Source organism: Malaclemys terrapin, chromosome 2 (assembly GCF_027887155.1).
Source record: "Malaclemys terrapin pileata isolate rMalTer1 chromosome 2, rMalTer1.hap1, whole genome shotgun sequence".
Taxonomy (NCBI): Eukaryota; Metazoa; Chordata; order Testudines; family Emydidae; genus Malaclemys; species Malaclemys terrapin.
The window spans coordinates 272,769,760-272,841,184 of record NC_071506.1 but is presented as its reverse complement, the minus strand read 5'-3'; the positions used below and the strand labels follow the sequence as shown (position 1 = coordinate 272,841,184).

The following is a 71,425-nucleotide window of genomic DNA, read 5'->3' as shown; positions in this document are numbered from 1 at the left end:
TAATGAGTATGTTAGAGACAATCAATCTGCACAATTTGGGAGTAAATAACAGAATAGACTTTTCTTTTGAATCGTTCAGCCTGGTTTCCAAGAAGAAATGCAGTGCTTTCTCAAGAGCCCTGTTTTACTAGCCAAACACCTTAGCTTATAAAGTGAGGCATGAAATAGTGCCAGTAACAAACCTCTCTCTCTCTGCTCCCCTTTCCGGGCTCTTTCTTCTTCTCACATTTGTCTGCGTTTACGTGGTCCTCCTTCTCCTCCTCTATGATTTTCTTTTAAAAATCAGACCAAGATTTTCAGATCTTGTATGCTTAAACGTAGGCTCCTAATACCCTATTTAAGCACCTAAATAAGTGGCCTAATTTTTTGAAAATGCTGAGCACAAGGTCCGTGGGGGCTGCTGAGCACATTTCACTTTTGAAAATTAGACCACCTCTTCAGGTGCAGCTCAACCAGTTATTTAACTTTAAGCACAAGTAGTGCCTTTGACTTCAGTGGAACTACTCACACACTGAAAGTTTCAGAGTAACAGCCGTGTTAGTCTGTATCCGCAAAAAGAAGAACAGGAGTACTTGTGGCACCTTAGAGACTAACAAATTTATTAGAGCATAAGCTTTCGTGGACTACAGCCCACTTCCGAAGAAGTGGGCTGTAGTCCACGAAAGCTTATGCTCTAATAAATTTGTTAGTCTCTAAGGTGCCACAAGTACTCCTGTTCTTCTTTTTACACTGAAAGTTAGGGCTGGTCCACACTAACCCCCCAGTTCGAACTAAGATACGCAACTTCAGCTATGTGAATAACGTAGCTGAAGTCGAAGTATCTTAGTTCGAACTACAAGGTACTTACCGCAGGTCCACACACGGCAGGCAGGCTCCCCCATCGACTGCGCGTACTCCTCTTGCGGAGCAGGAGTACCGGCGTCGACGGCGAGCACTTCCGGGATTGATTTATCGCGTCTAGACAAGACACGATAAATTGATCCCAGATCGATTGCTTGCCGCCAAACCAGCGGGTAAGTATAGACGTACCCTTAGACAAGTGCTTAAGCACTTTATTGCCCCTCCCCAAGCAGTTCCTGGGACTCTGGGCAGAAGACATACCGGCTGTCTCCTGAAGTGTCCCTCCCATTCTGGGTTCTCCAGGCCCTCTGCCCTTGGCCAAGTAGCATCCCCGTCTGGTCTCACAAACCCACATGACTGTGGGCTTTGTGCTTGGGGTGGTGCTGGGCACTGGTCAACTCCTCACAGTAGTGGCACATAGTGTGTTGCCAGACTTGCCTTGTAAAAAGGTTTTGACTCTTTCCCTGCACTGAATTGCTGTCTGGTTAATCTCCCCCCACCCCCTGCTCCCTCTTGGAAATGTATGGCTAAAGGTGCTGATTTGGAGTACAACTCCCCAACTGCAGACTTTACTGATCTCACACTAGAGGTCTGCCAGAACCTTGGTGTGAACCTCTGGCAGTATGTTGGCATGAGGAGCTCCCAGATGGCATCTCTGTAATCTGCACTGAGTGCTATAGAGAAATGGAGCAGGCCATGTGGAATGTGAGGTTGAAATTTTACACCAATATATATATAAGCTGGTAGACGATATCCAGGGCAGAAGAAGGGAATAGGTAGGAGGACAGGGGAAAAAAAGGCTTCAGGGGAACTATGTGAAGGCATTTGTGGACTATCAGCACCCAAGTTAAGGAACCAGGTTACAGCTGCATCCACACTGCAAAGCGGGCAGATACGGCCTAAGCTGAAGCAGCACCTGAGCTCCAACCTATTGGTTTGAATCCAGATATGCTAGCCTGGGTTCACAGCACCTCCAAACTCAGGTCAAAAGTTTGTGTGTGGAAGGGATTGGGAGTTAGCGTTAAAATTGGGGTAAGAGCCTAATTAACTCTGCAGTGAAGACACCCTGTGAGGGGAATGGAGGGAGGGGGCTGGCTTGTCTTTCATCCCATTTGTCTGATCACTGACTCACTCTCATTGTCCTGTGCTGATTCCATCTATTGCTTTTTTTAAATTCTCTCTCCCATTCATGCACAGGAGGGAAAATGGGAAGTCCTGTGCAGAGCTTTGCAGGACAAAGCCAGCCAGAAAAAGTGAGTTTCCAGGACACCGTTTAGCATATATTTTTGCATTTAAACTCAAATCAACGCAAAACACAAAGAGAAAAATGTACAGCTGCTTAAAAGTACAAAACAACAAGGAAATGTGCACACTGTGCAAATAAGGAATGGGGCTTTGTCCTAATGCGTATCACAGAGGACTGTGTATATGAGCTTCTGTTTACTTTTTCACCAGAGGTACAGGTGCTTCACAACAGGGTTTTTCTGTATGAGAAATCGGCATTGTGGGAAATCATCATGGAAAACAGAAACTTTAAAAAAAACCTAAGTAAATACATTTCATAGATTCACTGAATCTAGGGCTGGAAAAGACCCATAGGTTAACTCACTCCATCTCTCCGTCACTGCAGGATTGTTCCTTAGTCGAGATGTATTAGTGCTTTACATAGTCTAGTTTTTAATAAAAACAACAAGGAGTCTGGTGGCACCTTAAAGACTAACAGATTTATTTGGGCATAAGCTTTCGTGGGTAAAAACATGCATGCATGAAGAAGTGAGGTTTTTACCCACGAAAGCTTATGCCCAAATAAATCTGTTAGTCTTTAAAGTGCCACCAGACTTCTTGCTGTTTTTGTAGATACAGACTAACACGGCTACCCCCTGATACTTGACGCCATGCAAGACTCTAGTTTTTAATGTCACATTTCATTTCCTGCCACAATTATAAGGAGCTTTTATCTGTGTGATGTGTATGTGTGTGGCGGTGTTTTCATTCTTGTATATGAATATATTCTTAGGTACTGTCCAAAATACTGGACAAATATTTGCTGTTGAAAAGAAAAAATGCTAATATTTCAAAGACTAAGTATTCTCTCAGATTGCTCACTATGATACGCACATACAGAAACCCCAAAACCCCAGCCTTGCACAGCACCTCATGTAGTATAAAAAACAAGTGGATTTGTGTGAGCAAGGCTGGTCTTGTGTGTTTAAGGTATTGGGCTGGAACTCTGGGTTTAATTCCCATCTTTGCCACAGATTCCCGGTGTGACCTTGGGCAAGTCACTTAGGGTTAGGTTCACAAAGGGACTTAGACACCTAAAAGCTTCTTTCGGTGCCTAAGTCCAACATCCAGGCACCACTGACATTCACAAAGCCCCTACTCAGTTACTACTTAACCCTTTAGGTGCCTAAATTCCTGCCATGGGCATGTGCAAAACTGTCTAAGTCCGAGCAGCTCGGTGCGCTAGCTCATCCCTACGCCTCAGTGGGATTCTCAAGCTAGGCTTTTCCCGCCTCCTGCAGGGCCCCATCCTGTAGGCATGCTCAGCGCATGCCCTAACCTGCACAAAAGACAACAGGGTACGTAGGTTTGTGTGTGCATCCATTATACCCAATAGTCCACTGGTTACAGCCCTCACTTGGAATGTGATAGACCTGGTTCGAGTCCCTGTTCTAAATCAGGCAGAGTGGGGACTCAGACCTGGGGCTCTGACCTCCCACGGGTAGTGCTCCAATCACCAGGCTGTTCAGGATGGTAGGGTGGGGCTCTCTCAATCTCTTGCTGAGTGGAGCAATGCCTATGTGCCTTTGAGGAGCTGAGCACTGAGGGCTAGATCCACAGAGACTTGGGCATTGCAATGCCTAACTCCGAGATGCCCTACCACCTGAGGGGCACCTCAACTCCAGGCTAGGCACCCAGGTTCTCCATGCATTGTATGGGGAGAGTTAGGCACCTAAGAAGGGTGCACAGAAGCCAGCATGCCAAGCGGGGAGCCGCCCAAGCTAGCCAATAGGAAATACTGTGGAGAAGGACCTAGGTGATTATATGGCTGATAGGCACTTCCCTCTGCTTGGGATCTTCAGCTAAAAACCCTCTCCTGGAGTTAGACACCTAAACCAGGACAGCCACTTAGCTAGCTCATGCCCTAGGAGCTGAAACTCTCTCTCTGTCTCCTGCTCATGCTCACCCATTTCCCTGTGTCCCCGTCTGTCTTTTGTGTGGGTGCCATACTCTGCTCCCCTCCCCCTCCAACCTGAACCTGGCCCTTCCACTGCAGGGTCTGACAGCTATGAGGCATATGCCAACCATCAGGGATTTAGTTGCCTACTAGGTCAGGCAGCAACTGAGTGGCAGTTTTGAAAATGTCAGTGGAGCCTAAATGGGCGACCTTAGCCCCTAAAGAGGCACATGGGTAGCTAAATGCCTTTGAGGATCTGGGCCTTGGTCTCTCTCTGCTTTCCTATCCCATCTGTAAAATGGGTCTGATAACACTCCCTCATAGATTCATAGATTCTAGGACTGGAAGGGACCTCGAGAGGTCATCGAGTCCAGTCCCCTGCCCTCATGGCAGGACCAAATACTGTCTAGACCATCCCTGATAGACTTTTATCTAACCTACTCTTAAATATCTCCAGAGATGGAGATTCCACAACCTCCCTAGGCAATTTATTCCAGTCTTTAACCACCCTGACAGTTAGGAACTTTTTCCTAATGTCCAACCTAAACCTCCCTTGCTGCAGTTTAAACCCATTGCTTCTTGTTCTATCCTTAGAGGCTAAGGTGAACAAGTTTTCTCCTTCCTCCTTATGGCACCCTTTTAGATACCTGAAAACTGTTACCATGTCCCCTCTCAGTCTTCTCTTTTCCAAACTAAACAAACCCAATTCTTTCAGCCTTCCTTCATCGGTCTTGTTCCCAAGACCTTTAATCATTCTTGTTGCTCTTCTCTGGACCCTCTCCAATTTCTCCACATCTTTCTTGAAATGCGGTGCCCAGAACTGGACACAATACTCCAGCTGCGGCCTAACCAGAGCAGAGTAGAGCGGAAGAATGATTTCTCGTGTCTTGCTCACAACACACCTGTTAATGAATCCCAGAATCATGTTTGCTTTTTTGCAACAGCATCACACTGTTGACTCATATTTAGCTTGTGGTCCACTATAACCCCTAGATCCCTTTCTGCCATACTCCTTCCTAGACAGTCTCTTCCCATTCTGTATGTGTGAAACTGATTTTTCCTTCCTAAGTGGAGCACTTTGCGTTTGTCTTTGTTAAACTTCATCTTGTTTACCTCAGACCATTTCTCCAATTTGTCCAGATCATTTTGAATTATGACCCTGTCCTCCAAAGCAGTTGCAATCCCTCCTAGTTTGGTATCATCTGCATACTTAATAAGCGTACTTTCTATGCCAATATCTAAGTCGTTGATGAAGATATTGAACAGAGCTGGTCCCAAAACAGACCCCTGTGGAACCCCACTTGTTATACCTTTCCAGCAGGATTGGGAACCATTAATAACTACTCTCTGAGTATGGTTATCCAGCCAGTTATGCACCCACCTTATAGTAGCCCCATGTAAATTGTATTTGCCTAGTTTATCGATAAGAATATCATGCAAGACCGTATCAAATGCCTTACTAAAGTCTAGGTATACCACATCCACAGCTTCTCCCTTATCCACAAGACTCATTATCCTATCAAAGAAAGCTATCAGATTGGTTTGACACAATTTGTTCTTTACAAATCCATGCTGGCTATTCCCTATCACCTTACCACCTTCCAAGTGTTTGCAGATGATTTCCTTAATTACTTGCTCCATTATCTTCCCTGGCATAGAAGTTAAACTAACTGGTCTGTAGTTTCCTGGGTTGTTTTTATTTCCCTTTTTATAGATGGGCACTATATTTGTCCTTTTCCAGTCTTCTGGAATCTCTCCCGTCTCCCATGATTTTCCAAAGATAATAGCTAGAAGCTCAGATACCTCCTCTATTAGCTCCTTGAGTATTCTAGAATGCATTTCATCAGGCCCTGGTGACTTGCAGGCATCTAACTTTTCTAAGTGATTTTTAACTTGTTCTTTTTTTATTTTATCTGCTAAACCTACCCCCTTCCCATTAGCATTCACTATGTTAGGCATTCCTTCAGACTTCTCAGTGAAGACCGAAACAAAGAAGTCATTAAGCATCTCTGCCATTTCCAAGTTTCCTGTAACTGTTTCTCCCTCCTCACTGAGCAGTGGGCCTACCCTGTCCTTGGTCTTCCTCTTGCTTCTAATGTATTGATAAAAAGTCTTCTTGTTTCCCTTTATTCCTGTAGCTAGTTTGAGCTCATTTTGTGCCTTTGCCTTTCTAATCTTGCCTCTGCATTCCTGTGTTGTTTATCTATATTCATCCTTTGTAATCTGTCCTAGTTTCCATTTTTTATATGACTCCTTTTTATTTTTTAGATCATGCAAGAACTCGTGGTTAAGACAAGGTGGGCTTTTGCCACATTTTCTGTCTTTCCTACCCAGCAGAATAGCTTGCTTTTGGGCCCTTAACAGTGTCCCTTTAAAAAACTGCCAACTCTCCTGAGTTGTTTTTCCCCTCAGTCTTGATTCCCATGGGACCTTACCTATCAGCTCTCTGAGCTTACCGAAATCTGCCTTCCTGAAATCCATTGTCTCTATTTTGCTGTTCTCCCTTCTACCCTTCCTTAGAATTGCAAACTCTATGATTTCATGATCACTTTCACCCATGCTGCCTTCTACTTTCAAATTCTCAACGAGTTCCTCCCTATTTGTTAAAATCAAGTCTAGAACAGCTTCCCCCCTAGTAGCTTTTTCAACCTCCTGAAATAAAAATTTGTCTGCAGTCCAAGAACTTATTGGATTGTCTGTGCCCCGCTGTGTTATTTTCCCAACATATATCTGGATAGTTGAAGTCCCCCATCAGCACCAAATCTTGGGCTTTGTATGATTTTGTTAGTTGTTTAAAAAAAGCCTCATCCTCTTCCACCTGGTTAGGTGGCCTGTAGTAGACTCCTAGCATGACATCTCCCTTGTTTTTTACATCTTTTAACCTAACCCAGAGACGCTCAACACTTCCGTCTCCTATGTCCATCTCCACCTCAGTCCAAGTGTGTACATTTTTAATATATAAGGCAACACCTCCTCCCTTTTCCCCCTGTCTATCCTTCCTGAGCAAGCTGTACCCATCCACACCAACATTCCAATCATGTGTATTATCCCACCAAGTTTCAATGATGCCAACAATGTCATAGTTGTATTTATTTATTAGCACTTCCAGTTCTTCCTGCTTATTACTCATACTTCTCGCATTTGTATATAGGCATTTAAGATACTGGTTTGATCTTGCCTCCCAGTTTTGCCCTGAACCCTCCTTTCTCTCCGCCATTATAGCCCATGCTCCCTCTTGTTTCCGACCCATCTCCCAGGTCTCCATGTTCCACACTTAGCTGTGGGCTTTGCTCACCTGTCCCCGTCGAACCGAGTTTAAAGCCCTTCTCACTAGGTTAGCAAGTCTGTGTCCAAATAGGGTCTTCCCCTCCTCGAAAGGTGAACGCCATCTCTGCCTAGCAGTCCTTCCTCGAATAGCATCCCGTGGTCGAGGAAGCCAAAGCCCTCCTGGCAACACCATCTTCGCAGCCAGGCATTCACCTCCATGATGCATCTGTCTCTGCCCGGGCCCCTACCTTTGACAGGAAGAATCGAAGAGAATACCACCTGCGCTCCAAACTCCTTCACCCATACTCCCAGAGCCCTGTAGTCTTGATCTGCTCAGTGTCACACCTCACAGTCTCATTTGTGCCCACATGGATGAGTAGCATGGGGTAGTAGTCAGAGGGCTGGATAATCCTCGACAATGCCTCCGTAACGTCTCGGATACGGGCCCCCGGCAGGCAGCATACCTCCCAAGATGAAATGTCAGGGCGACAGATGGGCACCTCCATCCCCCTCAGCAGAGAGTCTCCAACCACCACTACCCTACGTTTCCTATTCGCAGTGGTGGCAGCAGACTTCCCAGCCTTAGGGGTATGAGGCTTTTCCTCCTTTTCTGTAGGGGGTGATTCCTTCTCTCTCCTGTATCAAGAAGAGCATAACGGTTACCTATTACCACGGTGGGAGGGTTCGGAGCAGGGGTGGAGCACTGGCCTGCTGCCAGAAGTAACCAGCTGCCAGTGTCCACCCTGAGCCATGTTCTCCTCCACCAGTGGTGTGTCAGCAGTCCTGTGTACTGGGACAGCTATCTCTGCTGTCTCCACATGGACTCTGTCCAGGAATTGCTCGTGGATTCGGATGCTCCTCAACCTAGCCACCTCCTCCTATAGCTCTCCCACCTGCTGCCTGAGAGATTCCACCAGCAGGCATCTTTCACATTGGATGCCCCCCCAGCCTGGATATCAGTAAGTGGAAATTGCAAGTTACAGTCCCTGCAAAACCACACTAGGATCTGGGTAGAAGCATCCATGCTTAGGCGCTCTATCTGGCTATAGGCGCAGGTGGAGGAGACAGAAGCAGTCCTGGCACAGGTGTTCTGGGTCTTCCTAACCATCGTAAGCCTCCCTCTGTCACTCTCCCTTTCAAACTCCCCTGTCTGCAGCCCCCTGGTCGCTCTGCCTCTGGCTTTTAAAGTCTGCTTGCCTAGGTCAGTCCCACCCCCTCGTGAGTCACACTGGGGAAGGCCAATCAAAGGCAATCAAGGGAACAAGGTCAGGCACTCAGTCCCAACTGCCACAGCAGCTGTAACTGAAATTGAAGTCACTTGAAATCAGAATCACAATTAAAATTCAAACAGTCGAGCAAACTAACTCACACCAACAGCTAGTACTCTCACCTCTCACCTGGTAGCCTGTTGGGCAGCGGAATCTCTTGCTCTCCCTCTCAAACTCCCGTCTGCAGCCCCCTGTCCGCTCCCTCTGTCAAACTCCCTCTGCCAAACTCTCCTCACAAGAGTGCTGTGAGCATGAATTTGTTAAGGTGCTCAGTTGCTGTAATGATGGGAGGCATTTAGATGTGAATGAGTCTGACCCATGTCATGGCTGCAGTCATTCACGTTTATATAAAATGAATACGAAGGGTCTGGTTTTCCACGGCCTTCCTCCTTATTTAGTCATCCAAGGTCCACTGAGGCCAATGGAAAGACTCTCGTGAACTTCAAAGGGCTTTGGCTCGGCCCGTTCTGATTGGGCAGCATTTTACACCCACCCTGAATTCACTTCACACCCAGGTGACTGGCTCCACAAAGGACAAGGCAGTGGAGAATCAGGCCCGATGACACCGTTATGGCAATACAGAGAGTACAATTATTTCCTTTGCCCTGTCTTCAAAGAAAAGAGCTGACCTGGCTCCCCAATTACCCAGCATCCTTTCTCCAGTACTTTTCAGGCTCTCGGGCATTCCTGCAGGTGTTTCCTGCCAGCATTACCTTTTAAAACTATCCCCCCTAATCCCTCCTTTGTTAATGGTTCCAGCCGTAAGTCTCAACTATTGTGCCTGTTAAAGTGGCCCGGCAAGAGCGCTGGAATGCAGTGGTTTCAGATGTGATTAGGGAAGGGAATTTGTCAGCTTCTTCCTTTCTAGCTCTCCTTTATTGCCATTTAACAGAAAAGCCATCGCTCCAGATAACCACTTAGTACATTTATTTCCTTAATACAGTGTACTAGGTATTTGTTTTGAATACAGAGCTAGAGACAGGAAAAAGCAGCTAGTTTGAGGCCTTAAACACAATGGTTGGGGGGGTTATTTTCATTAACAAGTCCCAGGGAAAGAACACTTTTATTTTGTTTTACACCCAGAGCTTGCCTGGAGCTGTTGTCAATTGGTGCTACCAGTTGTTGACCAATGCTCAGAGGCTGGGGAGTAGAGCACAGCTGTGCTCCACTGGTTCTTACCTAGCAGCTTTAACTTAGATGGGGCCAGGAGTGGTGTAGATCAACCCACAGAAGCAGGAAGCCAGGACCCTGACAGCCCCTGGGACTGAGTGACTGACACACTCCCTCTCCTGTGCTGTGCAGATCTTGGTGCAGGAGTGAACTGTCACCACTGTTTTAAATTCGCAAGGCTGGTGGATGGAACAAATGGAGTGAACTGTTTAAAAAACACTGAACTAACCTTTAACAAAATGCATACCTACCCTAACTCGGAGGATCAGGTGCATTCTCTATACTTCTTCCCATCCTTCTTATATCGGCCACATTATCCTTTAATGGGACAAATTAGCAAGGGATGTGGTGGGTTCGCCATCGCTTGGAGTCGTTAAATCCAGATTGGATACCTTCCCAGAACATATACAGTATTTCGACCACAAGTTGTTGGGCTTGCTGCAGGAACGGTGGGTGAAATTCAGTGGCCTCTGTTATGCAGGAGGTCAGTCTAGATGACGGGTTTGTACAGTACCTAGCATAACTGTCATGGTCTGCTAGTGGGACTACTAGACACTACTGTAATACAAATGAAAAATAATAAATAGGCCCTTCTGAAATCTATCAAACACACATGGAAGAGACTAATTTGTTCGGTCAATGATTCTATCTCTCTAACCAAAAAGTTAGTGACTATGTTAACAACTTTCTTGCTGTTTTCTTCTTCACCTGGAGCAACTGATTTAAGATCCAATCCACATGCCAAGATACAGAAGGCTACCAGTTAAACTGGGGGCTGGCCAACCAGTTTTATGAGAACAGAATCCAGCGAATATCCAGGTGGGGGCAATGGACGTTCTGGGCCATCCTGGAATGGAGACGTATCCAAGTGCCAATAATGCAGATCCCATTGGAAAGGTTGGTTGGGGAAGATAATCTACAAAAAGCTGAATGTGCCTAATTGCCTAGCTGTGTCAGAAAGTTAATTTCTTTGGGGCAGGGACTGTGTTTTCTGGTGTTGTAAAGTACCTAACACCACGGGGCTCAATCCTGATTAGGGCATTTGGGTGCTACCCAAAGTAAGTTGCAATTCAGCACAAGCCAAATCCTGACCCTTGGGCAAAGCCTTCATAAGGCTTTGTACAGGGGAGCTCAGTGGTTATGCAAAGCAATCCTCCCTTCATAAGACCACAAAACACTAATGGAGCTGCGCTGCAACTGTTGCTCACTGTTCTAACTTCCACAAAAGATTGGCCAGTAAATTCACACAGTCACAGCTCCCACCTTCTTCCCAGCCCTGTCTGCAGGGTGGCACAAGAACCTGGATACTAAGCTTCTCTGAGGACAACTCTTGTACCTTGTGGACAGGGAAGGGCATGGCCTACCAAACCAATCATGAGAACTGGCCAGTAATATACATGCACCTGACCTCCTTCAGGAACGTCATTGATCTCACCCCCACCAGCCAGGCCCGAGGACACTGGGGAAGCATCTCAGGTTTGATGTAAGGTGATGAGTCATCCCTGAACTAGAGCCTGATTAAGCCAATATGCGGTGATGAGTCATTCCTGTGTCAGGCTCCAGCCAATCCAGAAGCCAGGAGCTGGTGTGGTGCCTCTCAGCGCACGTATGTAAGCCCCACAGGAGAAACAGCAGCTCGGTCTGCCCAGTGGCACTTCAAGGCTCAGAACTCTCCCCTGTCTGATAGTGATGCTTGTCCTGCTCCAGCCCTGCTCGGACTTCAGCCTTGTTCCCAGTCCCAGTCCTGCTCCAGCATTGCTCTTCCGCCAGCTTAGCTCCCAGCCCTATTCTTGGCTTGTTGCAATCTCACCCTTGACTCCTGTCTCCGGCTCCTACTCCTGGTTTTGGTTCCTGGCCCAGCTGCCACTGCACCAACCACTAGGCCTGACCCTCCACATCTCGGTCTCTAACAAAACTCCCACTGGAGTCAAAGGGTGCACTGTCTGCTGTCTGCCTGAGGGGGAGTTACATGAGTGCATCAGCGTGCATGTGGAGGTCTTTCTGTTGCATCCTGTGTAAAAGTAATGCTCTCTGATCGCCATGGCCTTTGTGTCCCTCAGTGCAAACAGGTAATGTGCTTCAGGACGTTTGCGACCATCCTGCAGCGTCTTCTCATCCTGCTGATGACGCGACGTTGCCCTGCCCTGCCCTCTTCTTCCCACTGTCAGGCCGATGTTTAGCCTGCGTTAGATTTCCGTTTAAGATTTCATAACGTCCAGCTGTATTTGAGGTAAAAATGTGTTGTCTAAAAAAAGTAATTCACTGAGAGGCGCTGGCTGGAAATCATTTTCTGAACCACCGCACAATTTTAATCAGAGGACCAGGCTGTATCCAATCAAGGAAGGATTTAGGAAGGAGGGAGGGAGGAGGGGTTCTAGTGTGGCATTCCCAAGGGAGCTGTAAATCCAAGTTCTGCTTCAGGAAGACAGGATATCATGGGCTTCACATTCTACCCAAACCTAATTTGCACTAGAATTACGTGGGCATTACTAATGTATACAGTAACTCAAATTGATTAGCTTGCTATTAGTAAGAGCAATGTGCTCACTTGGTAGCTGTGGTTTCCTTTGGAGCAGGAGTAGAGTAGGCTTAGATATAATATAGTAGGGAGTGGTGCTTCTTTTAAAATATGCATGTTGTAATAAAGAGGGCCACGTTCTGAGAGATGAAGGGCCATGCAATGGGAGCTGCCAACACCCTGCTACTTTTAGCACATTAGTCTGAACTGTGTGTGTTACCTCCAGTGCAAAAAATTGATCCTAGTGGCCCAGTCCTGCTCGTGTTGAAGTTTTACTACAGACTGAAGTGGCAGCAGAATCCGGCCCAAAGTCTGTTTTTATTAATGACTATTATGACTTGAAGAACCTCCTGACACCTAGCCATTTACTATTACTAGGCTGTGCCCCATGGACACTCGGCGCTTGTGACTTGGCTATATTAGACCGTGGAGAACATTTTCAAAAGTGCCTAATTTTCAAAAATGCCGTGGAAAACATTTTCAAAAGAGCCCCAAGTCCCATATTCAGAAGTGACTTTGGCAATTTGAAAGGCGATGGAAGAGAGGCTCCTAAGGCCCAGATCCCCAAAGGTATTTAGGTGCCTGATTTCCATTGATTTCAATGTGAACTACAGGCTGAAATACCTTGTGGATCTGGGCCTAAGTCCCTTTGGACAATGGAACATAGGCTATGTCTACACTACAAGTGGTACAGCTCTAGCTTCATAGTGTAGATGCTTCCTACAGCGATGGAAGGGGTTTTTCCCTTGCTATAGTAAATCCACCTCCTCAAGAGGCAGTAGCTAGGTCGACAGAAGAATTCTTCCATCGACCAAGCGGTGTGTAAACCGGGGCTTAGGTCAGTTTAACTACGTCTCTATGGGGCGTGAACTTGTCACGCACAACCCCGAGCGATGTAACTTAAGTTTTAGGTGTAAACCAGGCCTCAGGCTCCTAAGTCAATTAGATGCTTTTGGAAACGTTATCTTTTGGGTATGTTGTGAATCAGCCCTGATTCCAGCACTTGTGGCCAGCCACCATGCCGCTGCACCCATGCAGCCTGCAAGTATAGACAAGCAAAGCTGCTGGTCCCAACAGGTCTGATAACTGCTTGGAGCCAGGGTAAGCACATCGCTCAGGCTAAGATTTTGTCACGGATACCTTTAGTAAAAGTCAGGGACAGGTCACGGGCAATAAAGAAAAATTCATAGAAGCTGTGACCTGTCCCAGACTTTTACTAAAAATATCCATGACAAAATGGGGAGCTGCTGGGCAGCTGCCGGGGCCAGCTGGGAGCTCTGGGAGCCCCCAGTGCCTGTGGGGGCTTGGAGGTCCAGGGTCCCTCTCCACCTGCAGCTCAGAGCTGCAGGGTCTCCCACTGCCCAAGGTGGCGGGGAGCTGCAGGGGGCCTAGCTAGGAGCTGTGGGGTGTTGTCGTCCATGTCACCCCCCCTGCAGTGGCTTGGAGCCCCCTACTGCCCGTGGTGGTTGGGAGCTACAGGGTACCTCCTGCCAGCCATGGCGGCGGGGAGCTGCAGTGTCCATCTGACCCGTGGCGTCCAGGAGCTGAGGAGTCCCCCCTGCCCTCAGTGGCTCAGAACTCAGGGGGCCCCCACTGCTGGTACCGTGCAGCTCCCAGCTGCCGCAGGCTGGAGTCATGAAAGTCTTTGGAAGTCACGGATTCCCATATCAGGGAGCTCCACCTATAACGCAAAGCCCATGTGTGGGTCATGAGCAGAGATTAAACCTGGGAGCTGTGGATCTTAAAGTATGTTGCTCTGCTGACTGAACTAGAAACCTAGCTGTGTTAGCCCTACGCTGTAGCAGATTCACGCCTCTAGGTGGCCCAGCCCCTGCAGGGGGATGTAACCCAGGTTAAGATGGTATTCTACGCCAGCTGAGGAGCTGGCCTCTGAACTTTACACCTTGAGCTGATCTTGAGTCAGGTATAAAGTTGTGTCCTCACCAACACAAGTATGTTACTGACAAATGTGCTTTGCTCGGAACTGGACAGATTAAGCTTTCCTCAACGCGTGAAATGACATGCCCACAGATCGTAAGCAAGGAGATGAGCCAGGGAACAACATCAATGCCCTGAGTCCTCAATCTTCTACATGGAGACAAGATACTGGACTACACGGGCCAATGCTCTGATCCATAAGGCATTTTTTATGGTCCCTGCCCATCCATAACCTGTCCCTTCATGCTGCCATTTGGGGCAGGTGCAGAGGACCCTCCAATGGCACCTCCCACCTGCCTGACTACTCTGCCCACTGACTGCCATAGTCCCCCTGAGAGAGCTCTAAGTGTTGCAGAAGGTCCTTCAGCTGGCTCTGAAGTAGGTCACATTTTAGCCTAAGAGAACAGCTGATGGCTGAGGGACACAGTTTGGCTGCCTGTACTCTAGCACTGCCATGGGCTAGGTCAGATTTTTGCCTAGCTTTCACTACTTCACATTTCATGTTTTTAGCTTGGTTTGCATTTTGCAATTTTCTTGTATAATCAAAATCAAGTTTAAACCTATTTATATAGCCAGCTTGTTCAGTTTCAGCTTGGGTTGCATTGCATTACCCTTTAATTTTACTGGTGTAAATCAGGAAATGGATTTGCAGCCATTTTATGGTATGATCATGTCTAACTCTTCTATAGCACATGCTAGCCAGAGATCTGTAACTGCTTCTCAAAGGAAGGAAAGTCTCTTTTTCTTTTTAGTTATTTATTTATTTTTATATTGTGAGCAGTGAAGTGATTTGCTCAGGGTCACACACAACAAGTCGCGGGCAGAGCTCAAGTCTCCTGCCACTGCACCACACCGCCTTGTAGTCTGATGATGTAGGTGGAAGTAGAATTAGGCCACAGAACACTGAAAACATTTTTGAGGCTCTGAGCCCTACAGTTGGAGCCCATCTTTGAATTTAATCTGATCTAGCTCCATTTCCCTAGTTTGTTTAAACTATGATCAGTACAGTGCATTGGACCCAAAGCACCTTAGAGTTTGGGCCAGTGCCTCAGCTGAATAGCTGCTGTAAATGGGAGCTTCAGTGGAGTTATGCTACTTCATACCAGCTTATGATCTGGCCTAATGAATTGAGCCTCCCAGTGCTCCTGGGAAGCAGGGAAGTCTTCTGCTGCCCATCTCCGCAATTCTCGCTACCTGTTTGTGTTTTGGGATGGCTTGATGTGTCTGAGCTGCAGGCTGTGGCCTCATTCGACCTGGCTAGCTGAGTGGAAGACGGAGGCAGGCTGGCAGGTGCTGGTCAGATTCCATAAGGTATTTTACTCCAGATGGATGCATCTGCACACAGTGAGTCAGGATTCAAGACTGTTAGCAGTACTGTGGGGGGGCCCAGGGCAAGACAAAGTGCTCTAGCAGGTTGACTGGCTTGTTTGACTTTCTCCCAACTCTCTAGCTACAATCAAGCCCAAGTTTGCTGCACATTACAACTTGCTGAGAGAGGCATTAACAGGAATTTGTAATGGCCTTTACTCCCTCCTGCTTTGGAAATGATTTGCACAATAGTTCCTCTCTATGTTTGGGTAACAATCCATGTCCTGTTTCTTAAATAACATTAGACACATCATTCAAGATCCTTTTGCTGCTTTGCTCCTTGCCTGTGGAAGGCATGGTCAGTGAACGTGGGAATGCCAACCGTTGTGCCTCTCCAACTAGCATGTACAAAGTCGTTTCATTCAGCTTTTTGAAGTGATTATTTTGGGACTATTATGTGGCCATAGCTGCTTAATTTTACACTCGGTGGGTGGGAAAGCGCCCTGACAAGGCGGCATGAAGGGCATAATGGAACGTGTGCTTGAGCTGCTGCCCTATTTCACTACATGGGAGAGCAGGGTTTTACTTATATATAGTGAACACCAACGCTACATACTTAACCCAGAGCATCAAAATACACACTTCAGATATTTTTAGGTACGTACTCTGAGCTCAGTGTTTGAATCTGACTTATGGCAACAGCGGATAGTCCATTAATTGCACAGGCCATTAGCGAACATACGAGACCTGGCTCCCCCAGAACGGTGTAGGTGGGGCTGATTAGATAGACCTGAAGCACAGAAATGAACATTTCCTACATCCCTGCTGATTACTGCTCTGCGTGGCTGTGTGACTGCAGGAGAAGCCCATTCAAAAATAACAGCAAAATTGCTCCTCACTTCCCCACTGAGTCAGGTCACCCGCAGAGCACTTTGGGGGTTATATATAATTCCTATACAGCTCCACTGCCAGGCAACAAACACTGGGGCAGATGGACAGACAGAACTGACACTTCTGTTTTTTTAAATACACAGGCTTAAATGGGGCAAGGCACTTCACTTTTCTGTGCTTTTGGTTCCTCTCCTAGCTTTTGTCTGCCTTATCTGTTCGAATGTAAACTCAGGCCAGTGACTGTCTTTACCATGTATTTGTATAGCACCTCGCTCAGTGGGACTGATCTCAATTGGGGGCCTCTTGTCACTACTGTAATACAAATCACAGCTGGGATATGGACCAACACCACAGTCAGCTAACGCCTAGAAAAATAAAAAGCCGTTTTAAAAATATCCCCCAGTACATTGCACGGACAGGTACAAATGAACAGGATTAAAAGTATTCACATAGTATAGAAAGTGTTAACATCCTCATCTGCAATGACACTCATAAAGAAGCAGAATCTGGACTTGGCTTAGAGCCAGACATACAAAATGAAGACATCAACACCACTGGTAAATCTAGTACAGGTATGTTATTTCCACAACCCTTTTCATCTGGGAAGGTCACGGGTTTGCACTGTGCACAGCTGTCTAGTGTAATAAATGAAATCATAATTCTTTAAAAAGGGGTTGTAGTAGCATTACAAGCAGGAAAGGCAGTTGTTAGCATGGGGGAAACAAAGCCCAAGTGTCTTTGTTATTTACAGCTATTTCAGTGGTATCCTCCATAAAACATTCAGCCCCTTAAAGTTTATATGCAGCTGGAACTGTCAGTAGCCAAATATCTATTATAGAGTTCAACTGCCCCCTAAAGGCCAAATATCAGAACTGCATTTACATTTCATACCCCTGACAAAATGAACACAAATGAAAATGAAATGATGGTGGATTGCGGTTCATGCCAGTAAGTAGCACTGAATCCAAAAGGAGAAGGTACACCGCTGAGAGGACCACGTGAGAACAACAGTTTCTCCTTTGATTAGTCTCTGCATATTAGCAAATGAAAACACATTGTATACCAACTCGCATGCTCTGAATCAAGGTCTGAGAGAACGCAGGAGAGCAGCAGGTCAAGAAAAGATCAGGAAATGATTGTATCGGATTGCAAATGGTATAGAATCTAAATGTCCCCACCCTACAACTCTCTTACTTTAGCCTTAGAGGCCAAAACACTAGGACACCCAAAGCAAACCAACGCTAGCACTTTTCACCACTGGTTTCTATCATGATTAGCCATTTTATAACCTCTCCTATGAAAACTGGGCATTTTGGCAGACCTGGATGATGGCTAAGGGTGGAAAACGAGTATGTATTGTACAGAAACTCTAGTTAAGGCATTAGCATTTAACAGTCTGATCATGAGGAATTTTGACACAACTACTGATAGCCACTAACTCTGCTGTACATGGCTCAGAGCATATCAGGTAGTTATTTATGCTTAGAAATAAACAAGCCAAGAGATGTCATTATTTGTGCTGTATTTTCTGTTTCACTTGGAAATCCCCATGACAGTGAGGGACTATAAATAAGCTTTGTTACAGTGGCCAAGTTATTACCTCAGTTTGTGAAACAAGCCAAGTAAATGCCTATGATTGTATTCTGTGGTTTGTACCAGATAGGAATGTGTTTTTGCTAGGCCAGAACCAGCTATTTACCCTGGGCCTTATGGTCCCCTGTCCTGCATGCTTCAGAGGGGAATCCGGGAGCAGTGACTGCACTCAGATGGAGTTGAAAATCCTAGGAGTAGATTCCACGTGGGGAGCCCTTTGACATGAAAATCATGCTAAGTGGGCCCTGCAGGAATCCAAGGGGGTATGTAAGACCTGGAGTAAGCACTGAAATAGAGCGGATGCTCTGTGCAGCTTGCTCCCATAAGAAAGTATGTGCTACAGCTATGCTACTGTTGCTGGTATGGTTTTCTAGTGGCAGCAGAGTCACAATTTACAGGGTTCTCTGCACAGGGTGGTTTTCGGTGGTATGGCAGCTCTAGAAGCTGAGGGGGATCCCTGCTGCTCATGAGGCTGACACAGCATATGACTTTACTAGACCAGAGGGGACAGTTTATGGATTTTATAGGTCTCCTGGTTAGGAATGAAATTAAACCACACTCGGTCCCTGAATTCCTACTTCCACTACACTCACCTGCCAGGTAGGGGTGGATAATAACTAATAGGAGTCTGGATCCACAAAAATAGCAGACCCCTCCCTCTACTAGTATGTGCTTCCCTATTACCCATTAGATAGGGTAAGTGCAGATTTATTTATACTGAAACAAAAATGAGAGAGTGGCCTATCCTGACGGGTGGAGCAAACTGCTTCCTCCACAAAGTACCTTCCTTCACACACAGCTGTGAGGCTTCTGCCCTTCCTATGGCTACGGTCTGATGGTAAGACCCCATCCTGAACCCTGATGACTGCAGCTCAGGTAAGTCTGTCTAGCCCATCCCCTTGCCAATGGAATCATGGGGATACACTGCGTCTTCAATATCCTGCTAGGCTGTGTGTTTGCCAAGGCCCCTAAGGGGATGCCAGGCCATGCACTCTGCTGCCTCTTGGACCTGGAGAGGTGAGGTGAGGTGAGGTAGCTTGTTGTGGTGGGAGGTACTATGCATTTCGTTATACTTAATAAAATGAATGGGAGAAATTCTGGCCTCACTGAAGTCAATGAGAGATTTGCCACTGACTAGACAGTGGTTTATAAATGTTACACGATTTTTAAAAAATCTCACGTCAGCATTTCTTTCATTAAAAAAACAAAACAAAAAAACCCTTCTCACAGTAACACCATTTATTCTACAGCTTTGTATTAAAATACATGTGTAGGGTCAGTTACATTTAGACAGATTCCAGTTATACTCCCAAGGTGTCCACTGTCTATTTTTATAATATTCCTAGAAGGGATTCCATACAAACCCCAATTCTGACGTCTGGTTTAGAAAATAGTACAAAGCCTTTTTCAGAGGCCCCATAATCCAGTCATGCCAGGAAAGGGTCATTTTCATTTCCCACACAGTACTGTAGCAAATCATACATACATCATGTTACAAGAGAATTAACATTACCCTGAACGCAAACTTCTAATTGTTTCCACATTTTTTTTTTAAAATGGCCAGATCATGAAATCTAGAATGAGTGTGCGCACGTGCCTCCTTTCTGAGAATATAACATTCCAAATATATTTTCTGAACTGCATACTCAACCAGCTCTCCCTTCTCTAGCTTCCATTTGCTTTTGCTGCACTAGTTCTTCCTCCTTCTTCTTGTAAAGCTTCACTAGATATTCGTCAGGCTCAATTCCCATCTCCCTTAACTCTGACATGACCTTTTCCAGCCTGTGCAGTGTTCTGGCACTGTGAACTTTCCGGGTGGTGATGTACAACGTAAACTCATCAAACCCCATTAGTTTACAGGTGTCTACATCACAGATATTTTTAACATCTTTGTTTTTGTCCACTTGTGGGAAGAAAACCAATCCTGACATTTTCTCCAGGTCTTCAATATGCACTTGAAATTCAGGTAGCTGGTGACTGAAGCCGATGGGATCGTTGGGCACCACAAAGGCCCCCAGCACCAGGGGCTCTGAGGACATTCTGCTTCGCCTGGCGAGAATCACCTTGTAGAGATGTGATGGCACAGCCACATCGCCCTTGCCGATTACCTAGCAACAAAACAGTTACATTAGAGATACACATCTGAACCGGAAATTAGGCCTAATCCTACTACATCTGGAAACGAGCTACTATCAGCACATAATGCATAACTAAGCACCAAGGAGATCATGAAAGCTATACTGGACTACAGTATGCTCCCTCTGTATCAATTGCTTTGTAACTCTCAACACAGCCTCTATCCTCATTGGTGAGCAGAGACACAGAAACATGGCAGAGAACACCCTGGAGGAGCTACACGGACGTTTGGTTGGTTGAAGATTTTTTCCAGAACATTGTATTGGTCCCTCTCATCCGAACATCCTAATGCAACCCCTGTACAACTGATTTTCCATTAAACTTAAAAACAAAGAGGATTCTAACTTGCTGTAGGAATGCAGAGGCAACAAACATGTACAGAAGCAGATGATCTGTATTCCCAACTGTGCAGATTATTTCCTTTTTACCATCAGCCATGCTGAGTGGATTATTTTTAAAGTGAGGATCTCATATACTGTATATGAAACATCAAAAATCTAGGATACAGCATTAGTAAGTACCCCATTTATACAACAATGCAATTCAATTAATGTAACACAAGCCAGCAAAGCAAAAGGATCGAATCAGGACTTAGATTTCCACTCCCCAGAACTATCTGGTATGTCTGGCCTAGTTTCTTTGCTTTCATGCAGCACTGCTGCTGATCTCTGTCATGCCCCTTCGCCAACATTCTCCATACGATCTGCTCATAGATGTCGATGTTTCTACAGCTGTTCCTTAGGTGTGCTTGCACAACCTCTTCTCCTCATAGGCCAGAGGTGGGCAAACTACGGCCCACAGGCCACATCCGGCCCACGGGACCATCCTGCCTGGCCCTTGAGCTCCTGGATGGGGAGACTAGTCCCCAGCTCCTCCCCTGCTGTCCCCCCTCCCCAGCAACCTCAGATCCCCGTGCCGCCAGTGCTCTGGGCAGCAGGGCTGCAAACTCCTGCTGGGCAGTGCAGCGGCGTGGCTGGCTCCAGCCAGGCTCTGAGCGGCATGGTAAGGGGGTGGGGAGCAGGGGGGTTGGATAATGGGCAGGGAGTCCCGGGGGGCAGTCGGGACAGGGAGCGGTTGGATAGGCGTGGGAGCCCGGGGGGGGGCCTGTCAGGGGGCGGGGGTGCAGATAGAAGTCCGGGCAGTCAGGGGACAGGGACCAGGAGGTGTTGGATGGGAGGGTTAGATAGGGGGTGGGGTCCCGGGGGGGCGGTCAGGGGACAAGGAGCAGGGGGGGTTGGATGGGTCGGGGTTCTGAGGGGGGCAGTCAGGGGGCAGGAAATGGGAGGGGGCGGATGGGGGCAGGGGCCAGGCTGTTTGGGGAGGCACAGCCTTCCCTACTCGGCCCTCCATACAGTTTGGGAACCCGATGTGGCTCTCAGGCCAAAAAGTTTGCCCACCCCTGCCACAGGCCCAAGCGATCCACTACTTTTTGCCTGCTCCAGGCAGAAGCGTGTCTAGTAGCTCTCTGTTCATACAGCCAGCATGGTTGGACAGCCAAACACAAACAGCAAATGTGTACGCGGAGGTGTGCTCACTAAGGTGAGCAATCAGGAAAACGCATTTCAAAAAACACATGGGGAGTTTTAAAGAGCGCCAGGGTGAGCTTCTACTGTCTGTGACCTCAGGGCTCTGAATTCATTTGAAGCCTGTAACATGTTCACACACATCCATACACAGAGGGCTACCCTTACAGCGGAGAGCCCTTCCTGTGCCACACATCCATCTGGCAGAAGACACAGTCAATGAGGGACTGAATGTTCCCATTGCCAGGGAAATGAACTATTCAAATAAATTATGTTCAGGAGGGCATTTTACTAGGACCCTTTTTATTTGCTATGATGTTTATCTGGCATGTGGACAGAACACACAGCCAGTCAAGAAAGTACAGTGAGGCTTATGTCTAGAAGATTTGAGTTCTGTTTAACCCTTTTGATATCATTATATTTTAAAAACACAATTAAAATGGCAAACAAGAAAATGAGGTAGATTATTTACCATGAACTATGAAGATGTCTGTGGGTAAGCACAAAATCCAGAAGTGAAACACTGTATTCTTGGTTTATAATATATGCAAGGACAAAGACACTGGCAGTACGTTTTCATTTCTTTACATCTTTGTGGCATGGCTGCTTTCTTTGGAGTCATATTTTATCTGTCTATTTCACTGCTGTGACTGATCCAATTAATTACAAGCATTTTTAAGTCGAGGTAATGGTTGAAATGTACTTTGGCTGGGCAAATATTCAGTATAATTCAGTTATAGAATAATCATCATCTCAATGTATTTTAATGGGATAGTATTGAGCACTTTTGCACAAGATAATGCATTTTTAAAACCCAACCTTGCCAATGGCTACTGAAGTATTCAGAGTTCAGTTCAGTCTGTTCCAATATTTAACTCATTTAGGTTTCTGCTAGCACTGTGGTGGATTCCTTTAGTGTTTGAAATAGTTCTTCACATCCTGTTGCAATAATTAATACCCTTAAAGCCCAATGAGTTAGAAAGAAACCACCCTGCCCTTAGGAGAAAGGAAATGGAAATCATAACTACAGCGTTTTCATTTTTGGTGCAGTTACTTGGCAACAACTTCACTGCTGCTCTCTCTGTATCTCTCCATACAGATCATGATCTCAATTTTCTTTAGTTTACATTATCAACATTGTCATAACAGCAAGCATTCCTCTCCTCTTTAGACGGTTTCCTAATGGTAACAACTTATCAGCAGACTACAAGTAATCTTCCCTTTGCCCCCAACCCTTTCCCAAATAAAACCCGCCCTATGCATATAAGTCACGAAGACAGCGCCAGGAAAAGCAATCCCCAAAATACCTTACACTAAATTCCCTTTCAATGAGGATAGATGTCTTGATCCTAGAGAGTCGGAGCTCTTAAGCTTCAAATCAGTTTGCATTTAGCATTTAGAGTCCGTGAAGCCAGACTGACAGCTCCCAGGCATGAAGAGCTTAATCAAAAGTGATTGATGTGCAGGTAATTTTAAAATCTATATTAAAAATTACCACTACCCCCAAACCCAGTGCTTTATCTGATGGATTCAAATTGAATTGTAAAATGAACAGTGTTGCTCATTCTAGGTGAAATTCAATCCTCTGCAGAAAGTGACCAAGCATGAGGCCTATGCACGGCTTTGTGGATTCCAGGGAAACTGAAGTGGTGCACAGGCTTTGTGCTAGCCCTGTGCGTCGGGGTGAATTTCACCCACCGTGAATAAAACACTGTTCCGATGATTTTTTTCCCATGACAAGTTTCAGCACAGTCCAAAACAATCCTCTTACGCTATCCAGAACAGGTGTAAAGCTTCTATCCCAGCCCCTTCCAGCAGTTTGTAAACACCCTTTTTTAGGGAGAGTTGGGCGGAGGGGATGCACGTCCTTGCAAATATGTTTCTTTATAAGAAAAGTCTTCTGGAGTATAAAGCCTATACTGACCATACACTCTTGTATTGCAGGTCCTATTGACAGCAAAAGTGACGCAACAGTGAATGTTACAATGACAGAGAGTGCCGTAATGGCACTGTTAATACACTGAGGTTTAATTCAATACACACACAATACATGACTTTGCATGATGGCCGATACTAGTGGTATTTGCTCGTAAAATGCTGTGCACGTATATTGCATTGTATAATATAAATGATCTGTTGAAAAACGTAGCAACAAGAAGAGACTTACCTACCTCCATCATTACCCCGTTCTGCACAAGTACCTGCCCTGTCACACACACCTATTACTTGCCTTTATATGAAAGAGGCTGTAAAAGAATACGATGTATGATTCTATAGGTTGCCCAATACACATACGCACAGTTGAATAGTCAGCAAGTGGGGTAAAGTATGGTTCTGCAGAGAGAGCCAAGTTTGAACGGGAATAATAGAAGAGTACATGATCAGTTCATTTTCTAGTGCCACCTTGCGGAGTGTCTTGTGTAACTGCAGCAACAGTCAGACTCACAGGGCATGTCTACACTACAAAGTTAAGTCGACTTAACGTAAGTCGACATCGAGCCTCCACATTAAGTCAATCATGTGTGTCCACACCACGCTCATTGTCTCAGTGGAGTACGTCCTCACTAGCAGCACTTGCATTGATGCACAGAGCAGTGCACTGTGGGTAGCAATCCCATGGTGCAAATAGCCACACGGGGTTTTGGGAAGGGCTTGCAAAGCCTCATGGAACCAACACACTGTTGTGGGGGAGAGGGGGCAATGGCTTTGGTCTCCCATGATGCACTTTCCTCCCTCCCCTGATATCAATGGCAAACAACCCATGTTTTTATCGCACCTTTTTTCAAAGGTTTTAGCAGCGCATACGCAATAGCCTGAGAAGCACGGACCCTGCTCAGCTGTGCGTTCTTGCTGTGAGCATTATAAACACCTTGCACCTTATCCTCAGTATTTCCAGAGCCAAGACAGGAGCCGCAGTGCGGAACATTGCAATGTCACGCACGCAGCCCTGCTGCAAGCCATAGAACAAAACAATTCCCGCGGGCTGCTGGCAGGCGCGCATCAACTGAACACAGTGAAGCGCCGTTTCTGGTCCCAGGAAACAAGCAGTGACTGGTGGGACAGCATCGTTATCCATCTATGGGATGATGAGCAGTGGCTGCAGAACGTTCGAATGTGGAAGGCCACCTTCCAGGAACTTTGTGCAGAGCTTTCCGCAGCCCGGAAGTGCAGCAACACTAAAATGAGAGCTGCTCTGACAGTGAAGAAGCGAGCGGCGATCGGTGAATCAATTCAGAGTTGGTAAATCCACCATGGGAGCTGCTGTGATCCAAGTGTACAGGGCCATTAATCAACTTCTGCTAAGAAGGGTAGTGACTCTGGGCAATGTGCAGGACACAGTTGATGGTTTTGCAGTGATGGGGTTTCCTAACTGCAGTGGGGCAATAGATGGCACATATATACCTATCTTGGCACCAGACCACCTTGTCAAAGGGTATGTCTATACTACGGGATTAATCCGAATTTACAGAATTCGAATTTTGGAAACAGATTTTATAAAGTCGAATGTATGCGGCCACACTAAGCACATTAATTCGGCGGTGTGCATCCATGTACCGGGGCTAGCGTCGATTTCCGGAGCGTTGCACTGTGGGTAATTATCCCATAGCTATCCCATAGTTCCCGCAGTCTCCCCCGCCATTGGAATTCTGGGTTGAGATCCCAGTGCCTGATGGGGCAAAAAACATTGTCACAGGTGGTTCTGGGTACAGCCTCACCCCTCCCTCCATGAAAGCAACAGCAGACGACTGTTTTGCGCCTTTTTTCCTGGGTGAACACAGCAGACGCCATTCCACAGCAAGCATGGAGCCCGCTCAGCTCAAGAAAGCAGTCATGAACATTGTAAACACCTTGCGCATTCTCATGCAGTTTATGCTGAACCAGGACCAGAAAAACGAGGCAAGGAGGAGGCGGCGACGAGAGTGATGGGGACATGGACACGGACACAGAATTCTCTCAAACTGCGGGTCCCGCGCTTTGGTGATCATGTTGTTGATGGGGCAGGTTCCATCCGTGGAACGCCGATTCTGGGCCCAGGAAACAAGCACAGACTGGTGGGACCGCATAGTGTTGCAGGTGTGTGACGATTCCCAGTGGCTGCGAAACTTTCGCATGCGTAAGGGCACTTTCATGGAACTTTGTGACTTGCTTTCCCCTGCTCTGAAGCGCCAGAATACCAGGATGAGAGCAGCCCTCACAATTGAGAAGCGAGTGGCAATAGCCCTGTGGAAGCTTGCAACGCCAGACAGCTACCGGTCAGTCAGGAATCAATTTGGAGTGGGCAAATCTACTCTGATGGCTGCTGTCATGCAAGTAGCCAAAATAATCATTGAGCTGCTGCTACGAAAGGTAGTGACTCTGGGAAATGTGCAGGTCATAGTGGATGGCTCTGTTGCAATGGGATTCCCTAACTGTGGTGGGGCGATAGATGGAACCCATATCCCTATTTTGGTACCGGAGCACCAGGGTACCCAGTACATAAACTGTAAGGTTTACTTTTCAATGGTGCTGCAAGCACTGGTGGATCACAGGGGACGTTTCACCAATATCAACGTGGGCTGGCCGGGAAGGGTTCATGACGCTCGCGTTTTCAGGAACACTAATCTGTTTAAATGGCTGCAGCAAGGGACTTACTTCCTGGACCAGAAAATAATCGTTGGGGATGTTGAAATGCCTATAGTTATCCTTGGGGACCCAGCCTACCCCTTAATGCCATGGCTCATGAAGCCATACACAGGCAGCCTGGACAGTAGTCAGGAGCTGTTCAACTACAGGCTGAGCAAGTGCAGAATGGTGGTAGAATGTGCATTTGGCCGTTAAAAGGTCGCTGGCGCACGTTACTGACTCGCTCAGACCTCAGCCAAACCAATATCCCCATTGTTATTGCTGCTTGCTGTGTGCTCCATAATCTCTGTGAGAGTAAGGGGGAGACCATTATGGTGGGGTGGGAGGCTGAGGCAAATCGCCTGGTTGCTGATTATGTGCAGCCAGACACCAGGGCGATTAGAAGAGCACACCAGGAAGTGTGGCGCATCAGAGAAGTTTTGACAACCAGTTTCATGACTGTCCAGGCTACTGTGTGAAAGTTCTGTTTGTTTCTCCTTGATGAAAACCCGCCCCCTTTATTGACTCATTCTGTGTAGGCAACCCACCCTCCCCCTTTGATCACAGCTGGCTTTCAAAGGAAATAAAGTCACTATCATTTAAAAATCATGTATTCTTTATTAATTGATTATAAAAAGAGGGAGAGAACTGACAAGGTAGCCCTGGTGAGGTTTGGGAGGAGGATTGGCAGGAAGGAAAAGGCCACTAAAAAAAGGTTAAAATAATGACAGCCTTTTGCTTGGGCTGTCCACTGGGGTGGAATGGGAGGGTGTATGGAGCTTCCCCCACCGCATTCTTACAGGTCTGGGTGAGGAGGCTATGGAACATGGTGGTGGTGGTGGTGGGGTTATACAGGGGCAGTAGCGCCAGTCTGTGATCCTGCTGCCATTCCTGAAGCTCCACCAGACGCCGGAGCATGTCTGTTTGCTCACGCAACAGCCCCAGCATTGCATCCTGCCTCCTGATCTTCCTGCCGCCACCTCTCATCTTGAGCGTCTCTCCTCTCCTCACGTTGGTCCCTCCTGTCCTCACGTTCACTGGCATCTTTCCTATACTTTGAAACCGTGTCCTTCCACTCATTCAGATGAGCTCTTTCACTGCGGGTGGATTCCATGATTTCCGCGAACATTTCGTCTCGCGTCCTCTTTTTCCGACGCCTTATCTGAGATAGCCTTCAGGATGGAGGCTTGAAAAATTTGCAGCTGCTGGAGGGAGGGAAAAAAGGAGAGAATTTTTTAAAAAGATACATTTTACAGAACAATGCTTATACTCTTTCACCGTGAACAACACTATTCATATTACATAACACATGTGATTTCTGTGCAAGGTCGCATTTTGCCTCTTAATAATGAGTGGCTTTGCTGCTAGAGATCACAGACGCAAGTCCGGGTAACAGAATTCGGCTTGAATGTGGCCGTGGTAAGCCATTGTCTTTCGGCTTCTGCGCCCTCCTTTCCCACATACCAAACAAAGCCCGTTGAGTGCTGCGGTTTTCCTGTTAACCTTCAGTAGCAGAAAACAAACTACCCCCCCCCATCAAATTCTCTGGGATGATCGTTTTATCCCTCCCCCCACCGCATGGCTGGTATCAGGGAAGATCCCTGCTAGCCACACGTGAAAAGCTCAGCGCCAATCCCCCCCCGCGCTTGGCTTACTACAGGGAAGGATTTCTTTTCAGCCACAGGCAAACAGCCCAGTAGGAATGGCCACCTCTGTCCCCTTAATTCAATTCCCGTATTTCAACCAGGTTACCATGAGCGATATCACTCTACTGAGGATTACACAGCAAGATAAAGAATGGATGTTGCTTGAATGCCAGCAAACACAGGGACCATACGCTGCCAGGCTTTGTCATGCAATGATACCAGATTACTTGCTACTAGCATGGCGTGGTCAAGTGTCCTACCATGGAGGACGGAATAAGGCTGCATTGCCCAGAAACCTTCTGCAAAGGCTTTTGGAGTATCTCCAGGAGAGCTTCATGGAGATGTTCTTGGAGGATTTCCGCTCCATCCCCAGACATGTTAACAGACTTTTCCAGTAGCTGTACTGGCCGCAAATGCATCCCAAGTCCTCAGGGCAAATTAATCATTAAAAAACGCTTGCTTTTAAACCATGTTTTATATTTTAAAAGGTAAACTCACCTGAGGTCCCTTCTATGGGGTCATGATCTTGGGTACTGGCTTGGGAGGGTACTTCACTCAGGCTGAGAAAAAGATCCTGGCTGTTGGGGAGAATGGAGTGCTGTGTGCTCTCCGCAAGCTCCTCCTCCTCTTCCCCGTCCGCAAAATCCTCAGGTGTGGCTGATGAGATTACCTCCGCCTCGGAATCCACGGTCAGAGGTGGGGTCGTGGTGGCGGCCCCCCCCCCAGAATTGCATGCAGCTCAGCATAGAAGCGGCATGTCTGCGGCTCTGACCCAGAGCAACCGTTTGCCTCCTTTGTTTTCTGATAGGCTTGTCTGAGCTCCTTGACTTTCACATGGCACTGCTCTGAATCCCTATTGTGGCCTCTCTCCATCATGCCCTTGGAGATTTTTTCAAAAGTTTTGGCATTTCGTCTTTTCGAATGAAGTTCTGCTAGCACTGAATCCTCTCCCCATACAGCGATCAGATCCAGTACCTCCCGTACAGTCCATGCTGGTGCTCTTTTTCGATTATCGGCCTGCATGGTTACCTGTGCTAATGAGCTCTCTGTGGTCACCTGTGCTCTCCTGTGCTGGGCAAACAGGAAATAAAATTCAAATGTTCGCGGGGCTTTTCCTGTCTACCTGGCCAGTGCATCCGAGTTCAGATTGCTGTCCAGAGCGGTCACAATGGTGCACTGTGGGATAGCTCCTGGAGGTCAATACCATCGAATTGTAGCCACACTAACCCTAATTCGAAATGACAATATCGATTTCGGCACTACTGCGCTCGTTGGGGAGGAGTACAGAAATCGATTTTAAGAGCCCTTTATTTCGAAATAAATGGCTTCGTTGTGTGGACGGGTGCAGGGTTAATTCGATTTAACGCTGCTAAATTTGAATTAAACTCATAGTGTAGACCAGGCCAAAGAGTACATAAACCACAAGGGATACTTTTCAATGACGTTGCAAGTGCTGGTGGATCACAGGGGGTGTTTCACCAACATCAATGTGGGATGGTCAGGAAAAGTGCATGAGAGCATCTTTAAGAAAACAGGTCTGTTCAGAAAGCTGCAAGCAGGGACTTTCTTTCCAGACCACAAAATAACCATTGATGACATTGAAATGCCAATCGTGATCCTGGGAAACCAACCCATTTCAGTAAAGAGCCACAGTAATGTGTGCCGCTTATCTGCATTGTGCCTTCCCAAACCATCGCCTCCATTACACAGGTTTCCCTGTAACCCCCATTCCCCATGACTGGAATCAATAAAGAGCATTTCTTTCTTGAAATGTTTACTTGTATTGTACACACAAAAAGAAACTGAAATAACAGAAAAATAAGTTAACCTTGGGCAAACGGGCTTATAAAATTGGGATGGGAGGAAAAAAAAAAGTCAGCTTGATTTTGAAAGCACGGCCTTCTTGACCACCAAAGGTCTTGGAATGGGTGCCTTCCATTTCTTGTACCCTCCCACAGGGTTGAGTGGAAGGATTACTGAACTTCCTGCTTTCTCCCTCACCACCCTGAATGTTTGGGGGAGCAGGGCGATTCTTGCAGGCAGTTCTGCAGGGGTTGCAGAGGAAGTCTAGCTTCAAGCTGCTTTTCTTGAAGCTCAAATCAGATGCCTCAACATGCCTGACTGGTCCTTCATAATCTTCAGCATCTCCTCCTGCATGGCACACTCATGCTCCTTGGATGCTCTCCACATCCATGTCCAGTTTCTCAGAGAGTGAAATCCTCCAGGCTCCAAGCTCCTTCTCAGCTGTCCTGGAGACATTCATTATCTCGCTGAGCATGTCATCCCATGTCCTCTTTTTCTGCCTTCTAATCTCTGAAAGCCTCTCTCCTGGTGTGGAGGATGTGCTGAAGGACAAGATTTCCTCTGTAAAGCATGCAAAGCACAAGGCAACCATTGTCAGCGCATACCCTGAGTCTAGTGCAAGATTGCTATTTAAAAAAAACCCTCCCCTTATTACACTTCAGTGCAAGCCAGAACATAATCAGAATTCCTAGCTATTCAATGAGTCAGTTTGCTGTTCCAGCCATGGTGAGTATAGCCCTGCGGCATGGGCAACAGGCCTTGTGCTGCAACTTTTGGCATATCCACATGGGAGCACAGCTGGACAATGCCCCCTTCCCCAGCAACAGGGACCACCATTAAGACACCCAAATTGCTGTCTTTTTTCCAGGCAGCAGGGGAGGGGTGTATCCCCCCCCTTCCCTTAACACTGCTGGTACAACACTCCAATCCATGCCAACCAAAGCCATGGCACATTAGGGAAAGCGTGGAAGAGGGACCCAGAATTCACTGGGGGAGGGGGATGGATCAAATACTCTACTGTTTGCAGTATGACCACTTGTAATGAGATCTTCCCCCAGGTGACCCTATGTGATATCAGTCTCCTAAGGGTAACAGAGGTGGCAAGAGAGCAGATGCTGCAAGCACCTGGGTACAGGCCTGGTCCTTGTGTTGCTATGCTGTGTACCGCAATGATGCCAGCAATGACACCACTGGAGAGGTGGGGGAAAGTGTCCTACCACGGTGGAAGAAATAAGCCAGCCCTTCCCAGAAACCTTCTGCAAAGTTTCCTAGAAATCTCCATGGAGGATTCCAGGGCCATCCCTGTGCATGTAAACAGGCTTTTCTGGGGAGCATCCTCTGTGTAGCTGGAGTGGCCACCGGGAAGCAGATGCCCACTGCACCTCATTTTTTGTTCAGATTAAACATAAAATATAATAGCATGTAACCCCTACACTTCGATTGGAAATGTATACTCACCAGAGGTGCCTTCCCAGCATCACACTCGACCACCACTCTGTCCTGTGATTGGCTGGGCCCAGGGTTAAAAACAGCTCCTGGCTGTTGGGGAGAATGGATCCACCGCTCGCCTGTCTCCCAATCTCCTCCTCTTCCAGAATGTCCTCCTCATTGTTTCCTGCGGTGGCCCAATACTCAGACTCCTGGGAGGTGTCCACGCTGCATTTGGGGGTAGTGGTGGGGTTGCTGCTCAGAATCGCATGCAGTTCATTGTAAAAGTGGCATGTCTGTAGGGCAGAACCAGAACTGTTCGCCTCTCTTGTCTTCTGGTATGCTTGCCAAAGTTCTTTTATTGTCATGCTGCACTGCTGCGTGTCCCTGGTGTAGCCCTTCTCTCCCATGCCCTGTGTGATCTTTGCACAGATGTCAGCATTTCTTTTGCAGCATTTCTTTGCAGACTCCTCTCCCCACACAGCAATAAGATCAACCACCTCCTGTGTACTCCAGGCTGGAGCACATTTGGGGCATTGAGTTTCCATGATCAGCTGTTCTGGAGAGCACTCCACGCTCATCAAACAGGAAATGGGAATTCAAAAGTTCCCGGGGCTTTACCAGGGGAGGGGCTGTTTCGTGTGTACCTGGCTGCTGTGCAGTGGAGTTGAAAACGATCTCCAGAGCGGTCACAGCAGAGCATTGTGGGACACCTCCTGGAGGCCAATTAAGTTGAATTACACAATGTTGTGTCTACACTAGCTCTCTGTTGATCCATCAAGATCGAATCAAGCACTACACCTCTCATGGAGGTCGAGTACAGAAGTCGATGTTACACGCGACTTAGATCTGTGTCAGGGACCTGGTAGTGTAGACTCATACATTATTCAGTCAAATTAAGGTGTCTTCTGTTGACCTAAGTTTGAAGTGTAGACCAGGCCACAGTGATCTACAATATTTTAACTTGTCAGATTCCTCTAATTGCATCCCTGAGTCAGATAGCATATTCCCCAATTGTAACTCAACAGAAAACAGTTTAAGATTATCCATGTGTACATGTCTTCTTTGATTTATGCTAGTCTATCCACAGGCAGAGGATGATCTTTTAACAATCACCATTTGCAACAGAGATCTGTCCTGGCTGGAAAACAGCAGTAGCTCTTTTATGGTATTTGTGACTAATAATAATTCAGAACTAATACAAATCAGGAAACACAGCAGTGTTTTCAGTTTCTGCTTCTGTCCCACATGCTTCCACACCTTATGGGGTCCTGTTAAGATTAAAGAACTGAACAACACATGAGATTGCCTCATCCTTGAACGCTTCCAGGTCTCAGCTTCTATAAAATTTGATCCAAGAAGCTTGTGAATCACAATTTTTTTATCAACTCTCTCATGACCAAAAATGATGATGTATATATCCGACTAAAATTCTCTCTTTTTAACCTTAACAATATTCACATCTCCCTCATTATTGGAAATAGCAATCTCAAATTTCCCATCTCATTTCTCTTTGTTGCTCCTATTAGTTTTGCTACCAACACTGATTAATAAAAATGTTCACTGACCCATGACACTCTTTGGAGTTTCCTATCACATTCACTTTTGCCCTGGATTTTCAATATTCTTGCTATTTCACCAGCAAAAGATTAGTTGTATGATTGAGATTGCACTGTCCCACACTGATGCATTATTAGACCTGTTTTCAACACAAAGGTTTGTTGTTTTCACAAGACTTTGAAAGTCCTAACAGCTACAATCATTGGAGTACCATATTTGGATTCCACAAATGAGTGAGCAAAACTTACATTTGTATGATAACTAAGGCTGGACAGTTGTCATGAATATTCTGGTTTTTAAAATGCCAGTGACTCTTGACATTTGGGCATTTTCACATACAAACAAACAAGTGAATGTGCAAGTGAACAGTTCTACAGACTTAATGGAGAGCACAGGAGACCAGTACCCATACTTCTTCACAAAAAGGAGCAGAATGGGAATCAGCCTGTCTATTTAGATAGGAAGGATGGTCCTGTGGTCAAGTCACTGGATTGGGACTTAGTCGACCTGGGTGCTGTTCCTGAGTTCTGCTTTCGGTGTGATCTTGGCCAAGTCACTTAACCATTTGGTGCCTCGGTTTCCCATTTGTAATAATTCAGGTGTCTTGTGAGACTAAATTCATTCATATTTCTTAGATGTTCAGACACTAGGCTGAAGAGGGCCATAGAAAACCTATAAATAAGTTAAATGTATCTATCTTCGGTACCTGATACTGATAGGGTTAACAAAAAGAAATCTGCACTTTTATGAGGCGCATAAGAGGAGTTGAATAGGTGTAATAGTGAAGTACCCAAGAGGTTATTAAGAAAAATATTTAAGAGACCTGATTCTGCCAACTGCTACAAAGCATGTCCATGACTTAATCACAGTTTTTGCTGCGATTTCCATGACTTGTCACATGGTTACAATGATACCGTGGTGACTTTCACCCTCACTTACTATGACAAATCTGCAGCCTGAGACAAACAAATGAGTAGGATCCTGCCTTAAAATTTTACCAGGTCAGAGCAGGGCCAGCCCACAACATTTTGGCACCTGAGGCAGGGAGCTCAAATGAGGCCCCCATCCCCCCTCGCTAGGGCCAAAACTTTGAAAGGTCTCAATTCTGCCTTATTCCTGTTCTACTCCCCTCATGGTACTGCTCTGCTACCTACCCCAATAAAGGAGAACTAACAACTTAAAATGCCTTGTTCAAAAATTTTAAGTAACACTTAACTTTCAAATGCCTGAACAGCAAATGTAACTTTTCTTGTCTGCATAGTAAACACTGGCATTTTTATCTGTTTGAATAATCAAAGTGGTGCTTTCCGTGCCTTCTTGGTTGCAAAGATTTGAACTCCTTCCTGAAGGTCCACAGTCTGGGCCAGCTCATGCTCTATTGAGATGGCTGCAAGGCCGACCAGCCTCTTCTGTGTCATTGTGGAGCGTAGATGTGTTTTTATTAACTTCAGCTTGGAGAAGCTGCGTTCTCCACTGGCAACTGTTACAGGAAGTGTTAGAAGTATGCGCAGAGCAATAAAAGCATTTGGAAAGAGGGTGGTCATCTTATTTGTGCACATATATTCCAGAACAGCCTTTGGAGTTGATCCTGCTGAAATGTATCTTGAAAAGGATTTCAGTTCATCACCTAAATCACTCACATTAATATCGCGCATGTCATCATGTGTCAACACTGTCTCTAGTGCCCTGCATTGCTGGTGTAGGTCTTCTTCAGCTATAGTGAGGAGTTTTGGAATATCATACAACATCCCAAATATACTGCTGTGTTCCTTGAGCTGCATGAAACATTCTTCAACTGACTGTACTGCACAATCTAGCACCCGGTTAAAGAATTCAACTTTGAATTGTTGTTTGGGGTCTCTTATGGGATTATCTCATGCCTCGTAACCAAAATGTCTTCTTCGGTGACTCTTGTATTCTTAAATGGGTGGGAAAATAGCTTCAGTGTGAAGTTCCTCTGCCAACTTCTGTGCACTCTTCAGAACGTTTTGAAATCCCTCATCTGACCTGTAAGACTGTAGGTATGACTTTGCTTTGTCCAGTTGTTCCATTGTTCCAGATATATCAAGGTCAACACCTTGGAGTCTCTTGCTTTTAATTCAAACAACATTTATTTCAAACAGTATGTCATGCTACAACACTAAGCCACACAGAAATTTGAAGTTATGTATGTTTCTGGTGATTCCATTTCCCTCTGCCACTGTTCTCCCACGAACAGTTCCTGTCATAGCATTATCCTCCATAATGGCAACTATGGCATCATCTATCTTCCCAATTTGGTGTTTGATAGGCTTTATCGCCTCCACTCGACTTTCCCATTGTGTGGCAATCAGTGGTTTCAGTGTCAGAGAGGATGTTCCCAGATGTTGCTTAAAAATTTGCCATCGATGAGTGGATGCAGAGAAAAATACATAGATGCTTTGAATTACATTTAAAAATTCAGCAGCCTCACTAGAAGCTGATGCTGCATCACTGACCACCAAGTTCAATGAATGAGAACTGCATGGGACAAAAAAAGCTCGAGGGTTTAACTCTAGGATCCATGTCTGCACTCCTCTGTTCTTTCCTCTCAAGGTGGCACCATTATCGTAGCCCTGACCTCTCATGTCAGTTATCGCAATTCCTGTATTCCAGCTTTTTAAGAAGCACATTTGTCATACCAGCTCCTGTAGTATCATCAATGTCAATAAATTCTAGAAAATGTTCTCTGACAGTCACCATTGCAGGGACATTTTCACTAGGTTCTGTTGTTGTTACAAAATGCACCATTTAAGTCATTTGTTCCATATGGCTGATGTCAGGTGTGCAGTCCAGAATAACAGAGTAATATCTTGCTGACTTCAGATCTGCCACAATCTTCTGTTCGACTTTTGTTGCCAGTATCTGTATGATCTCATTTTGAATTGTTTTTCCAAGGTAGTGGTGTGTGCACATTTCTTGGGTGGTGACTCTTCTTAGATGCTCCTGGAGTACAGCATCAAACTCAGCCATCAGCTCCACAATTTTAAGGAAGTTTCCATTGTTTGGCACATACAGCTGATCTGAAGTGCCAAGCAGTGCTAGGTTTTGGGTAGCAAGCATTCTCACAATGGCAATGAGCCTTTTCAGAACATTTTGCTAGTAAAGAGACTCTGATGCAATCTTCTCTTGATGCTGATCACCTATGGTGGCCTTTGACTTCAGTCTCATCTCAAGCTCTTTCCACCTATAGAATGCTCTCTGGTGATTTGCTGCCTTCTCATGGCATGCCAGATTTCTAGCCAGATTTTTCCAGTCCTTTGTTCCTGTAGAACCCAATGTGGCTGGAATATTAGACTGGAAGAGTTTGCAACAAAAACAGTATGCAGCATTCTGGGTTTTTGAGTACATAAGCCATGGCCTCTCCACTTTGTCACCATTGGGGATTTCACGCCAGTAATGTGTTGGATGGAAACTTCTATTTTCATTGTCTTTGGGGAACATGAAGTTTTTCACTCACTGTGGCGCATGCAGTACAAGGAAGTCCCTCAGGCTACTGCTCAAGTGGGTCCACGGTCCTGGATCATCTAGACTTAAGGAACTAAACTCAGCAGCAGCTGTTTCTTGTGCCTCCACTACACTCTGATCTACACTTTTCTTCAGGAATGAGCATGGTTACATCCATTTCAGATGGAGATACGGATGCTGCAGTAGCTGCCAGGTTACCTGCACTCTGACTAACTGAAAGATCAGGCATCTTCTCACCACTCACGTCCTCACGGGGGCCGGAAGTCTCACCGTGAACATTTGTGTCTATGTATCTCAGGAGAGCTCCTTCCTGCTTAGATAGAAAAGCTTCCTTTGCTTTCTTTCTTTTTCTGAATGCTGCCCCAGAGGGGTGTTTTCTTCTTTCACTCATGACTGCTGTTCTGTGCCAGCTATAGTGGCTCTCAACACTCAACTGAAGGGGACAAATAAGCAGTCTGGTAGCAGGGCCTGAGTGAGGGAAGATATCAGCATCTTAAGGGCCTATTTGGCTCCTACTACTTCAGTTCACTGCCTGTTCTCCTCAAGTGGGTTCAGGGAAACAGCAGGAAACAGGAAGCTCCCTGAGAAGCTGGTGTTAATCAGTCCAGGCTCCTGGGGGTGCTAGAGAAGTACAGAAGAGGCTCCTCCTCCTCTCTCTCCCTGCAGCTCCTGCTGCTTTCTGTTATTCCCTCTCACCTTTTCTCCTGCCTGCCTGTTATATCTCTTGTGCCCTCCTTCCTCCGCACAGCACTCCACCATCTCTGTGCATCTAGAGCAGAGAGAATACATATGCACCAGCAGCAGACACAATTTTCTACACTCTGGGTCCTAGTAGCGCCCACCCCCGCACTCTGGCACCTGAGGCAGCCGGTCAGTTCGTCTCATGGTAAGGCCAGCCCTGGGTCAGAGTTAGAACAGGAGGCAAGAAAAGGGATTCTCTCCCAAAGATATAAGCTGCCCCTTTCTTTCTTAAGAGTACTCAAACAGGTTTATCCATTTTGCTCTCACCTCAATGCAGAGGGTTTGTATTACTTACTTCTTTTATTTCAGGAGAACTGGGATGCAGCTGAACCTTTCATGTCCAACTACTCTACAGAACACAGGTATTTCAACATACAGGTACACCAGCAAGCACTTATTGCATTCAATACTGAGTTTAAATTTCTCTCAACCATTACAGATTGCTTTACTGCTGCAAGGTCTAGGGAGGATGGTGATTTATGAACCTCTCCACAAGTCCAAAATGACATGAGCTGAAAAGCAACAAGAATATGCAGCTCCACTATGGTTCTTTAAAATGACACTGGCTTGGGCTATGTCTACACTACAAAGATAAGTCGACCTATGTTAGGTTGACTTACAGCCACCGCATTAATTACTGCAGTGGCTGATGTCAACATTACTCTCCTTCTGTCAGTGGTGTGTGTCCTCACCAGGAGTGCGTCCACTGACTGAAGAGAGGCAGTGTGGGGGACTGAGAGTCAGGGATCTCAGCTCCACGCAGGTCCCTACCAGGAGCTCAGCTGTTCCCTGGGGCTTCTCACTTCCCCACTCCCAGCCGGGTGGGGGAAGCCACCCAGGGCTCCTCACCCCTGCACTCCCAGCCAGGAATGGGGTGACAGCCATATGTAGCTTCTTGCCTCCGCACTCCCTGCTGGGAGCGGGGAAGCCACCCAAGGCTTCTCGCATCCAGCGGGGAGATCCACACCCAGAGTCCAGTCAGCTGCTGTGCTCCCAGTGGGGAGTGGGGAGCTAGGACACCAGGGGACAGCAGGGCTCCCAGTGGGGAGCCTGGGCGGCAGTCCAAGCCAAGAGCCTGGGTGGCAGCCTGGCTTGGAGCAGAGACCGGGCAGCAGCACGGCTCTGGAGCCGACTTTCTTGTCAATTTCACAGCTCCACTGGAGCACTCCTGGAGGCGTGAAACTGACGAGGACAGCCAATGGTTGATGTAAGGAATGCAGTGTCTACACAGACTCTGCTTCGCCCTTACTATACTGACATAAGCCCTATGCCTCTCATTGAGGTGGTTTTATGTCCGCATAGCAGGGGAGTTATATCAGCGGGAGGAGCATTTCAGTGTGTACACCTCCATTGTTTCGTCGACAAAAGTGAGTAATGTAGACAAGGCCTTAGTCTTCTCTTTTCACAATGCCGTCAAGTCTTTCCCATGTTCCACTATCATTTGGGTGTGTACACCAGAGTCTGCCTCTTCTTGAGCACATTATTTGGCCACAGCCCTGTAAATGGAAGCCTCTGTTCTCAGCAACACAGTATGTTCGCAATGAGCACAAAAGAGCACTCTTAGCCCAAATCCTGTTATGGCTGCAGCTCGTTTTAAAGTGTGTACCTGTTTTCCCTAGAGTGGCTCTGGAATTACATCATCTCATTTCCCCTTGTTCTCACATCGCCGATCTTCTCTCTCTGCTTTGTTTAAATAAGTGATGGGTCAGGTTTTACCTGACCAATTTAACTTCTTTTTATGCTTAGAAAGGGGGGGGGGGAGGGATAGCTCAGTGGTTTGGCCTGCTAAACACAGGGTTGGGAGTTCAATCCTTGAGGATAGGGATCTGGGGCAAATAGGGATCTGGGGCAAAATCAGTATTTGGTCCTGCTAGCGAAGGCAGGGGGCTGGACTCAATGACCTTTCAAGGTCCCTTCCAGTTCTAGGGGATAGGATATCTCGATTAAAATTTTTTTTTTTTTTTTTTTTACTTTTTTTTGAAGTCCTATAAGCTTTTCCCCAAGGCCACAAGAGCTTACCAATGCTCACGCTAAAACCGTTCCAAATTTTAGAATGGATTCAAACAGGACAGAGAGGGGCTGGGACAGGAGTTAAACTAAAAAGACAAAGAAAATATATACCTTGCATTTCCCAAATAACAACAGCTTGTGAATTTCTCAACATATAATGGAAAAAATCATTCTTGTACTGTGGAAGCAAGATTACCCAACTCCTGCATAGGTGCATCAGGACCTGCCTAATGTGAGGACTGGGCACAATAGCACAAATCAGGAAACAAAAGGGACGGTCCTGGGTAGCCCTGCCTCTCCTCCGCAGCATCCAGTAGACACTGCACCCACTGCATTTCTGAGGGCATTTGCATTTGTTTCAGGAACAATGCCTCTCAGGACTTCCACAGGCACGAAGCACCTCCACACCAGCCCCAATACAGGACACAGCAAAACCCTCTGCTAGCTTTTTAAAAGGATATGTACTTATAGTTTTAAACACAAGCTTTACTGTATTTTTATTCTACATCCAACCCAATTAAAAGGGCTACCATTGCCCCGTGAATTCAAGAAGAGAAAGCAAGTCTCCTCCAATAAGGTAGTAATACGTTTGCACGAAAAGCAATTATGATATCTGAAAAGTTGCACTGTGCCATCTAGTGACGAGAAAATGCAAAACCACTGTAAACAAATTAGCAAAAGGCACTGGGCTTTCATTACAGGGAGCTCCAGCTCTGAGCTGGCAATTACCTGAGATTTCTGCAGGACATGGTCAATAGAAATCAAATTCCATCAGGACTTAGCTGCCAGTACACATTAACCAGTCCTGCACACTTTCCCTGCATCAGGCAATATTGTCAAATACATTAAAACAATAACTACAAAAATGTCCTCTGCACTACAGTAACCCTTTCCTCTCTGTGTGTGTTTTGAAGCTCTCTCTATATAACAACTATGGGGTAGCAGGAAATCCGTAATCCAGTATCTCTTGGAAACAGAGTCAACTCTCCTGCTACTTAAGTCTACACTGCCATCAAGGTCCAAGAATAGCAAAATTAAGGGGTCAGTTAAATCTCCAGGTCATCTGCAATGCCGTCCCCTGAATCTTCAGACACATCCTCCCTCTTGCTCTAGATTCAGCCTGTGGCCTCCTCTGGTCCAGTGCCTCAGAGAAGACACTTGATTTGTCAATAACTTCAAGGACAATGCTGACCAGGTCCATTAGATGTCTTGGTTTAGATAACATCATTTCTACTGAGATTACCTCAGGATTAACTCAGTAGAGCTTTATCATATTTTGATCCAGGATTCCTTATAGAAACAGGCTTTCTGGAATCCTCCTTGCTGTTAGTGCGTTTGTTCCTGGCCTTGATTGTCCTGAACATTGCTTATGCTCTCCATTCCAGTCCCATTGTCCTTTTGCATTCGTGTTGCTATTGGCCCTGTTAGAGCATTAATTCTGTTCCTATAGCCTGAGTTTCCCTGGTTGATAGGGCTCTGTCACATGGCATTATGAGGGAGTGAGGAGTTTAAATGCAGTCCTGTTCCAAGGGCTCTTTTTATTTCACTTGTAACGTATTCAGCATTTGTTTTTCCTGGGGATGTGAACAGTAATACAGAAAATATATCACATGCAGAAGGACTATGCTAAAAAATGTTAAGGTTGAGTGAGAGAGAAACCCACCTTGGAATAGCCAATAGCTTGATTCAGAGTAGGAACTTGGGTCTCCCACATCCCAGGTGAGTGCCCTAACCACGGGAATATAGAGTTGGTCTTGTTCTCAATCTCTCCAGTTGGAGTGATTTCACTTGGTATAAATAATTAAATAAGCATTGGGTCACAGAGAGAGAGAGGGACTAACACTATAGCATGGTTTTGACGAATCATTTTCCAATGAAAAAACGTGTTGTGGAAAATTTCTGAACCAGCTCCACATAATTCAGCCTCCTTGCACATATATCGTATAATACAGTCTTTAATAAATGATCACATACTATTTTTTCCACAGAAATTGTGCCTCATTCGATGTTAGGCAATCTAAATATAGCAGTCACTACAATTTCCCCTATAACAACTTTAAGATGTTAAAAAAACAAAAACAAAAAAACAGAAAGCCTTCCAGATGCTTGAACTGCTAAATGAAAGCAACCACATGAGCCTGTCTTGTAACCTCTGTCTTCCTTTTTACCTCCCCAGTGTTTAAATTATTTTCATTTGTACATTGTGTCGAAGTTTAGCAGCTGAGGGAGCTATGCACATTTACATCAGCTGAGATCCTGGCCCTTAGATCAGACGCCTTTTGGGGTAGGAACTGTGTCTGCTACTTGTCTCTATAGTACTGAGCATATCTGGAGTGCTAATAATGGTACCAAAGTTTGCTTCCTTCTGTGTTGCAGGTCCTTTCCCCTTGTAATATCTAGATTAAAAGAGATTAATAAAAACCTTTGAGAGGTTCTTCCATCATCTTTACATCACCACCACACACTTGAAGAGATACTGTTAGGGTTTTAATCACCCACTCCTCAGTTGCTGGTGTGGATGACAGCTGTGCACCCCATCTCATATTGTTGATTTCTGTCTCGTGTTAGGAAAATATATTAATTCCATTAAATCAACATATTTAAACATTAAACAAAAGACAAATACTTCCAGTAATTATTAAATACTTTGTTAAAAAAAGTATCAAGCAAAATGTCTTCTTGTTTATTTCAGAGATCTCAATTGTGCTTTCTTTTGACAACAATTGCTGAAAAAATGTGTTATAATTTAGTATAATTTCATTGTGAGCAAAGGGTGGAGAGAGGAGTGTGATGCAATAAAATTACTGTATAAGTCATATTTAAAACCAACAATCTGCCAACAGAGGAAAATCACTAAACTGACATTCACTGGAGAACCGCAATATATAAAACAAGACAATGTCATTTTGATTTTCTCTGGACAAAGATGAAAAACCTGCATCTGCCTCTCCAGTGACACAGAACAGATTCTTCCTGTTGGCATTCTATTTTACATTTTTTATATATATATATTCTGCAAATGTATCTCTCAAATACCAAGCACGATCATCAATCTATCCTTTGCAATAAAAGCCTCCACTGGAGGCAGATGAGCTGACAGAATTTCTCTTGGGATACAGCAAGTTCAGCCAATAGATGGAACATCGGCATATAAGGAGTTTGAGGTTAATTTCCTTTCTGGAATTAAACAACAAATGGTACAGCAGTCCAAGCAGGAACTGGGAACAATGCCATGGCTGCTGCTCTGACTTTCCTCTAGAGCAGGGGTTCCCAAACTTGGTTCGCGGCTTGTTCAGGGTAAGCCCCTGGTGGGCCGCGAGACGCTTTGTTTACCTGGAGTGTCAGCAGGTACGGCCGCTCACAGCTCCCAGTGGCCACGGTTCATCGTTCCCGGCCAATGGGCGCTGCGGGAAGTGATGGCCCAGCCCGCGCTGCTTCCTGCAGCTCCCATTGGCCGGGAACAGTAAACCACGGCCACTGGGATCTGCGAGCCGACATACCTGCGGACGGTCAGGTAAACAAGGCATCTCGCGGCCCGCCAGGGGCTTACCCTGAACAAGCCGCGAACCAAGTTTGGGAACCACTGCTCTACAGTGATCTAAAAAGAATGTTTTGGGGATATCCATGATGAGAAAATCACCAGCCTTGCCACCAGTGGGTCTATATTTCACTATTTGAATAGCCAAGAACAAGAAAACACAGACTGAAGAGTGGACCAGTAAATAGATTAATGCATACATGCACATTTTAGTACTTACACATCTTTTGTTTCACAAAAGAAAACACTGGAGGATCATAAAAGTATGAGTAGCTCAGCCATAGCATTTAGATTGTTAGATCATTAGTATGTAATTTCAGTGCTTGAGTCTACACTACAGTGTGTCTCTTTAAACAACAACTTCAAAAGAGTGATACTTTCCCACGTCTTCCGCATCAAACAAACAATGAGATTAGAGGCTTGTTGTGGATTATGGAACCTTCCATTTCCAGGTCACTGGTCTGAACACAACACAGGTTACTAAAGGGTACCCACCAGTAGCAAATTCTTTGGATTCCTGGTTGTAGGGGTGAAATCCTGGCCTATGAAGTCAATGGCAAAACTCCCATTGACTTCCCAGGGGCCAGATTTCACTCCAGATATTTATTTTTAATGAACTTTTATGTGTAATTTGGCAAATTACACCCCCTGTTTTAGGAGAGAGAATTAGTTTTTACTGGTGAATAAAAAATTTCTACACTCCAAAGTCTTGCTCCCCGAGGGACAAACTCCTAGTGAGAACAGAAGAGTCTCTACTGCAAACAATATGCAAAATGACAAAAATTGGGGAATTTTAGCTATTTTCAGTGTATATTTTATTTACAGTAAGGGAATGAACCCTTTAAAAGCACCTGAACACAAGTGGCTTTGTCCATATGCTACAAAGCACATTTGCAAATAGCAAGTTCTTCCTAGTAAGAGTCTGAGTCCCTTCTCAAATTTTAAAGAGAATCAGGCGCCAATAAGCATCTAGCATTCATGCTACTCCAAATAACCAAACAAATACACAGTTGAGTGGTTGCCAGTTGAAAAGACTACATGTTCCTTTAAACAACCTTGAGAACCAGCAGAACTATAACCACATTAGGTTGAAATTTAGCTTGTTTTCTGTTACATTCTATCCCCTTTCATTTTCATGAAATTTAATAGTGAGTCTTTCTAAAATTCACAAACACATCCAATATGCCAGCTAAAATAAACAATCATGCACATACATAATTGAAGATTTTAAGTTGAAATAATTCAAATAGTAAAACTAATTAAATTACTCCCACCCTTGAACTAAATATACGCTAGTTTGGGAATATAATACAGAAATTCATGACAAAGAGATAAATTGCAAAGGAATCTATCCACTGTATCTCATTCTGGAAAAAGGTAATTTACTAAAGAGGGTTTATAAATGTGACCATCACTTTGCCATTTCCTATCCCAGACTCATATAAAATCGAACTTCACTTCATAGCTTGCATTAAGACCAAAACTGATACAACATTCATGAAAGACGTGAGTTGTCATCAAACCCAGGGACGATGAAGATGTCTTGGCACCAGACTAGAACAAAATGATACCGTAATCAAAGCCGCCCGGACACACTGTGCTACTGTATTATTCAATCATAGTATGTTGGTATCAAGTTAGTTTTAATAAAGGCAGAAAGATACAGAAACTGGTCTTAGTTTTACCTGTGGAGTGCTAAAATTAACATTTCAAAACTCATACCCAGAGTTATGAGTGTTTTTTTTTAAATATACCCTTCCTTTTCTATGTACTGTGAGGAGACATTGTTCCTCCAATTTAGAAAATGCTGACTAAAATTCAACATAGTGGAAACAACTGCTAGATTCTGAACAATTCTACAGCTTGCTAGAAAATTATTGTCATTTTCAAAATAGTCTCAGGGTCCGTCCTCTGGATCCCAGTTGATTGTTAATTCTTTGTAATCCAAGATAATAATCTTTTTTTAAAGGATAAACAATTGAAACTAAACTATCATGATAATCAAAGTGAAGCAAATTCTAGTGGGCTATGCACAAGCCTGGACTCCAGAACATTCTAATCCTAGCTTTGCTGCTGACTTGCTATGTGGCCTTGGTCAGGTCACTTAACCACTCTCAGTTTCTCCATTTGTAAAATGAGGACAGCAATTACCTACCTCACAAGGGTACTGCGATGATTAAAGGTTGTAAATCTTTATCTCTGAAGATGAAAATTATGAATTATTATTATTTATTTGCATTATGCTAGCACCCGAAGACTTTAGGCAGGATTAAGGCCCCATCGTGCTAGGTGCTGTACAGTCAAAGATAGTCCCTGCTCTGAACTTACACACATGCTTACCTTTAAGAATAAAAGCAGTTGTTCAAGCAAAGAGGTGGGGGTGGGGGGCTACCAATCAACTCAATAGCATTTCTTGGTCTCTTGGCTTGTAATGCAATAACTTCTGAAGACCTTGTCCAAAATCACAATGAACATTTTACGCATCAATGGATGTAATAAAAAATAAGGGGTAACAGGGAGGGAGGACAAAGATTACAGTGTTAAGGCTGCATCCATAGCCTACTGGAGTCAACTAGAGCCTGTCAGTTGACTTCACTGATTTTTAGATCAAGCTTTAGAGCTGAGATTTTAAATGCTGGCGAAAGGATTTGACCAACTAATTGCTGTTAAAATTAATGAGAACAGGGCACCCAAAACCCTTCCATGGCTTTGAAAACCCCACACTGTGTTAGCGTTGTGATGGTTCAGAGATGTGTAATTTTAAAGAATATATACATAAATGATTAAATGGATACATATACATCAGCAACCCCACTGGCCCTCTACCTAGCATTATCTTGCATTATAGAAGCACTAAGTACAGTTTTAATACAGCTTTATAAAGAAGCATTTAAATGCCCTCTATTAGGTGAACAAAATGAAGGATTTTATAACAGAATTCACTGCAGCACGATTTCAGAGTATAGGCAAGCTACAATAGTGCTAATGTCTATTCCAACATTTTGCAAGTACTACAAAGGAGTTTAACTTTGTTTTAACCAAACGGCAAGACAATTACTTTTATTTGTTTCTGTTTTATGTAAAGATACTGTTAACAGTGACATTCAATTTAGTGTATGACAGCACAGGTACCTACCTGATAGGTAACTCTTTTCTTTCCATCATCCCCTGTCTGAGGCAAGGTCAAAGGTCCAGAAACTATCCAAACATCCTCAAATCTCTCTGTCAGCTCCCGACAATACATTTCCATTCTGCAAAGATATCCCTCAGGTCAGGGAATGCCAGTGGGTGAACTTTAATTTTTTTTAAAAAATCATGCCTAGAACATAGAGGGCAAGACAAACTACTCTCAAATAGTTTTGGGTGCATTTTCCAAAATATGGGCCTAAGCTGCATGCCAAAAATGGGTAAATGCACACATAAGCTGAAGTTGTCCCATCTCCTTCATTCACCCCCCATTGGTTAATTTACAATTGGTCATGCATTTTCTGCACACATTTGAGACCCCAGATTGGCAGTTCCATCACATTCCCTCAAAAATCGAATTCCCCAATCACTTCCACTACTGAGTTCTTGATCACTTTGAATAAATAAGAATTTTTGGGGGGCTGCATCCTCTCTCATTTCAAAAGGTTTTTTTATATTATTTTTTGTTTGCTCCTCCATATTTTAGTGGAATTAAGGTCCTTCAACATACTGCCAAATATTTTTGTAAAATATATAATTAGAGAATTTTGTAAGCTGCATTTTTTAGAATCTTAAATGTCAGATTGCAAGTGTGGCAGGCATTCTCTCACATGCATTGATGCCAATTGCAGTCTCCAAGCCCCTTCTTGCTCTTCTGTGTGAAACTGATTAGGAACAATGTAACCCCCCTGCCTTTGGGAAAGGTATCAAACCAAACCACGTTTTGGGGGTTCAGAAAAATACTTAGTGAATTTAGTTTGGAGCATGAAAAGTTTGTCCATGTGAACAGCTTGCCAAGTCATGCCTAGTTTTCATAAAATGGAACTGATTATAGCCACTCTTTATATGGTTCCTACAGGTCACAGCAGCTTTTTACGTCAAAATGATCACTGTGGGGACTTCTATTGGAGAGGAGAGGGGAGGTGTGTCACATTTGGTTTGCAAGTCTCACTTTGGTCACCTTTGAATAGTCAAAGGTACAAACAGTTATTTCATATACTTGGGTTGGATGGGAGGGAGAGAGAGAGAGGAAGAAATTGATGGGATAAATTAGAAAAGAAGCATGGTATTGAGAGAGATTTTTTGGTGGGGAGAAGTAAGGAGATACAGAAAATATAGAGGTGGCAGATAAAATGTAAGAAAAAGAGAGAGAGAGAAAGAGCGATAAGGGTATTGAGAGGAGAAAATGAAAAAAGAATAGAGACACTGAAAGACAACACTAGAAATAATCAATTATAAGAAAGAGGCGAAAGGAAAAGAGACGTGAAGCCAGGAAGGGGTAGAAGAAAAGAGAAGTGAAACAAAAGCTAGAGACATAGTAAGTTTCATCCATTAAACTGGCATCATATAGAAAGCTGACTGGCAATATGAACTGAATAAATAACACAGAGTAGTTTTATTCCTTTAAATTGCAGGGGGCCTGGCACTGGGGGAGGAGGGGAGTGGTAACAGTGATATTTAATTCTGCTTAGTAGGCTAAGACCTTGGGGCTGTAGGTGCCTGATGCAATTTTCAGGTTCTCCCCATGATCTCCTGATTAGCCAGAGTTCTCAGCTGAGGCTCCCGACCCTAAACTAGCACGTGCCTAGCTTTAGCATTAATGAAAACTTATGCCCAATTTCCTGAGGCATTAAAACAATTGAATATCTCTTAAAATGTCATAGTGCATTATTTATCCATAAAATCATATAACCTTACTGAATGCCTCATATGCTTTTATATATATCCCTGTAAAAGTAGAGAGCAGCGTTTGCAAGAATGATTAATCATTTCCTATGCTAGATTTTTAAATGTAATATTTTACATTATTTTACTATCCTCTCCTTGATTGAGCCTTGTAAAATTCATCGCTCCCTCTGATTTCTGAGCCTTAAAAGATGTTGAGTCCCACACAAGCACAGAATCACTGTTTGTTTTAGTTACTAATTAGTTTTTACCTCAAGGGAACAAAGGAAAAGAGCCAATATGAACAGTTAATACACATCATCCAGTTCCATCACCTCAAAGCTGCGATGCTGCCAGTCTTCACAAGTGAAGATTTTGGCTGGTTGTTACTTGGATGCATGTACTCCTGTCAGGCCTTGCAGGTCTCGAACCTGTAGCCATGGGAGTGCTGTGGGGAGTCGTACTCCAGTCTTCCACCTGGCAGCTTTCAGAGAGCAGCTGGGACCAGGGTTGATGAAGCCCAACAGGGGTACAAGCCACGCCCCTATGCTCTGACAGGGAGAGCTCCAAGTCTCCTGATTGGGCCACAGCCCCTATTTAAGCCAGAAGAGAAAAAAGGAAAATTTCCCTCTAGTAGTAGGAAGAGGCCCTGAAACATAAGCCCTTGTATTAGAGGCCTAGTATGAGGCCTGAGGCCTAAACTAAAGTAGTGGTCAGAGCTTTGCTGCTATAAAGCAAAGTTACGTTGTGATTAAAAGGCAGGGCCTGCTCACAGAATCTGGCAAGAACAGGGCTAATATTGCAGAAACACACATTCCAAAGAAACGCTAGGCTCAGGCCATGCATGCAAACACATTCCAGAAGGGTGGTACCAGAACACCCCAATACTGGCACATTCCCCAAAGATAACAGGAGCATGCTGACCCATCTTAAAGATAAAGTCAGAATAACAACATGATGGATAGAGATGTTTTGATCAAAACAACAGGTACAAGGTGATGGGTGGTAACTGGCTACGTCAGAAGGTGTCAATTAACTACATCAGAGTGGCAATATGTAACCTGTTTGTACTGATGTATAAAATGGAGTCTCAGGGGGAGTGTCTTTGGCCAGCCTAGAGGGCAGTGGAAAGTCCTGCCACTGATTGAGCTGCATCCATTGTCATGGGCATACATGTGCTAGTGTAACTATAGTCATTGATCCAGGGAGCTAGGTCTGTTCTTCGTTCACAATAAATCTGGCTGGGTGCCTTCGTACCTTAACGTATCTAGTGGTCATTGGGTGGTTTGCTTAAGGTCTGCTGTGCCAAATGTCTGCGCAGAGCTAGGACAGCACACAGGGAAAACACACATACACACACAGCCAAACATCTACCACCACCTACAACTGGGCTTCACCCTGCCACAGACTGTTGGTCTGGCATTTACCTGTTTGTGACCTCCTGGTATCCTGATTTGGCCTGAATCTTGGTAACTTCTTCCTGCCCTCTGGTTTGTCTCTGAATTCTAATCTCCTGGTATTCCAACCTGGCCTGATTCCTGGTAATTGGCTCCTGGCCCCTCGACCCGGGCCTGACGTTAATCCCTAGGCCAGGCCACCCACGCTCGGTCTTGACAGCTCCTCTGTAACTCACAGGAGTGGGCCCCCTGTGAGAGGAATGGACCCAGCAGCCCAGCCACTACCTCCAGAATCACTGGACTCACCCGAATGGGCCACCTGCTTTCAGGTGGCTAACCAAGCCCTGCAGAATTGGGTTGCACAGATGACCTAACTCTTGATCCCTGCCCTCCAGTTTGTCTCTCAATTCTGATCTCTTGGCATTCCAACCCGGCTTGACTCCTGGTAACTGGCTCCTAATGTTAATCCCTAGGATAAATAATTATATTCACCTACCTAAATCCCTCCTACAATTTCTATTGAATAATGCACCAAAATGACTGCATATCGTTCTTGGCACTGCCTTTTCTCCTGGAGGAGGCTGCAGTATGTAGTATGCAGTATTCTTGCACATGGCTTGCAAAGTGCTTAGGGATCCTTTGCTCTCTATATATGTAAGATATTATTAGTGTTTTACCACTGACTTAAACTTAGTCTTCATCTTACACTTAGTCCATCCAAAAGTAACATCTCACCTGTTCCAGAATCCAGCATTATTCTTGTAATTCTGGGGCACAATGTTGGACAGGTAAAATGTTTCAGCCATAGCTTGCTGTATAAAGAAAGAAAATGGTGCCATGTTATTGAAATGCTATTGAGATGGGCTGAAAACAAAGCCAAACTTTAGGAGGGTTTGGAATCAGAATCCATATCTAGATCCAAACTTCACAGATGGACATTATTTACATAACGGGTAAAATCAAAATCCTAGATCAGAGCACCGCCGAAGTACTGGGGCAGAAGTAGAGATGGAAAATTGGGATACGATCTTTGCAGCTCAGGCCCATCTATCATTCTATAGAAACATTCACAAGTGTATCCACTTTTGGAGCCAGCAGACAAACAAAATAATACTTAAGCATAACATTGAATGACAGTATGGAATTAAAGGGGCATTAGTTTGTAATTAGTTTGAGAGTAGCTGGATGCCTTTTCTGAAGGGGAGGGAAATTTGCACTTACGGTTCTTATTTCCCAGATTGGTTCAATATGTTTTTGCTTTTATTCGTCAGGAAAGGTTTTACATTACTAACATTTTACAATTTTAAAAAGATATAGGGTGCAGATGATGAAATGGTCATCAAGACCCTGATCACGCAAAGGTTTATGCACCTGTTTAACTTTACAAATTGAGAGTACAGTTAAGAAGGTGCATAAACATTTCAGGATTGAGGCCCAAATAATTCCAGAGAAGAAGTAATCTTGGCCTTCTTCTGGTCCTATACATTTACAAATATGTGAAAAAACATGAAAGTAAAATCTCAGGCTCTTATCCTGCATCTTATTATTTTATTTCATTTTTAAGTGCTCTTTCAGATTCTCCTTATTCATAGAAGTTAAGGATCTGGCAGCAATATTTAGAACAATGCTTAGTACAGGTAGTGGTTGTACTGTGAAATATTCCAGTTAACATATCTAACCCTATTTTAGTCCTGGGCTTCATTGTACAGGCTGCTAAACATGTTGAAATAGCTGGAAGAACAGACAAAATTCATCAGTGACCCTTCCACTATAAGTAAAATGACTAGTGCATTAATCTATGACATAACAGTGCTGCCATCACCCTGCTCCACAGCATATTACATTTCAGGACAGAACGTACTTTCAGTCTGCTTCCTAAATAGCAAATCATCTATATTATGGAACAAAATCAAACTAGGACCAGATAGAATCAAGGCTGCTTTGTTAGTCAGCCAAAGGATTAAAGGGACCAATATTTTGGCACGCTTATCTTACAACTTCATAGATCAGGTAAGAAAAGACACTTTTTGTAGACTTTAAGAGGACATCGAAGGCAAATGGTAAAGCAGTCCCTGAATGCACTGGTTTTCAATCTTTTTTTCTGGGGACCCAGTTGAAGAAAATTGTTGATGCCCATGACCTAACGGAGCTGAGGATGAGAGGTTTGGGGTATGGGAGGGGCTCAGGGTTGGGGCAGAGGGTTGGGGTGCGGGGGTGAGGTCTGCAGGGTGGGGCTGGGAATAAGGGGTTCAGAGTGTGGGAGGGGGCTCTGGGCTGGGGCAGGGGGTTGGGGTGTGGGAGGAGGTCAGGGCTCTGGGCTGGGGGTGCAGGCTCTGGGGTGGGGCCAGGGATGAGGGGTTTGGGGTGCAGGAGGGGTTCCAGGTTTGGAGGAGCTAAGGCATGGCTGGGGTATGGTCTTACCTCCGGCGGCTACCAATCAGCGGTGCAGCCTGGTGTGGAGGCAGGCTTCCTGCCTGTCCTGGCACCGCGGACTGCACTGCACCCCAGAAGCGGCCAGCAGCAGGTCCGGCTCCTAGGTGGAGGCGCGCAAGCGGCTTTGCACAACTCTCGCCCACAGGCACCGCCCCCCCAGTGCCCATTGGCCTGTTCCCAGCCAATGGGAGTGCAGAGCCAGTGCTCGGGGTAGGGGCAGCGCACAGAGCCCCGTGGCCCCCTGCCTAGAAGCCGGACTCGCTGCTGGCAGCTTCCGGGGTGCAGCGCAGTGTCGGAATAGGTAGGCACTAGCCTGTCTTAGCTGGGCAGCACCACCGACGGGACTTTTAACGTCCCGGTTGGCAGTGCTGACCAGAACGACCCAGTGCCTGACATACCATGACCCAGTACTGGGTCACAACCCGAACTTGGAGAAACGCTGCCTTAATTCACTTCATACACAGAATTAGAAAGGGAATAAACCTTTAAACCATCTAAATTATTCCCCTGCCAGTGCAGGGCAGCTCTTTATGGTATGTTTGCTAGTGCTTTGTCCATCAAGGTTTAAATATCTCAGTACCTGTTGGCAAAGAGGACAGTGCTGCTTTCCTCCACTAACTAAGCATCAGAAGAGACCTTTAAGGTGTGATAGGTAAATCATCCCCGTGTTGCAGATAGAGAAGCCAGGGCATAGAAAGTTGTGAGTTGCTCAGTTTCACACGGCAAGTCTACAGCACAATCAGGATGAAAACCCAGAACTCCTGATTCCATGTCTTGTCCCTCAACAAGTAGGCCATGCTTCCTCTCAAAAAAACCCCATTATAAATAAATTTTAGATCACCCTCCCACTGACAGACATAAGTTAAGAAGAATTCTCACTATTGAAAATTTGTTATCTCCTGCTGGTGCCATATGTCCTCGCGACCACCCGCTCCCAATGTAGTCTTCATTGACAGCACTAAACATGAGCGGGATACTAGGATCTGGTCTGAATTTGCAGTGCCTTCGATCTGCGTTGCCTGAGGAACAACATACTAAATTGTTAGGTTATTAGAGAACCGTCATCATTACAGAATAAAAAGCTGTTTCCCAATGTGCCTTCCCAAACTGCTTACATTTCAGGATTCTATATATGATCTGAGTATTATTTTCCACCTCAATTTTGATAGAACTGTCTTAATCAGAGTAGCAATCAGACATATATCAGAATTGCATGTCTCAAGATGTTTAATCTCAACTGGCTGGTTAGTTTGATTCTGATACTTTGGACAATATTTTAACATGTCAGATGGTTACAGATACTTGAATACAATTTTAAAATTACTGCTTTCATCTTATGAACTACTGAAGTCAATGGGACTACTTATAGGCAGTTCTAAGTGCTTTCAGGATCATGTCTGTAGTTTTGAAAGCTACCCTGAAGATTGTGATTGAGATATAGCTAAAGGGATGCTACTTATTTTGCAGTTATGCAGGTACCTTTGTTACCAGTAACAACTTGCAATATTAAAACTGAAATAATTCTATAAATTTAAATTAAGATGGTTGTATATTATTTGCATTTCATTCAGATGGTGAAAACAGTTTAGGGGAATTGAGGCAATGTAAGTAATGGGTTACAAAGACTATGTGTTACATACTGAGTAACATATGTAATACAATGTGTTATTTGGTTTTGATCAGTTGATCCCACTTGATTCAACTTTCCCAAAAATGTTATTTCAGGGCTACATATTACATATTCCTATTTTTCTGGCACTTTATATTTTAACTAAATCTCTCATAGAGCTATTCTGATTAATTCAGACTGATCCTGCAAAGACAGACATGAGGTAGATCCTCAACTGGTGTAAACTGTGATAGCTCCATTGACTAGAGCGAAAACAATTTACAGCAGCTAAAGATTTGCCCCAGGATCACCTTTAAGCACTTGAGTAATCCCACTGCCTTCAATGGGACCATTCCAGTGAGTGAAGTTAAGCATGTTTGTAAATGGGTGTGGCATTGGGGCCTTAGTTTATGTAGTTTAATTTTACATTGGTAGCCTCACAGTCATTAACTTCACCTTTTAAGACCACTTCTGCAAGGTCACCTACAAAAAATGAGTATTTCAGATGTACACACAGCCGCTGAATCACCAGCTATGTGTCTGTGTAAACTGTACAACCACCTCATCCTGTACCTGTAACTCTTGTCCTTCCTGACCCCTCCCCTTCAGGCTGTATGGAATATACTCAAACCCATCACATTTGTCACGTAAGGAAAATGGGACTCAGAACAGGCACGAGGACTTGCACGGGCAGATTCCTTTTACAGGACTAGGGTCATTAACCCAGCACTTCCATGTAGCCTCACTGACTTTGGTGAGACTCTGAGTGGGCACAGGGATCTACCTCCACAGAGCTCACTGCAGGATTGGGTCACAGACTGAAAGATCTTCAGAACAAGACCTAACCCCTTTATATATTTTCTGTGACGTGCCTATCCCACTTGTGGGTGCCATCAAAATAAACAAACACATACATACATACCCAGTGTCTTGTGTTTTGAAATATGTTCAATCACCCATCTAGGTACCCGTTTTGCCTGATCATAAGACAGTGCATGATTTGTGTAACATCTGGTCTCTGTTCCAGCTACAGGGAATCCATACTGTTCCAGCAGAGACTCTTCCACTGGTTCTAAGGGGGGAAACAAACAAAAAGCGACCCTCAGATGAAACAGGGATTAGAAACAAAAGAGGGAGGGAAATGTCTCTCAGGTTTCTGTATTGAATAACACTCTATTTGAGTTTAACTGAAAACGTATCTAAGACCAAAAAAAAAAGACACTTAAAAAAATAACTAATGTCCACCAGAGACATATCCAGGCTTGACACCAAACTTACGTTAAATGTCTGGCTGGTGAGTCTTGCCCACATGCTCCGGGTTTAGCTGATTGCCATATTTGGGGTCGGGAAGGAATTTTCCTCCAGGGCAGATTGGCAGAGGCCCTGAGGGTTTTTCGCCTTCCTCTGCAGCGTGGGGCACAGGTCAATTGCTGGAGGATTCTCTGCACCTTGAAGTCTTTAAACCATGATTTGAGTTCTTCAGTGGCTCAGACATAGGTTAGGGGTTTGTTGCAGGGTGCGTGGGTGAGATTCTGCGGCCTGCGCTGTGCAGGAGGTCAGACTAGATGATCATGATGGTCCCTTCTGACCTTAAAGTCTATGGCTCAATGACTGTATGACATTTAGAGTGCAAACCTGTAAGGATAACTCCCCACATTCTAACCCCCGCAATGAAGACAGTGGGTCTTAAGGGCATTTACTGAACCACAGGATGCACTCAGTCCCTCACAGAAGCAGGGTTTTACTTCCCAGTTCGACAAAGCTCTTAAACATGAACTTTGCCAGTGCAACCCATGTTGACATTCATACATTGACCTCTGTGGTCCACCGGGGCCTGCGTAACAATGGAGTAGAACCCTCTGCGGTTTATGTACTCATATTTCACCAAGCAGGAGTCTATGTTCATGGACAGGCTAGAACGCTATTCCCACCAAATCACAGTGTCATAAATGGTGTTACTGTCCCCACAGTTATTCTGGAGGACCCTGCATGCCCCCTTTTCCCTTGGCTTATGAAACTGTAACCTGATTGCAGAGGCCCAGGCAAAAGGTTTAATTACACTCTTAGCTGGTGCAGAATGGTTGGTGAATGCTTTTGGCAGACTGAAATCCTGCTGGAGGTATCTACAGACCAGTTTGGACGCCAGCATCATCAATGCTGTCCGCATCACTGTGGCTTGCTGTGCTCATCACAATCTTTGCAAAACCAGAGGTGAGCCATTTCCGCCTGAATGGGCCTATGACAGGGAGGGGCCACTGAATCGGTACCCTCAGCCAGACGGGACACCAACCACAGCTGGAGTTGGATGCATGCAGGCCACAGAAGTCAGGGATGCTTTGTGCTCTCACATTATGGACTTGCACGAACCAATGATGTGATGGGAAAGAAACTCATTGATTGTGGGGGGGTTTCAGTGCTGGGGAGGGGTGGGGGTTGATTGCCATGCAATGTACTTATGAATGACATGACAACTTATCAAATAGGGGGTTGATTTAAATATGGATTGATATAGCTAACTGTATTGAAGAATATGGTTTGCATATTAATTTCTAATTGTCCTTAATCATGCGTTCACCTTTATTATTTGAAATACACTCCGATGCAGTGATAGCAATAAGCTTTCTTGATAAAAAGCTTTATTTATAAATATGTATTTAAAAAGTTCAACTGCCCATTCACCCACTGCCAGGCAGGCCAGCTACCTATTACCACACCAAAACACAAGTAACCACAGAACCTCCTGCCGTTGTATGTCCTCTGGTCCCCCATCCTCTTTTCCCTTCTTTCCCTGTTTGCTGAACACTTGGCACTGGGGGAGGTGGTGGAGGTATTGACAGGGAAGGGGAGCAATATAGAGGACTGCATGGAGCAAAGTTGCCCTGCCCAGCTACTCATGAGGCCCAATTGCATGGGCCACCTGCCATGGAGTTTTCCACGCTGTTTCTGGACAACATCTGAAGGTATCACAGAGAGGACTCAGGCTATGGTATGGGTGATGCAGCAGGAACCGGCACTCTTGTAGCCCTTAGTGACAGGGCCGGTTCCAGCTTTTTTGCGCCCCAAGCGGCAAAGCGGGAGGAAAAAAAAAAAAAAGAAAAAAGAAAAAGATAAAGCTGCGATCGGCGGCACTTGGGCGGCAGCTCTACCACGCCACCTAATTCTTCAGCGGCAATTCGGCAGCGGGTCCTTCCCTCTGAGAGGGACTAAGGGACCCGCTGCCGAATTGCCGCCGAAGACCAGCACGTGCCGCCCCTTTCTATTGGCCGTCGCAGGCACCTGCTTCCTTCGCTGATGCCTGGAGCCGGCCCTGATTAATGATATCAGCTGCTCAAACAGCTCTTTGTGCTTAACTATGTCTTTCACCCTTAGCTGCCTTTCATGTTCCAGGAACTGCAAAGCAAGTGCCTGCTCCTGTGCTGAAACCCTGTTCTCAAGCTGTGCAGCCAGCCTGAGCCTTTCTGCTTGCCTCTTGCCATGCCTTCCCTCTAACCGCAAGTCCCTTTGTCTTTGATACTGGACCTGCTTGTTGGCCCTCTTCAGAGCTTCAACCATAAGTTCATCATGGAAACACTTCCTCTTGGAACGGTCCATGAAGGTACATTGTGGGGAGGGAGGTTATGGGGGCATGGCATTGGGGGAGGGGGCTCCTGATGAGATGAGGGGAGGGAGATATACGGGGGCAGGGCAGTGAGGAAGCTTTGGGGTGCTGATGAGGCGAGGGAGGTCTACGGGGGCAGGGCAGTGAGGAGGGTTTTGGGGTGATGAGGTGAGGCGAGGGGAGGTCGGTCTATGGGGGCAGGGCAGTGAGGAGGGTTTTGGGGGTGCTGATGAGGTGAGGGAGGTCTATAGGGACAGGGCAGTGAGGGGGGTTGTTAAGGGTGCTGATGAGGCGAGGGGAGGTCAGTCTATGGGAGCAGGGCAGTGAGGAGGGTTGTTAGGGGTGCTGATGAGGCGAGGGGAGGTCAGTCTATGGGGCAGGGCAGTGAGGAGGGTTTGGGGGTGCTGAGGAGGGGAGGGGAGGTCGGTCTATGGAGGCAGGGCAGTGAGGAGGGTTTCAGGGAGCTGATGAGGGGAGGAGAGGGGAGGTCAGTCTATGGGGCAGGGCAGTGAGGAGGGTTTGGGGGTGCTGATGAGGCAAGGGGAGGTCGGTCTATGGGGGCCTGGCAGTGAGGAAGGTTTGGAGTGCTGATGAGGGGAGGTCGGTCTATGGGGGCAGGGCAGTGAGGAGGGTTTCGGGGTGCTGATGAGGGAAGGGGAGGGGAGGTCGGTCTATGGGGCAGGGCAGTGAGGAGGGTTTGGGGTGCTGATGAGGCGAGGGGAGGTCGGTCTATGGGGGCAGGGCAGTGAGGAGGGTTTGGGGGTGCTGATGAGGGGAGGGGAGGGGAGGTCGGTCTATGGGGGCCCGGCAGTGAGGAACGTTTGGAGTGCTGATGAGGAGAGGTCGGTCTATGGGAGCAGGGCAGTGAGGAGGGTTTGGGGTGCTGAGGAGGAGAGGGGAGGTCAGTCTATGGGGGCAGGGCAGTGAGGAGGATTTGGGGGTGCTGAGGAGGGGAGGGGAGGTCGTCTATGGGGGCAGGGCAGTGAGGAGGGTTTCGGGGAGCTGAGGAGAGGAGGGGAGGGGAGGTCGGTCTATGGGGGCCCGGCAGTGAGGAAGGTTTGGAGTGCTGATGAGGAGAGGTCGGTCTATGGGGGCAGGGCAGTGAGGAGGGTTTGGGGGTGCTGAGGAGGAGAGGGGAGGTCAGTCTATGGGGGCAGGGCAGTGAGGAGGGTTTGGGGTGCTGATGAGGGGAGGGGAGGTCTGTCTATGGGGCAGGGCAGTGAGGAGGGTTGTTAGGGGTGCTGATGAGGGGAGGGGAGGTCGGTCTATGGGGCAGGGCAGTGAGGAGGGTTTGGGGGTGCTGAGGAGGGGAGGGGAGGTCGGTCTATGGGGCAGGGCAGTGAGGAGGGTTTGGGGGTGCTGAGGAGGGGAGGGGAGGTCGGTCTATGGGGGCAGGGCAGTGAGGAGGGTTGTTAGGGGTGCTGATGAGGGGAGGGGAGGTCGGTCTATGGGGGCAGGGCAGTGAGGAGGGTTTGGGGTGCTGATGAGGGGAGGGGAGGTCGGTCTATGGGGCAGGGCAGTGAGGAGGGTTTGGGGGTGCTGAGGAGGGGAGGGGAGGTCGGTCTATGGAGGCAGGGCAGTGAGGAGGGTTTCAGGGAGCTGATGAGGGGAGGAGAGGGGAGGTCAGTCTATGGGGCAGGGCAGTGAGGAGGGTTTGGGGGTGCTGATGAGGCAAGGGGAGGTCGGTCTATGGGGGCCTGGCAGTGAGGAAGGTTTGGAGTGCTGATGAGGGGAGGTCGGTCTATGGGGGCAGGGCAGTGAGGAGGGTTTCGGGGTGCTGATGAGGGAAGGGGAGGGGAGGTCGGTCTATGGGGCAGGGCAGTGAGGAGGGTTTGGGGTGCTGATGAGGCGAGGGGAGGTCGGTCTATGGGGGCAGGGCAGTGAGGAGGGTTTGGGGGTGCTAATGAGGGGAGGGGAGGGGAGGTCGGTCTATGGGGGCCCGGCAGTGAGGAAGGTTTGGAGTGCTGATGAGGAGAGGTCGGTCTATGGGGGCAGGGCAGTGAGGAGGGTTTGGGGGTGCTGAGGAGGAGAGGGGAGGTCAGTCTATGGGGGCAGGGCAGTGAGGAGGATTTGGGGGTGCTGAGGAGGGGAGGGGAGGTCGTCTATGGGGGCAGGGCAGTGAGGAGGGTTTCGGGGAGCTGAGGAGAGGAGGGGAGGGGAGGTCGGTCTATGGGGGCCCGGCAGTGAGGAAGGTTTGGAGTGCTGATGAGGAGAGGTCGGTCTATGGGGGCAGGGCAGTGAGGAGGGTTTGGGGGTGCTGAGGAGGAGAGGGGAGGTCAGTCTATGGGGGCAGGGCAGTGAGGAGGGTTTGGGGGTGCTGAGGAGGGGAGGGGAGGTCGTCTATGGGGGCAGGGCAGTGAGGAGGGTTTCAGGGAGCTGAGGAGAGGAGGGGAGGTCGGTCTATGGGGGCAGGGCAGTGAGGAGGGTTTCAGGGTGCTGATGAGGGGAGGGGAGGTCGGTCTATGGAGGCAGGGCAGTGAGGAGGGTTTTGGGGTGCTGATGAGGGGAGGGGAGGTCGGTCTATGGGGCAGGGCAGTGAGGAGGGTTTCGGGTGCTGATGAGAGGAGGGGAGGTCGGTCCATGGGGGCAGGGCAGTGAGGAGGGTTTGGGGGTGCTGATGAGAGGAGGGGAGGGGAGGTCGGTCTATGGGGCAGGGCAGTGAGGAGGGTTTCAGGGTGCTGATGAGAGGAGGGGAGGGGAGGTCGGTCTATGGGGGCAGGGCAGTAAGGAGGGTTTGGGGGTGCTGATGAGAGGAGGGGAGGGGAGGTCGGTCTATGGGGGCAGGGCAGTAAGGAGGGTTTGGGGGTGCTGATGAGAGGAGGGGAGGGGAGGTCGGTCTATGGGGCAGGGCAGTGAGGAGGGTTTCAGGGTGCTGATGAGGGGAAGGGAGGGGAGATCGGTCTATGGGGCAGGGCAGTGAGGAAGGTTTGGGGGTGCTGATGAGAGGAGGGGAGGGGAGGTCGGTCTATGGGGGCAGGGCAGTGAGGAGGGTTTCGGGGTGCTGATGAGGGGAGGGGAGGTCGGTCTATGGGGCAGGGCAGTGAGGAGGGTTTGGGGGTGCTGAGGAGGCGAGGGGAGGTCGGTCTATGGGGGCAGGGCAGTGAGGAGGGTTTCGGGGTGCTGATGAGGGGAGGCGAGGGGAGGTCGGTCTATGGGGGCAGGGCAGTAAGGAAGGTTTGGGGGTGCTGATGAGAGGAGGGGAGGGGAGGTCGGTCTATGGGGGCAGGGCAGTAAGGAGGGTTTGGGGTGCTGATGAGGGGAGGGGAGGTCGGTCTATGGGGCAGGGCAGTGAGGAGGGTTTGGGGGTGCTGATGAGAGGAGGGGAGGGGAGGTCGGTCTATGGGGCAGGGCAGTGAGGTGGGTTTCGGGGTGCTGATGAGGGGAGGGGAGGTCGGTCTATGGGGCAGGGCAGTGAGGAAGGTTTGGGGGTGCTGATGAGAGGAGGGGAGGGGAGGTCGGTCTATGGGGCAGGGCAGTGAGGAGGGTTTGGGGGTGCTGAGGAGGGGAGGGGAGGTCGGTCTATGGGGCAGGGCAGTGAGGAGGGTTTGGGGGTGCTGAGGAGGGGAGGGGAGGTCGGTCTATGGGGCAGGGCAGTGAGGAGCGTTTGGGGGTGCTGAGGAGGGGAGGGGAGGTCGGTCTATGGGGCAGGGCAATGAGGAGGGTTTGGGGGTGCTGAGGAGGAGAGGGGAGGTCGGTCTATGGGGCAGGGCAGTGAGGAGGGTTTGGGGTGCTGAGGAGGGGAGGGGAGGTCGGTCTATGGGGCAGGGCAGTGAGGAGGGTTTGGGGGTGCTGATGAGGGGAGGGGAGGTCGGTCTATGGGGCAGGGCAGTGAGGAGGGTTTGGGGGTGCTGATGAGGGGAGGGGAGGTCGGTCTATGGGGCAGGGCAGTGAGGAAGGTTTGGGGGTGCTGAGGAGGGGAGGGGAGGTCGGTCTATGGGGCAGGGCAGTGAGGAGGGTTTGGGGGTGCTGAGGAGGGAAGGGGAGGTCGGTCTATGGGGCAGGGCAGTGAGGAGGGTTTGGGGGTGCTGAGGAGGGAAGGGGAGGTCGGTCTATGGGGCAGGGCAGTGAGGAGGGTTGTTAGGGGTGCTGAGGAGGGGAGGGGAGGTCGGTCTATGGGGCAGGGCAGTGAGGAGGGTTTGGGGGTGCTGAGGAGGGGAGGGGAGGTCGGTCTATGGGGCAGGGCAGTGAGGAGGGTTTGGGGGTGCTGGGTCTATGGAGGCAGGGCAGTGAGGAGGGTTTGGGGTGCTGATGAGGGGAGGGGAGAGGAGGTCGGTCTATGGGGCAGGGCAGTGAGGAGGGTTTGGGGTGCTGATGAGGGGAGGGGAGGTCGGTCTATGGGGCAGGGCAGTGAGGAAGGTTTGGGGTGCTGAGGAGGGGAGGGGAGGTCGGTCTATGGGGCAGGGCAGTGAGAAGGGTTTGGGGGTGCTGAGGAGGGGAGGGGAGGTCGGTCTATGGGGCAGGGCAGTGAGGAGGGTTTGGGGGTGCTGAGGAGGGGAGGGGAGGTCGGTCTATGGGGCAGGGCAGTGAGGAGGGTTGTTAGGGGTGCTGAGGAGGGGAGGGGAGGTCGGTCTATGGGGCAGGGCAGTGAGGAGGGTTGTTAGGGGTGCTGAGGAGGGGAGGGGAGGTCGGTCTATGGGGCAGGGCAGTGAGGAGGGTTTGGGGGTGCTGAGGAGGGGAGGGGAGGTCGGTCTATGGGGCAGGGCAGTGAGGAGGATTTCAGGGTGCTGATGAGGGGAGGGGAGGTCGGTCTATGGGGCAGGGCAGTGAGGAAGGTTTGGGGTGCTGAGGAGGGGAGGGGAGGTCGGTCTATGGGGCAGGGCAGTGAGGAGGGTTTGGGGGTGCTGAGGAGGGGAGGGGAGGTCGGTCTATGGGGGCAGGGCAGTGAGGACGGTTTCAGGGTGCTGATGAGGGGAGGGGAGGTCGGTCCATGGGGCAGGGCAGTGAGGAAGGTTTGGGGTGCTGAGGAGGGGAGGGGAGGTCGGTCTATGGGGCAGGGCAGTGAGGAGGGTTTGGGGGTGCTGAGGAGGGGAGGGGAGGTCGGTCTATGGGGCAGGGCAGTGAGGAGGGTTTGGGGGTGCTGAGGAGGGGAGGGGAGGTCGGTCTATGGGGCAGGGCAGTGAGGAGGGTTTGGGGGTGCTGAGGAGGGGAGGGGAGGTCGGTCTATGGGGCAGGGCAGTGAGGAGGGTTTGGGGGTGCTGAGGAGGGGAGGGGAGGTCGGTCTATGGGGCAGGGCAGTGAGGAGGGTTGTTAGGGGTGCTGAGGAGGGGAGGGGAGGTCGGTCTATGGGGCAGGGCAGTGAGGAGGGTTGTTAGGGGTGCTGAGGAGGGGAGGGGAGGTCGGTCTATGGGGCAGGGCAGTGAGGAGGGTTTGGGGGTGCTGATGAGGGGAGGGGAGGTCGGTCTATGGGGCAGGGCAGTGAGGAGGGTTTGGGGGTGCTGATGAGGGGAGGGGAGGTCGGTCTATGGGGCAGGGCAGTGAGGAGGGTTTGGGGTGCTGATGAGGGGAGGGGAGGGGAGGTCGGTCTATGGGGCAGGGCAGTGAGGAGGGTTTGGGGTGCTGATGAGGGGAGGGGAGGTCGGTCTATGGGGCAGGGCAGTGAGGAGGGTTTGGGGTGCTGAAGAGGGGAGGGGAGGTCGGTCTATGGGGCAGGGCAGTGAGGAGGGTTTGGGGTGCTGAGGAGGGGAGGGGAGGTCGGTCTATGGGGCAGGGCAGTGAGGAGGGTTTGGGGGTGCTGAGGAGGGGAGGGGAGGTCGGTCTATGGGGCAGAGCAGTGAGGAGGGTTTGGGGGTGCTGAGGAGGGGAGGGGAGGTCGGTCTATGGGGCAGGGCAGTGAGGAGGGTTTGGGGGTGCTGAGGAGGGGAGGGGAGGTCGGTCTATGGGGCTAGGCAGTGAGGAGGGTTTGGGGGTGCTGATGAGGGGAGGGGAGGTCGGTCTATGGGGCAGGGCAGTGAGGAGGGTTTGGGGTGCTGATGAGGGGAGGGGAGGTCGGTCTATGGGGCAGGGCAGTGAGGAGGGTTTGGGGGTGCTGAGGAGGGGAGAGGAGGTCGGTCTATGGGGCAGGGCAGTGAGGAGGGTTTGGGGGTGCTGATGAGGGGAGGGGAGGTCGGTCTATGGGGCAGGGCAGTGAGGAGGGTTGTTAGGGGTGCTGATGAGGGGAGGGGAGGTCGGTCTATGGGGCAGGGCAGTGAGGAGGGTTTGGGGGTGCTGATGAGGGGAGGGGAGGTCGGTCTATGGGGCAGGGCAGTGAGGAAGGTTTGGGGTGCTGAGGAGGGGAGGGGAGGTCGCTCTATGGGGCAGGGCAGTGAGGAGGGTTGTTAGGGGTGCTGAGGAGGGGAGGGGAGGTCGGTCTATGGGGGCAGGGCAGTGAGGAGGGTTTCAGGGTGCTGATGAGAGCAGGGGAGGTCGGTCTATGGGGCAGGGCAGTGAGGAAGGTTTGGGGTGCTGAGGAGGGGAGGGGAGGTCGGTCTATGGGGCAGGGCAGTGAGGAGGGTTTGGGGGTGCTGAGGAGGGGAGGGGAGGTCGGTCTATGGGGCAGGGCAGTGAGGAGGGTTTGCGGGTGCTGAGGAGGGGAGGGGAGGTCGGTCTATGGGGCAGGGCAGTGAGGAGGGTTGTTAGGGGTGCTGATGAGGGGAGGGGAGGTCGGTCTATGGGGCAGGGCAGTGAGGAGGGTTTGGGGGTGCTGAGGAGGGGAGGGGAGGTCGGTCTATGGGGCAGGGCAGTGAGGAGGGTTTGGGGGTGCTGATGAGGGGAGGGGAGGTCGGTCTATGGGGCAGGGCAGTGAGGAGGGTTTGGGGGTGCTGAGGAGGGAAGGGGAGGTCGGTCTATGGGGCAGGGCAGTGAGGAGGGTTGTTAGGGGTGCTGAGGAGGGGAGGGGAGGTCGGTCTATGGGGCAGGGCAGTGAGGAGGGTTTGGGGGTGCTGAGGAGGGGAGGAGAGGTCGGTCTATGGGGCAGGGCAGTGAGGAGGGTTTGGGGGTGCTGGGTCTATGGGGGCAGGGCAGTGAGGAGGGTTTGGGGTGCTGATGAGGGGAGGGGAGGTCGGTCTATGGGGCAGGGCAGTGAGGAGGGTTTGGGGGTGCTGAGGAGGGGAGGGGAGGTCGGTCTATGGGGGCAGGGCAGTGAGGAGGGTTTCAGGGTGCTGATGAGGGGAGGGGAGGTCGGTCTATGGGGCAGGGCAGTGAGGAGGGTTTGGGGGTGCTGAGGAGGGGAGGGGAGGTCGGTCTATGGGGCAGGGCAGTGAGGAGGGTTGTTAGGGGTGCTGATGAGGGGAGGGGAGGTCGGTCTATGGGGCAGGGCAGTGAGGAGGGTTTGGGGGTGCTGAGGAGGGGAGGGGAGGTCGGTCTATGGGGCAGGGCAGTGAGGAGGGTTGTTAGGGGTGCTGATGAGGGGAGGGGAGGTCGGTCTATGGGGCAGGGCAGTGAGGAGGGTTGTTAGGGGTGCTGATGAGGGGAGGGGAGGTCGGTCTATGGGGCAGGGCAGTGAGGAGGGTTGTTAGGGGTGCTGATGAGGGGAGGGGAGGTCGGTCTATGGGGGCAGGGCAGTGAGGAGGGTTGTTAGGGGTGCTGATGAGGGGAGGGGAGGTCTGTCTATGGGGGCAGGGCAGTGAGGAGGGTTTGGGGGTGCTGAGGAGGGGAGGGGATTTCGGTCTATGGGGCAGGGCAGTGAGGAGGGTTTGGGGGTGCTGATGAGGGGAGGGGAGGTCGGTCTATGGGGCAGGGCAGTGAGGAGGGTTTCGGGGTGCTGAGGAGGGGAGGGGATGTCGGTCTATGGGGCAGGGCAGTGAGGAGGGTTTGGGGGTGCTGATGAGGGGAGGGGAGGTCGGTCTATGGGGCAGGGCAGTGAGGAGGGTTTGGGGGTGCTGAGGAGGGGAGGGGATGTCGGTCTATGGGGCAGGGCAGTGAGGAGGGTTGTTAGGGGTGCTGATGAGGGGAGGGGAGGTCGGTCTATGGGGCAGGGCAGTGAGGAGGGTTTCGGGGTGCTGAGGAGGGGAGGGGATGTCCGTCTATGGGGCAGGGCAGTGAGGAGGGTTTGGGGGTGCTGAGGAGGGGAGGGGAGGTCGGTCTATGGGGCAGGGCAGTGAGGAGGGTTTCGGGGTGCTGAGGAGGGGAGGGGATGTCGGTCTATGGGGCAGGGCAGTGAGGAGGGTTGTTAGGGGTGCTGATGAGGGGAGGGGAGGTCGGTCTATGGGGCAGGGCAGTGAGGAGGGTTTCGGGGTGCTGAGGAGGGGAGGGGATGTCGGTCTATGGGGCAGGGCAGTGAGGAGGGTTTGGGGGTGCTGAGGAGGGGAGGGGAGGGGAGGTCGGTCTATGGGGCAGGGCAGTGAGGAGGGTTGTTAGGGGTGCTGAGGAGGGGAGGGGAGGTCGGTCTATGGGGCAGGGCAGTGAGGAGGGTTTGGGGGTGCTGAGGAGGGGAGAAGAGGTCGGTCTATGGGGCAGGGCAGTGAGGAGGGTTGTTAAGGGTGCTGATGAGGCGAGGGGAGGTCAGTCTATGGGAGCAGGGCAGTGAGGAGGGTTGTTAGGGGTGCTGATGAGGGGAGGGGAGGTCGGTCTATGGGGCTGGGCAGTGAGGAGGGTTTGGGGGTGCTGAGGAGGGGAGGGGAGGTCGGTCTATGGGGCAGGGCAGTGAGGAGGGTTGTTAGGGGTGCTGAGGAGGGGAGGGGAGGTCGGTCTATGGGGCAGGGCAGTGAGGAGGGTTGTTAGGGGTGCTGGGGAGGTGAGGTCGGTCTATGGGGCAGGGCAGTGAGGAGGGTTGTTAGGGGTGCTGAGGAGGGGAGGGGAGGTCGGTCTATGGGGCAGGGCAGTGAGGAGGGTTGTTAGGGGTGCTGAGGAGGGGAGGGGAGGTCGGTCTATGGGGCAGGGCAGTGAGGAGGGTTGTTAGGGGTGCTGAGGAGGGGAGGGGAGGTCGGTCTATGGGGCAGGGCAGTGAGGAGGGTTTGGGGGTGCTGAGGAGGGGAGGGGAGGTCGGTCTATGGGGCAGGGCAGTGAGGAGGGTTGTTAGGGGTGCTGAGAAGGGGAGGGGAGGTCGGTCTATGGGGCAGGGCAGTGAGGAGGGTTTGGGGGTGCTGAGGAGGGGAGGGGAGGTCGGTCTATGGGGCAGGGCAGTGAGGAGGGTTTCGGGGTGCTGAGGAGGGGAGGGGAGGTCGGTCTATGGGGCAGGGCAGTGAGGAGGGTTTGGGGGTGCTGATGAGGGGAGGGGAGGTCGGTCTATGGGGGCAGGGCAGTGAGGAGGGTTTGGGGGTGCTGAGGAGGGGAGGGGAGGTCGGTCTATGGGGCAGGGCAGTGAGGAGGGTTTGGGGGTGCTGAGGAGGGGAGGGGAGGTCGGTCTATGGGGCAGGGCAGTGAGGAGGGTTGTTAGGGGTGCTGAGGAGGGGAGGGGAGGTCGGTCTATGGGGCAGGGCAGTGAGGAGGGTTTGGGGGTGCTGAGGAGGGGAGGGGAGGTCGGTCTATGGGGCAGGGCAGTGAGGAGGGTTGTTAGGGGTGCTGATGAGGGGAGGGGAGGTTGGTCTATGGGGCAGGGCAGTGAGGAGGGTTTCGGGGTGCTGAGGAGGGGAGGGGAGGTCGGTCTATGGGGCAGGGCAGTGAGGAGGGTTTGGGGGTGCTGAGGAGGGGAGGAGAGGTCGGTCTATAGGGCAGGGCAGTGAGGAGGGTTTGGGGGTGCTGAGGAGGGGAGGGGATGTCGGTCTATGGGGCAGGGCAGTGAGGAGGGTTTGGGGGTGCTGAGGAGGGGAGGGGAGGTCGGTCTATGGGGCAGGGCAGTGAGGAGGGTTGTTAGGGGTGCTGAGGAGGGGAGGGGAGGTCGGTCTATGGGGCAGGGCAGTGAGGAGGGTTGTTAGGGGTGCTGAGGAGGGGAGGGGAGGTCGGTCTATGGGGCAGGGCAGTGAGGAGGGTTGTTAGGGGTGCTGAGGAGGGGAGGGGAGGTCGGTCTATGGGGCAGGGCAGTGAGGAGGGTTTGGGGGTGCTGAGGAGGGGAGGGGAGGTCGGTCTATGGGGCAGGGCAGTGAGGAGGGTTTGGGGGTGCTGAGGAGGGGAGGGGAGGTCGGTCTATGGGGCAGGGCAGTGAGGAGGGTTTGGGGGTGCTGAGGAGGGGAGGGGAGGTCGGTCTATGGGGCAGGGCAGTGAGGAGGGTTTGGGGGTGCTGAGGAGGGGAGGGGAGGTCGGTCTATGGGGCAGGGCAGTGAGGAGGGTTTCGGGGTGCTGAGGAGGGGAGGGGAGGTCGGTCTATGGGGCAGGGCAGTGAGGAGGGTTTGGGGGTGCTGAGGAGGGGAGGGGAGGTCGGTCTATGGGGCAGGGCAGTGAGGAGGGTTTGGGGGTGCTGAGGAGGGGAGGGGAGGTCGGTCTATGGGGCAGGGCAGTGAGGAGGGTTTGGGGGTGCTGAGGAGGGGAGGGGAGGTCGGTCTATGGGGCAGGGCAGTGAGGAGGGTTTCGGGGTGCTGAGGAGGGGAGGGGAGGTCGGTCTATGGGGCAGGGCAGTGAGGAGGGTTTGGGGGTGCTGAGGAGGGGAGGGGAGGTCGGTCTATGGGGCAGGGCAGTGAGGAGGGTTTGGGGGTGCTGAGGAGGGGAGGGGAGGTCGGTCTATGGGGCAGGGCAGTGAGGAGGGTTTGGGGGTGCTGATGAGGGGAGGGGAGGTCGGTCTATGGGGCAGGGCAGTGAGGAGGGTTTGGGGGTGCTGAGGAGGGGAGGGGAGGTCGGTCTATGGGGCAGGGCAGTGAGGAGGGTTTGGGGGTGCTGAGGAGGGGAGGGGAGGTCGGTCTATGGGGCAGGGCAGTGAGGAGGGTTTGGGGTGCTGATAGGACGGGGGGCACTGCGGGAAGGGCTCTGGGGCTGGCGGGGCCGGGGACTCCCAAGGCAGAGCGTGCGGCGCTGCGAGCCGGCACTTCCTCCCCCCGCCCCGCTCTTACCCTGCGGCCGCTCGCGAGGGTCCGCCGGCGCCGGGCCGGGCTGGCTGCGGAGGAGCCGTAGCGCGACCAGGCCGGAGGCGGCGGCGCCCAGCGCAGCCCCGCAGACGAAGCCGCCCAGGAAGCGGCGCTTGGCGAAGCGGGCGCCCGGAGTCTCCGCCATGGCCCGGCCGGGGGAAGGCGGCGGCGGCTCCCGCTCAGCGCTGCCCCCTGCAGGCCGGCCGGGGGGAGGAGAGGGGCGGAGCCGCCGGGCAGCCCCATTAAGAATCGCTTCTTTTTTTTCTAAAAGCTCTGCTGTGGGGTTCAGTTAGGGAAGGGCTCTCGCCTGTGTTACACAGCCGGTCAAAGGAGATGATCACAAGGGTTGCTTCTAGGCTTGGACTCCGTTATTCTGATCTGCACCATCACCCTTGCTGCTACCCCGCGCAGAGCCAGTTTCCGTTCAGTGAAACCCAGTCTTCAGCTCCTCAATTTAGTCTTTAACTGATAGGGGTAACCCCGTGAGCCCAAGTAAAGAATGATGCTTAAGAAAAAATGAGGCAAAGCAGGGGCCAGGTGCCAGGCTTTGCTAGACAGAGGTTTACCTGCAAAGATTTCCATTTTCTTTCGATTTTTCAACTGCACCTATTAACATCTAAGAGCTTTCCAAACGCTAAAAGACATACAAGCTGACTTATGGCAGTTAAGTTATATCCTCACCCTCTCCTCCAACCCCCAGAAGAAGTAAATTACATGAGAAGTATGGGCATTTTCCAAAGATGCTAATAATTAGAGTTCCTGTGTAGGAAAGTACATGGGAGCTGTGATCATCTTTAGATCCTGTAGTAATGAGTTCTAAAGTCTTAGGCCCCATGTGAGAAGCACCCTGGCTCAGGGCTTGTGTACACGACAAAATTAGACAGACTCAATTTAGGTCAACCTACTGCCACCGCAGTCATTCAAGCAGGTGTTGGTATCTACATTACCCTCCTTCACTGGTGGAGTGCATCCTCACCAGGAATCGCCACCAACTGAAGTGGGGCATTGTGGGGCACTGACAGCCATGCAGGACTCACAGCTGGAGCCCCCCACCCACCCTGAGGTTACAGCCCCAGCTGTGAACCCAGCCCACTCAATTTCACAGCAGGAAGCCTACCAGCTTGAAATAGACCAGGGGTTCTCATACTAGAGGTCAGGACCCCTCAGGGGGTCATGAGGTTATTACATGAGGGGTGGTGAGCTGTCAACCTCCACCCCAAACCCTGCTTGCCTCCAGCATTTATAATGGTGTTAAATATATTAATAAGTGTGTTTAATTTATTAGGGGGGGGTCACACTCAGTCTTGCTGTGTGAAAGGGGTCACCAGTAAAAAAGTTTGAGACCCACTGAAATAGACATTCTTGTTATTGGCTCTGGCTCAGAGCAGAGGCACCCAGAGCTCTAGGAGCTCCATGGGGAGCTAGGAGACCAGGCAACCAGGCTCGCAGCTGGGATCTCCGCACACAGCTGAGAGCCTGGGCGCTCAGCGCTGGGCAGCCTAGCACCAGGCTTGCAGCTCGGGCTGTCACCCCAAAGTTAGGGGGTGGCTCCAGCTCTGAGCGTTGCCGGGCTCAAGGTCACAGCACAGAGCCTACCAGTAGCAAAACTGACATTCTTGTCAATTCACAGGTCTAACTGTGAATCCCACGCTGCTGACAGAGTGACAGCTGACAGCTAACAGCTGAAGTAAGTAGTGCAGCATCTACACGGATACTGCATCATCCTAACTACACTGGCGTAAGTGCTACGCCTCACGTGGAAGTGTAGCAGGCCACTTACTTTGGCAGAAGCAGCATTCTAGTGTAGCCACTGCCATATTAGATCAATGTAAGCTGCCTTAGGTCATCCTAATTCTGTAATGTAGACCAAGCCTCAGGCACACATAAGCTTGTGCCTCCTGGCAGATCTTTCCATTGTTTCTGAAAAGCAGAGCCGTTGAGAATGGGCTACTCAGTCCTTCAATTCCCAGGTCCTCCAACTGAGGGCCTTGAAAATAAGGATGGAGGGTAAGATTTAATGGGTGCTCTGAAATCCATATTTGGGCATCTAAATAACTGGCCTGATTTTCAAAAATGCTGAATGCGCGGCAGCTCTCACAGACTCCAAATGGGCATGCCAAGTGGAAAGAGGACATGTTCAAAAAAGAATAACTATATCCCCTATATGGACAGAGTAATTTGGTTAAATATTATCTGTGCTGATACTAGTAACCAACCCTCCAAAGGAACACACAACACAACCCAAAGCCATAACTAGAGAACATGTCAGCACTGAGAATCAGACCAGGGTACCTTGCTCAAAATCCTTTTGCACACCCTTTTGCAAAAGAAGCCCTCATCTCACTGAAGTTTTGGTGATATTTAGTTTCTAGCATCATGCTGAGTTACATAAGCAGCACAGAGATTCCCGTTGTCAATGTTCAGCACAATTTCCTTGATGTCTTCCTTCTCCCACCACCGCACCCACCAAGGTGCAAATCAAAGATGACACATGGGGACAAGAGGAAGCTGCAGTTCCAATCCTAGCTCTGATGTCTTGGACAACCACCTCTGTACCTTAACTTCCCCATCTATAATACAAGGGTAGCATGCCGCCCAGGGAAACATGAGTTAATAAATGTTTGCAGAACACTTCAGTGCTAAGGATTAACTGAAAACCATATTTGATGTCCCTTGGTAGCTTATGAGGGCTTTTGTTGGCCAGATACGCTGCTCCTACACCTTATCCCAACATGCTCATGCTGTCCATTTCCATGTATCTTGTCTGGGGACAGTAGGATGGCAAGGAGGTCATAAACAATGAAGATGCTCTGCAATGTATTTTGAAAGCAAATAATTTGGGCAGATGTAAAGAAAAAAAAAAGGCCTTTAGAGGTTGCATCAATAAAAGAAGAGCTTAATATTTGTAATTTATTGTTTATTTTCATATACAAAAAGATAAACTTGAAATAGTTCTTTCTAGTTTTTTTCCTCCTATTTGTTGGGGTGTAGCTGCTTCCCACAGGGCAAACACTACATTCATACTGGTTTATTCGGGCACCCAGTGCAAAGCTGAAGCAGCAAAACCCCAACTTGGCAGATCTAATTTCAATCTTGAGACTCACTTCTAAAATACCACAGTAAAAAGGAACAAAGATCCACTGCAAATGTATGAACTATGATACAATTTTCTTTCCAAAACGTCTTCATTTCATAACTGCAATACAATGGATGTCTGCTTTAGGCCATTTTATATGTGTATATATCTATCTATCTATCGATACAGATAGATAGATACATATAATATATATAAAAAATCAGCACACTTCAATCCAAAAGGGGTTACAGCAACGAGCTTAACTCCGTATACTTTTTTTCTTTAACAGGATACTTCAGTATAACTTTTGTTAACTCAGTAGTACAAGCTAGCTCTGGTCTACATTTTTAATAGCTACAAGAGTGAAATATAACCTACAACATTTACATTTCACATATCCTGGTAGACAAACAGTATTTTGAGCCAAGGACCAAAAGAATCTTTAAAAATTATTTCACCATCTGATAGAGCTTCCTGTGATTTACACTCAGTTTACTTCTGCAGTCTTCTAAATCATTTACTTAATCTCATTGTCAGAGTTTACTAAATCATTCAAACGAAATCCTGGAGAAACAGGTTACTGCAAACTCTTATGTATATTCTATATATATACAAGTTAAGTAACACAGCGTAATAAGACTTAGCTATCCATCCTAAAACTGATATACACATTTTTCACTAAGCTAGACAAGTCTTAGGATTCTTTATTTTTATTTTTTTTATTAACGCACAAATTTAGAAGTAGCTGGTAAAACTGATAATATGACAGTTTAAAATGACAAATGGTTCGGGTGAAATTTCTTTCTGCTGGTGCCAAAACATTTTCAGTTTTGTACTATGCTGTGTTGTTTAACTGTATGTGTCTAAAGTTACATGCAGAAAGCTCTTTCCACAAGAATTGACATCAAACTGTACGTAAGTCAAGTCAACTTTACAGTATAAAATTAGTCAAATTTCACAGAAATGTGAAAAAATATTAACAGGTGAAAGATTAAGCCTTCAACTCTATCATGAGAATCATGCAGAATTCATAAGCAGATATTTCGAACAGATTGACAATGGCATTGTGCGGATTTATGGCATAGAATTAAGATCAAGAAGCAC

The 71,425-nt window shown here is 48.3% G+C and overlaps 1 protein-coding gene across 1 annotated transcript; it reads right to left on the bottom strand.

Moving 5' to 3' along the window:
• Positions 1-19,195: 19,195 nt before the first annotated feature.
• EXOG (exo/endonuclease G) lies at positions 19,196-67,409 on the bottom strand. Its single transcript, XM_054021225.1, has 6 exons — positions 67,231-67,409; positions 53,660-53,809; positions 52,008-52,147; positions 49,431-49,507; positions 45,584-45,698; positions 19,196-20,082 (listed from the first exon to the last, which is right to left on the bottom strand). The coding sequence occupies exons 1-6, from the start codon at positions 67,388-67,390 to the stop codon at positions 19,621-19,623; spliced, it is 1,104 nt and encodes a 367-aa protein (XP_053877200.1). The 5' UTR covers positions 67,391-67,409; the 3' UTR covers positions 19,196-19,620.
• Between the last annotated feature and the right edge of the window lie 4,016 nt (positions 67,410-71,425).

Coding starts and splice junctions, on each gene's coding strand:
- EXOG (XM_054021225.1), bottom strand. CDS start 67,390: ATGGCGGAGACTCCGGGCGCCCGCTTCGCCAAGCGCCGCTTCCTGGGC. Junction 52,148..53,659: donor TTCAAAACACAAGACACTGG/GTATGTATGTAT, acceptor GTTGTTCCTCAG/GCAACGCAGATCGAAGGCAC. Junction 49,508..52,007: donor GAGATAACAAATTTTCAATA/GTGAGAATTCTT, acceptor TTCTTTATACAG/CAAGCTATGGCTGAAACATT.